Here is a 71,784-nt window from a genome sequence, read left to right as displayed (position 1 = left end):
ACTGGAATTCTGAGGTGATCTGCTGAGAGCTCTGCCACCTCTTTACTTAAAAACAAACAAACAAACAAACAGGGGTCTGGGGTGGCGGGGAGAGATTGGCAAGTGTGAGGGGGTGTTAAGGATTTATGAGCACTGAAGTGAGACTTCTAATATCACATAATCAGAGGTAAAAGAGGCTGAAAAGAGAGTACTTTCTCATTCTGTGGTTCAGTATTACGGCCCGTTCAGTGTTTTGCTTAAATCATCATGAAGTGGGCCGAGGGCAAACCACCTGAGCGCTTACAGCATCTTAAAAAGTAAGAAGCAGGAGGGCATAATGAGATCGATTTCCTTCTTGCATAGCTGAGGGGAGACAAGGGTAGACAGTTCATCACTTCTGTTTTTCTCTACTGCAGACCATGCGTCATTTAACACCCTGTACATCTTCAAACGCATGTAGCACCGTCTGTAGGTCAGGGGCCTACATGTACCCCTGAAAGGACATTCACTTAAAATGTTTTAGGCAGGGGCACTGGGTGGTTCAGTCGTTAAGCTTCTGCTTTCATCTTAGGTTGTGATCTTAGGGTCCGGGGATAGAGCTCCACATCGGGCTCCCTGCTTAGCGGGAAGGCTGCGTTTCCCTCTCCCACTCCCTCCGCTTGTGTTCCCTCTCCATGTGTCTCTTTCTGTTAAATAAATAAATAAAAGACTTTATTCAATAAAGTCTTTTATTATTTATTTATTTATTTATTTGATAGAGAGAGATCACAAGTAGGCAGAGAGGCAGGCAGAGGGAGAGGAGGAAGCAGGCTCCCTGCTGAGCAGACAGCCCGATGTGGGGCTCGATCCCAGGACCCTGAGATCATGACCTGAGCTGAAGGCAGAGGCTTAAACCACTGAGCCACCCAGATGCCCCAATAAATAAAGTCTTTAAAAAAATGTTTTAGGCATTGCCAAGTTGCCCTCCAAAATATCTGTACTACCTCACACCCCCCCCCCCCAACCCCGGCACTGTATACAGTTGTCTCTGTCTCTACATGCTCAGTAGATGATCAATGGAAAAAAAATATTCCCTATTATGCTTTCAGAGGCTTGCCGAACCCAGGCCACTCTGCATGTGTTTTTTGTTTCTTTCTTTTTTCCCTAAGGACACAGTAGCCAACCTGTAAGGTTGTGTTCTGGGAATTTCTCCCTCCAGGAATGCCTTCCCATCTGCTCTGTTTGCTTTTTCAGATCCTTCAAGGTGGGCTGCAGTCCTCCCCCCCCACTCAGATGCTCCTGCAGCAGCCTCTTGGCCTGGAGGCCTCTGTGCGGTCCAGGTTTATCCAACTGCATGTTCCACACTTTGCCCAACATCACTTAATCTGGAGCTTTTTGGATTTTCCCACCAAAATAGCCTTAACCTCAGGATGAATGTATACCTGGGAAGCGCAATTGCAAATGGCTAAAGGGAGAGGAAAATGTCTTCGAAGTTTCTTTTTGATCTTAAAATTCTAGTTTTATATTGAAATGTTTTAAATCTCGCCTCATCCAGTAAAATCGATGCTGCGGGAGATGCCCGCCGTTTGTCCTCCAGCGCTGTGGGGCCTTTAGCACACCTCCACATAGCCCAGGTAGAAAAAAGCAGCCTGGGCTTTAGTCTCGTTTGTAGTCTCCAGGCTCTCTAGGAACCCAACGCAGCCCAACCCAACCTCTCCCTTCTAGGGTGGAAGTTCAGTAAATCACTGTTACTTACACTTCCTGCCTCTTTGACTTGTCTCCTCCTGAAGAGGGGAAGGACCAGTCACACAGAGACCCTCAGCATTGTAAATGGCTGTTGAATGTGGAGTCTCGAATCACTTTTAGGGTATGATGCCTGCTAAGATGTGCTTCTTATTATAATTAGTAATTCCTAATTAGTTTCCTATTACCGCTGTAACAAATCACTACAAACTTTGTGGCATAAAACACTAAAAACGTGTTCTTTTATATTTCTGGAGGCTGGGATCTGAAATTCGTTTCGCTGGGTTAAAGTCAAGGTGTCAGCGGTTCCTCCTGGAAGCTCGTAGGAGAGACTGTCTCCTTGTCCTTTCTTTTACACTCTGTCGCTTAGGCGTGCGGGACAGCAGGTGGCGCCGGGGTCCGCCTCAACGCCAAACTTGTCCCATTCGGAGCACCTGCTCAGGGAAGGGAGCGTGGAGTGGTCTCCGTCACTGCAGTGTCTACAGAACTGTTTCCCAGTCTCCGCACGTACGGAGGAAGGACGCCTGGCTCAGGGCGGCCTGGGGCGGCCCGGGGAGGCTTCGTCCTCTGCTGTGCGTGGCTGGAGACGTCAAGGCATCCGCGCGCTGCCCTCGCAGGAGAGACCAGCGCACCCGGGTGGGCACTGCGCTCCCGTCCTGGGCTGGCGATCCCAGCTCTGTGCAGTGGCAGTAAACGCCAAAACCTAATGCCAAATACTATTGTGAGCCTGTAAAAGGAGCAAATTGAAATCTCTTGGCGTGATTTAAGCTAAAGCATGAAAACAACTGCTGTTTGATTTCTGGAAATGAGCTCCTGGAGCTTCTTAGGACATTGCACTTTCGCCTCCAGTCCTGGCTCTTTCCTCGATGGAGATTCTGGGTCAGATGAGAGGCTCACTTTCTCTGAAGCCATCCTGAGTTTAACAGATGGCAGGCATGTCACCCCTGGAAGCTACCCCATCAGGACTTAGGGAGAGAGGAATCAGCTCGTTCAACTGGATGTTTAGCAAAGTGGGTCTCCGCAGACAGTAGACGTATAGGGGATCCTGAGGGAGTAAAACCTAGTCCTGTTCCTGTCCGGGCAGTACTGAAGTACAGTGCTTCTCAAAATGACCACCTGGAACATTTGCTAAAAATGCAATTATCGGGCTTCACCTTCACCTGTTACATCAGCTGGAGGAGGGCAGAGGTGAGTGTGTATTCTTCATAAACCCTTGAGCGGTTCTTCTACTCTGAGTTTGAGAACCACAGCCTCAGCTCTTGCTACCCAAAGCTGGTAGTTTCTCTACAAGAGAACCTGTCCCCTTCCAAAGTGACTAACTCTAGTCCAGCCCGTGGCAGGGTCCTGTGAATAATCAAAGTTTCCGTCTAGTCATCCCCACCTATTACACTTCAGATCCTCTTTAAAAAGTCTTCCCAAGTATTTCTGCGGGACTCTTGTGAATCCCCTTTCTCCTTCCACCTCCTTAACAATTGCTTCCAGTAAGCTGACTGAGGGAGTCATGGGAAGTGTAACTACCCAGCTCAGTCTCCTCAGCTCTCGCCCTTGGGACTATGGCCCAGCCCTCTCAAAGCTGCAAACCCTCTAGGGCCAGCTGGAAGTGTCTTCCCTTCAGATCTCAAGGGGCCCCAGCCAGGCTTTGTTCCAAGCAGAATGCCCCTGTTTCTAGCTCAGGGTCAGATTTTGTCACCAGGGCCCAGAGGTGGCATTGCTTGGGGTCCCAAGTGACCCAAAGCCCTCTGAGGAAAGTGCTTCTTCAGAGATTAGAAGTGGTGTGCTGGTAAACTGCCTTCCAAAAAAGAAAACCAAAGCCCTGATTTGCAGCGTTTGTGAGTTTCTGTGGCATAAATATTCCCAGGGCTGCAGGCTTTAAGTCACGGGTGTGATGTCACCGAGTGTAAAGCTGGAAAGACATGTGATAATCAGCCTCACGGCTGGTAAAAGGCAACTTCAGCACACCACTACCTGGGGCCTGATCAGGGACCAGACACTAAGATGTCATTCACTCACTGAACAAATTTTTAAAAAATTTAATATAATTTTTAAAAGATTTTATTTATTTATTTGAGAGAGGGAGAGAGAGCAGGGGTAGAGGGAGAAGCAGACTCTCCGCCAAGCAGGGAGCCTGATATGGGGCTCTATCCCAGGATCCTGAGAGTAGGACCCAAGCCAAAGGCAGATGCTTAACAGACTGAGCCACCCAGGTGCCCCACTCAACAAATTTTGAGTGAGTGCCTGCTGTGTGCTGATTACTACTCTCTGATTTGGGGATCCAGAAGGAAAGAGAATGGGTCAAGTTCTTGCCTGGGTGGAGTTCACACTTCTGAGGGAGGAGACAGCCAATAAACAAGTAAGTAAATAAATAAACAGGATCAGTTCATGGCAAGTGCTGTAGAAAAGGGAAAACCAGGTAAGGAGCCGCAGTGAGAGGAGATCTGTTTTAGAACAAGTGATCAGGGAAAGCCTCTCTGAGGGGATGACATCTGATCACCAAATGGAACCAGGGGAGAAGCAGTTGTGGAAGAGAAATAAGAGGTCAGTGGGGGTTTGTTAAGTTTGAGATGCCAGTGGAAGGCTGGGGCTGGTGACACAGTTGGGGAGTGGTCACTGTGTGGATAAATTTTAATGCCACAGGAGTGGAGGCAGTCATCAGGGAGTAGAGAGAAGAACCAAAGAACTGAGCTCTGGGGGGCTTTAGCACTGAGGGGATAGGAGGAGAAAGTTCTCTGCTGTTCAGAAGGAGAGTGATCAGCCAGATTGGAAGCTGTGTGACAGAAGTGTTAAAAAAAGAGGAGGGATGCCTAGGTGGCTCAGTCCTTAAGTATCTGCCTTCAGCTCAGGTCATGATCCCAGGGTCCTGGAGATAGGGGAGCCTATCTTCCCTTTGCCTCCCCTAATTTGGATGGGGGGGGGGGAAACCATGTAGTTGTATATAAAAGAATATTATTTAAACTTAAAAAAGAAAGAAATCCTGCCATTTGAGACAATATGGACGAACCTAGAGAACATCGTGCTAAGTGAAATGAACCAGATGCAGAGAGACAAAGACTGTATGACCTCACTTGTCTGTGGAATCTAACAAGATGAAGTCATAAAAAGTGAAGAGTAGAATGGTGGTTGCTGGAGGAGGCAAGAAAGGGAGATGTTGGTGAAAGGGTACGAAGTTCCAGATAGGCAGGACGAGTAAGTTCTGGAGATCTTGGTTACAGCATGGTCACTATAGTTCAAAAGATTGCATTGTATACTTGAAATTTGCTGAGAGTAGACTCCAAGTGTTGTTGACCCGTATCCCTAGGAGGTAGCTATGTGAGGTGATGGGTATGTTAATGAACTCAAGTGTGGTAATCCCATTTCACAGTGTATTCATGTATCAAAACATCAATGTGTACACCTTAAATACATGTAATTTTTATTTGTTAATTACATCTCAGTAAAGCTGGAGAAAAATAATCAAACCACAAAGCACATCCCTTCCTGGCCCAATTTCCTGTTCTTTCCTATCATCCTCCATCTCCTTGGCAAGTCAAGATCAGAAGGTGCCAGACCTCAAATCTTGCCCAGCATTTCATTAGCTCTGTCAAGAGAGAATGAATTGTATTCGGGACACCAAGTGAGGCACTAAGGGTAATGGTTATAAGCAGGGGTTCCCGGGTCAGACTGCCTACGCAGAAATCTTTTCTCCTTTCTAGGCGTCCGTTGCTGTGTAAGAAACTTGTGGGAAACAGCAGCAGTGATTGATTGTTATCTGTCATAATTCTCGGGGTTGATGGGGCTCAGTTGAGCAGTTCTCACTCAAGAATCACTTATAGGTCTGATGGTGGAGGCTGGCTGGGCCCTCAGTTGGCAGAGACATCTACATCTGGCCTCAGCTTCCTCATAGAACAGCAGATGGCTTCCCCTGCTCCTATTTCTTGTTCATCACTACTTAGCCATGTCTTCAGACCCAGCTCTGATGCTACTGCCTCCGTGAAGCCTTTCTGATTCTGTGTAGATGGACAGGAACCCTTTCTCCCTCAAATTCCTGAAGTCCTTTATATCCATGGCTTCAATGGCACTGAGTATCACAATGGCCTTTTACTGAGCAATCACCAGGTGCTGCAGGCTATACTAAACACACAGCATGACCTGTTGAAACTGATCTTCACAATGACTCTCTGATGAAGGGTAGTGGGAAGAAAGGCAGTCAGGAACAAGGGCCCCCCCCCATCCCTCCCACCCCTGCCCTAAAAGGAAACCACTCTTACAAGGATTTTACACCACCCGGGAAGGAGCCCTCCACCCTTTCCCATGTGATAGATAGGTGACAAAAACCTGATTGGGTTAATCAGATTATACCTGCCCGTAACATGCCCATAAACAAGCCCATGAAAACCAATCCAGTGGCAACCCTTTTGGGTCCCCTCCCTCTTCCGGAACTTTGTGCTATCACTTTACTATGGCTCAGTATGCCTTGCTTTGCTGCCCACCACTCTTCATCTGGTCTACCTCTTCATTCTTCCAAGTGGTGTGACCAAGAACCATGGGCACTAAAGGAGAAGAAATCCTGCAACCCCTCGAAGACAGGTATGATCATTCCTATTTCACAGGTCATGAAAACTGCCCCTCCAAGACAGCAGATGATTTGTTCAAGGAGACAAAACTAATAAATGGGTGAATCAGATTTCACACCCGGTTCTATCTGACTCTCTGGTTCTCACGCTTAACCCCTGTGCTACCAGAACCTCTTTCTACCTGGTATATAATAAGGTTTTTTGAGTCCAACGTCCTCTTCCAGACTGAAATTTTCATGAGAGCAAAGCTGGGTGATCTTCTTTGTATCCTTGGCTCCCAGTTTGTGTGGGTGCTCCAGGATCATTTGTGAAATAAACAAGAGAACACACGGGTGAGTGAAGTAGGGTACGGGAGCCCATGGAGTGCACGGGGTGAGCGCTTGCTGGCTCAGGGGGCACTTGACTGAGACGGAATATGCTTCCCGAGGGGGTGCACTACACGTGAGGACAGTCACCAGATTTTCGCGCTGTCCTCTTCTCTCAAGCAGGCCTTTTATAAGGACACTGCTTCTCTGAATGAGCCCATTAGCAGGAATCAAAGCTGTTTGTTTTACTAATCCCATAAAAGTTTTTGCCCCAAACAGCTTGTCCCTGAGAACTGCGCCCTTGTGGGAGGAGAAGAAAAGCTGGAGTCACAGTTTGGCACAGTTTAGCGGTTGTCTCTGGTTCAGTGTTCCTGATGGTCAGTCAGTAAACAGAGGCCTAGAAAGGGGTGGGGACCTAGGGCCTGGCCTTGAGACTCCGATCTCCCCTGATGGGTGTGTGAGAGCACTAATGACAGAAACACAGGGAGTGTCAGGCAGTGGGGGCCCAGCTGACATTCTTTAGATGTCATTTCCTACAGGAAGCCTTCCCTGATCAGAATTGTCCCTTCCTCTGTCATCAGACTAGAGGCAGGAGCCCCTGCCATGAGCTCCCCAAGCCCCCTGTTCTGCTATTATAGCACATCCATACTCATGCTTGGGACATAGATACTCATCCATTCAAAAATATTTGGAAAAAGGTATTTGAGCAACTACCATGTGTCAGGCACTGCTTTAGAGGCTGAGACTGTAATAGTGAACAAAATAGACAGAAATCTCCACCCCCGTGGAGTGTGGGATTTTAGTGTGTGTGTGGGGGAACAAATAAAACATGTCAACAAGTGGGCTACATAACACGCTAGGTAGTGCCAAGAGCTATGGAGAAAAATAAAGTGCAGGAGAGCCACAGGGCGGGCTGGGTGGCATTGGCGGTGGGGTCAGAGAAATCAGGTGACCACTGAGAAGTGACACTGCAGCACAGGTGTGAAGGAGGTGACGGAGGAAGGGGCTCTAGGCAGAGGGACCAGATGTGCAAAGGCCCCGAGTGGGGAGTTGGGCTCCCCTGGACCTAAGGGACAACAGAGGTAGCCTGGCTGCAGGGGAGGGAGGGTTGGGGAGAGGAGCAGGAGAGAAGGGAGGCAGATTACACCTCTGTCTCTGTCTCACCATCCCACCTCCCAACACCTATACTTTAACAAATTAACTGGCAAACCAAGGCTCTCTGACTCTAGCCAAGTAAGTCACTCATTTCCTAGGGGAAGATTTTCTAGGGAAAGCCAAAGAAACAGTGTCAAGTTCTTGACTTTAGAGTTTCAGAAGGCAGGGCCAGGTATAAGATGGGAAAACCCTAGAAGGACGCAAGCTCTTCCACACTAACCCAAGCTTCCCTCTGTATCCTCCCCCTACCCTCAGCTGGGCTATATAAAGATTCCATGGCGTGGTGAGGTAGGGTCGAGAGGGTCCCGAAGGGACCTGCTGAGAGGAGGTGGGGCAGCAGGAGGCCTCCACATCTGTTTCCAGGACCAGGTGGAAGTTAACCCCCAATCTGCAGTGAGGAGTGGTTGCTGTTCTACTTTTTGCCACCAAGAGGCTGATGGCAGCCTGGACAAGGCCTGTTCTTCAGCTGGAGGAGTGATGCTCAATGCTTTGCCCAAGTGCCATCCAACCCCTTTCCAAGAACCCAAGGCACTTAACCATCACCACCAAGCTCCAGACCGAAGATGGAGCCTGACACTCAGGGGCTCACCAAGGAAGGAAGCTTCTAGTTCCCTGACTCCAGTTGTACACTGCAGTGGGATTGCTGGTGCCTGCCCACCTCTCATCCAGGCTGAGCTCTGGGAGGGCAGGGTCGAAGACATTCTTCTCTGTGTGTACCTCGCTCTGTATTTGACTACTTTTGTATTTTCAGGGAGTCAAATCTCTTGAGAAGTTTATAACCCGGTTTCACGTGTTGAGATTTGGGGGGCATGACTTGTAGGTGAAGTTGGGCTGTTATACTCACTTCGTTCTAGTTTGCATAAGATTCTTAAAGGAGCTGCTGATGCAGGAAAAGTTGAGAACTGCTGGAATGAGGGATATATAACATCACCCACAAGTAATAAAAATAGTGCCTACTCTGGGCCAAGCTCTTTCATGTTTTGTTGTATCCCAAACTTGTGGGGCATGTGCTAATTATATTCTCAATTTACATGCAAGGCAGTTGGCCACAGGGAGGCCAAGGCACTTGGATCAGGTAGAGCTGAGCCTTGAACCCAGGTGTGTGCCCAGAGCAACTCTGTGCCTCACAGCCCCCCTCCCTGCCCCCCTGCCCTTGTCCCCCATCATAGGATGCACAAGTCTTAAGACATCCAGACTTCCCTCATGCACCCATTCTGGTTTTGTCACCCTGGAATGTTCTATAACTTTTATCCAATTTCCTTTTTCCCTCCAAATTTGGGCTGATCCCCTCTTCGAGTAATGTGTTTCTTCATGCTGTAGGATACAAAATTCTTTTACTCTGTCATAAGCTTGTCTTTCTTCTTCAAGGTAGACACTGAGTCCTAAAACCCTGGACTCTAGTGAATGACAGAGAATTTATTTTCTTTGTCCATTTATTCAGATTTTCTAAACTTCACGTATTAAAGTAAAGACTGAATAGTTAATGCCTCTGCTAATAGCTATCGCTCATCAGATACTTCCTTCCAAGTGACGGACAAAGTGTTGATTTATACTCATGAACCCATTTGATCTGCCCAGTGTCCCTCTGAGGTAGGTACTATTATTATCTCTACTTTATAGTTAAAAAAAAAAAAAAAAACTGAGGTTTAGACCGGTAACATGAGCCGCTCAAGGTCACAGAGCTATTAAATGGCAGAAGTGGGCTTTGAACCCAAATCTGCAGGATCAACTATTACCCCACCTTGCCAAGCCACTTGCCTCTTTACTTTGGTTGGCAGATGTATTCCTGTGCCTGTCCCAGGGGAGACAATGACCCAGGAGTGTTTGGGTGGCTGGAGAAGATTCAGTAGGGCTGCCTTGCTGCCGGTGGGGAGGTCAGAGTAGAGAGGCCATTTCCCCCGAGGGCTCTTGAATTCCATGCCCTCTCTCAGCCTGGCCACAGTGAAGTAACCTGAAGTTGTAGCGTGATGCAGACTCTGACATGGGTCTGATCTGGAACCAAGCATCGTATGAGGACGTGAGCCTCTGCTTGGCCAACCCTCCTTCTGGAAAAAGGCAGGAGGGTGCCGCTGCCTTCCTGTGCTGCCTGAGTGGCCTCCAAACACCAGTGATGTCTGAGGTCATCAGAACTGAGCAGCTCAGGAAATGCCTTTGGTGTCTGTGGCTTCAGATATCTCTGGTCCAAATTACAGGTTGATCCTGCCCAGCGAGCTGCAGTTTGGTGTTTATACCACAATTATTTCATTGAATCCTTCGGGTTTCCTGATAGTCTGTGATGATCATGTCCTTTTGACAGATGGGAAAACAGGCCAGGAGAGGCAGGGGTGAGTTGCTCAAGGTGACACAGAGCCAAGAATTGAACCCAGGTCCAACCGACTCCAGGTCCCACTTGCTTGCACTAGACCAGTGCTTTTCAAACCTCATTCTGTGGAATCCTTGGGTGCTTAGGGCAGGCCAGAAGGAGGAGCTGGGGAGGAGAGCAGTCAAGGGGTTGAGGCTCTGTTGTCCTTTCCTTCTTCACTCTGGGCCACAATTATGTCAGGAGTCTATGTAAGGACTGTTTGAAAGATCTGGGTTATTAACAAAATGTTTTCAGAGGACTGCTGCTGCTTCTCTGGAAATTAGATTCAGGCTTTTCTTTTTCTTTTTCTTTTTCTTTTTTTTTTTTTTAAAGATTTTTTATTTATTTATTTGACAGAGAGAGATCATAAGCAGGCAGAGAGGCAGGCAGGCAGAGAAAGAGGGGGAAGCAGGCTCCCTGCTGAGCAGAGAGCCCGATGCGGGCCTCAATCCCAGGACCCTGAGATCATGACCTGAGCAGAAGGCAGCGGCTTAACCCACTGAGCCACCCAGGCGCCTAGATTCAGGCTTTTCTTTTCCTAGGACTCTTATCTGTATTGAGCCAAGAAGACATCTTCTCTCTATTAGAGGATGTACTCAACCCCAACATGGCAGCACAAGGGAGTGTAAAAGGTACTGGACAGGGAGGCAACAGAGTGGAGTCCTAGTCCTAGTTCAGTGTCACTTAGTCAAGTTATTTACCGTGGTTTCCCTATCTGTAAAGATGAAGTGATTGGCCCAGATAATTCTGAAAATCCAGTTTAGCTCGAATAACCTGTGGATCTGGATATCATGCTTGGTTCATGGGATTTTAAACAGGGAGGAGTCATTTGAAATTGTATAAAAATATTATATATATAGTGCGTTTTTTTTTTTTTTTTTCTGGCAGAAGAATGTAAAGCTTTCATCAGTCTCAAAGGGATCTCTGACACAGAACATCTAGCTTTTCAGGACTTTTTACTTCTTTTTTTTTTTTTTTATATTTTGTCAGAAGTGGTGGGAGATATTTCTCCTTTTGGGGGAGTTTCAAGTTGTAAGAATGGTGTGAAAAAGTTATCTGCAAGAAGGAAATGAAGAAAGATAAGCAGAGCTAAGATGAAAGCTAAATGAAAGAGTCAGAACCTTCTGAGCAAGCTGACCATCTTGTTTAAGCTCCTGGATGCATCCATACCTGATACCCCTACACTTTTCAGTTACCTGAACTACTGCTCCTTTTCACTAAGCATTTTCTATTCAGTCACAGAATAAATGTCATGGAATAAATATCTGATGCACTAACATTATTAGAAAAGTCTCCTGCCATTTGAGAAAGTAGGAAGCTCAGGAACAAACAAACAAACAAAAAAAAGCAAAGTGGGAAGAGAAAGGGATTGAGGTGGGTATGTTCCTGTCATGCTTTTTTTGAATTTCTGGGAAGAAAAATGCTCTGTTTTGTTTCCTAGCCTGTATATTTATATTTATTATAAGTATTGTTATTGTTATTATTATTATTATTATTATTATTATTTTATTCTTTTAGCAAACTGGAGGCTTTCAGAGGCAGAGAAGACCCTGGAATCAATTCCATCATTACCACAGATGGGAAACCAAGATGCAGAAAGGGAATGTGACTTTCTCTAGGTAAAGCAGTAAATCAGCAGAAGACCTGAGGCTAGAATGGAGGTTACTTTCTCCCAGGTGTGCTCCACCTCTCTGCGTGACTTTCCTCAGTGCTTCTTCCCCAGACAGTCTCCCTAGTTAGCAGAGCTTATGAGGGTTCTTGTGCTCATATATGTTGCTTGATCACAGGGATCCACATCTTATCCAGAAAATTCTTCGGTCTGCATTTCTTTATCGGGCTCCCTGGCCCCGGGTGAACAATGGAGTGTTTGGCCTAGGGATGCAGGGAGGAGGTGAAAGGAACCAAGCCAGCTCTCTGCCTGAGTCCCATTCCCTCTCAAGTGCCAGGCCCACCTTACCCTCCCGGCTACAGAGCTCCAGCTAGGATTGGGGTCCCTAGGACCAAGCCAGGCATTGCCCACAGTGTTGCCCACAGCAGGAGGATTAGATACCAGTGAGGGTCCAAAGCAGGCAAGGAGGATTTATGGGACAAATCCACCCGTTGACGTCCAGCCACAGGGTCAGATCTGTTTAGCCCTGGAGGGCCGTAATGGCAAGGGTAGAAGTGGGGCCAAGGGGCCCCAGCACAACTATCGCCCATAGGTTCGGTGGGACCGACGCAGACAAACCTGAAGGGGAAGGAAGAGGAGACTCCAGATCCTACCCACCGCCCTGTTCACAAACCGCTCAAAGGCGCACAGGAGAAATGACCTTTAATGTCCGATGTGTTTCCAACCCCGCCCAAGTGCCATCATTCAGTAAAGTACAAGGAGGGGCTTGAGAGGTACTAAGTCACGAGACAAACACCGCCCCCGCTGCCTCCCGGGCGCACACTCGCTCTGCCCCCGCGCGGGCGGCCCCACACACGCACACATGCAGACCACACGGACACCGCACAGACACACGCACGTGTACCCACGATTAAATACTTGTACAGAGGGACTCGTTTGGATATGTACAGAGAGAGAGAGACGGAAATCCCGGCCGGCGTCGGGTCCTCCAGGCTCTCAGCATGCTCGGCCCAGCTCTCCGCGCTGTACCTGGCACCCATGCCCCTGCCAGAAAAGCAGCTGCCCCTCTCCCCGCCCCCCTCCCCCCGTTTCCCCCTCGGCCCCGCGTCTCCGGGCGCCGACGCCCCCTCCCCCCCTCCGCCCGCCCTCCCCCCACGATGTTTCCTCCCCCGGGGCCCTAAAACTGCCCGGGCGCCAGGGGCATGTTGGTTTTGAAGCCCGGCTGCCCGTTGGCCACGTCGGTCGCGGCCTCGCAGCCACCGTTGCTGGCGCCGCCGTCGTCCCCGGGGCTCTCGGGTTCGGACAGGAGCTTGAAGGTGAAGAGGGGGCCAGAGTCGTGGCGGCCGCGGCGGCCGGGGGGCTCGGGCGCGGGCAGGCTCAGGAGCGCGCCGGGCGCCTTCCACTCCGGGAAGGCGCACAGCTCGACCGACGGCGGCGCGCCGCGGCCCAGGTAGCCCGGACTCGGCGAGGCCGAGGGCAGGGTCCGCTGGCTGCCGCTCAGGCAGCTGCCGCTGTCGTCCAGCGAGTCCTTGCGCGACTGCGAGCGTTCCAGCGAGCCGCCGCGCGTCCAAGGCCGGTAGGTGTAGGCGCAGCCGCCCAGGCGACGGCGACGGCGGCGGCGGCGGCGACCGCGGCACTGGCACCCGAGGATGCGCACGAAGGCGCGCTTGAACTCCTTGCTGGAGCACGGGTAGATGATGGGGTTGAGGCAGCTGTTGAAGTAGCCCAGCCAGAACACCACTTTGAACACGGCGTCGGGGGGCTTCAGGGTGGAGAACAGGGAGCCTGCAGCGGGGAGGGGTGGGGTGGGCACAGGGGCAGAAAGACAGACAGAAGTTTGTGAGTAGTCAGGCCCTCCTCTCCCTGCGCTCCGCCTGAACGCCGCGAACGCGCGGCAGTCCCGCCGCCTCGTCTCTGCCCAGGCCACCTTCTCTGCTCCAAGCGCTCGCCTTTCCATCTCTAAGGGAGCGAATGCGACATTCCTTTTCAGAGCCAATCTCCATAACTTTCGCTTCTCCTCTAAAACCTTTCCTGGCTAGCTAACCAGCCCCTAGGTTTCCATTTCTCTGGACTTGCCAGGACAGCGTTTACCACTTTCGACGCCAGCGATAATCACCATCACCGGCATTGGCTTAGTTCTTAGTTGGGAAGCATTGTGCTAGGGGCTTAGCTATATTATTTTATTCTACAGAAAGGCCTGGACGCAGATGCCGATTTATTTCCATAGTAGATATGAGAGGTATTAAAGACCTAAATGTGAAAGGTAAAACTTTAAAGGTAGAAGAAGACAACGTTCTTCTCTGATCTAGGAACGATCTTTTTGATCTAGCAGTGAAAGAAAAATGACTCAACACCGCAAAAAGATATACTACGAGCAAAGACGGGAGAGGATATTTCCAATTTTTAAGACAGTCAAGGGATCAATATTTAGAATATAAAAGATACTCCTGCAAATCAACAAGAAAAAGAGCATTCCCAGTAGAAACGTGGGCAAAGAAAATGAACAGGCAATTTACAAAACAGGAAACCTCAGGGCTAATGAACATAGGTCAAGATGCTCAAAATATTAGGGGTTCAAATAAATTAAAATGAAAACCACAAAGAGATACAACATATCTGTTCAGCCGGCAAAATCAGGAAGCTGGAGAGTGCTAAGTGTAGGCAGGGTTGTGGGGACAGGGGGAGCCTTCTGCATGGCTAGTGCGGGCATAGGCTGTGAGGCCCTACTCAAGACTCTGGCCCTACCTGATGTCATTAATTATATATACAGACTTCTTCTTCTACTACTACTACTACTTTTTTTTAAAGATTTTATCCATTTATTTGATAGAGAGAGATCACAAGTAGGCAGAGAGGCAGGCAGAGAGAGGGGGAAGCAGGCTCCCTGCTGAGCGGAGAGCCCAATGTGGGGCTCCATTCCAGGACCCTGAGATCATGACCTGAGCTACCCAGGCGCCCCTATATACAGACCTCTTGACCCAGCAGTTCTGGTCCAGGGCATAGATCTCAAAGAACTTTCACACAGGTCCATAAGGTGATATTCACAAGTATACTCAGAGCACTGTTGCTTATGGTGACAGAGAGTTGGACAGAACTTAGGTGTCCCTCATTGGGAATTATGGAAAAGTAGAGTAGTATAGATGCCTAGTACAGTGACTGTGTCCCACTTAGAGTCCTGGACAGCATGTCCATATAGCACTAGGGAAAGATCTTAAAAAATATCATTCTTTATGAACAAATAGGAAACAGAATGAAGATTTACAACATAATACTATTTAAGTAACACACCAAACAACCACACACATTTTACAAAAACACTTCAAATAACGTCAAACACAAAATAGTTGCCTAAGGGTGAAGGCAGAGGGAAATGGAAATAAAAGGAAATAAATCAATAAAATAAGAGAGAGGGCTTATAATGAGGTGCTATGATGGAGAAACATGATTAACTCACCCCTTGAATTTCAGAACCAAAAATATTTAATTAAAAGCAATTTCCATTTTAAATGCAAGGCAACTAGGATTGGAGAGGGTAAATGACTTGCCCCAGGACACTCAGTATGTTTGTAGTATAGCTGGGATTTAAACTAAATTCTGTTTGAATACAAAATATGTTTTTAAAATGCTATTTACAATACCCTTTGTGGAAAAATGAGAAAAATATTAAAAAAAGAAAAAAGAAAAAACACACAACCCTGCACTGCAAAGAAATCAAATTGGGGTGCATAGACCTTCAGATCTTTTTTTCTGTTATACATCTATCTTTAAGTGTTTTGATAAATGCAATTATACTTTACAGGACTTGCCTTCTTCCTCCCTCCCTCCCTCCCCCCTTCCTTCCTTCCTTCCTTTTTTTGTTATTACAAACCATGTTCCTGGGCTCCTGGTGCAGGGCTAAGCCAGGCAAGGGTTTAAACTTAGAATGAGGGCTCTCCAGGGTTGTCTGGGTGGCTCAGTGGGTTAAGCGTCTGACTGTTGATTTCAGCTCAGGTTGAGATCTCAGGATCCTGAGATCAAGCCCCATGTTGGGCCCCAGGCTCAGCACAGAGTCCGCTTGAGAGTCTCCTCTTCTCTCTCTACCCTGCCTGCTCTAAATAAACTCTTAAAAAAAAAAAAAAAAAGAAAGAAAGAAAGAAAGAGGGTTATCCATACCTGGATGTACTGATTCTTTTTTTTTTTTTTTTTAAGTTTATTTAAGTAATCTCTACACCCAGTGTGGGGCTCAAACTCACAACCCCAAGAAGCATGTGCAGTACAGACTGAGCCTGCCACACAACCTGTTATGATGATTCTTTTCCCAACTCAGGGGGAAATGTGGGAGTGAGCTAGATTCTTGGTTTGGTTTAAAGGAGGCAGATGAGGGCGACACTTCATGGTCTGATTTGTGACAAGGCCGGCACCATCAGGTTTTCATCCCATGATCCCAGAAACTCCTTTGGATTAAGATGCTGTATGGAAGGCATTGGCTGAAATGCACATTTGGCATGTGAACACCTAGTCCCCATGACCGGATAGGTTGTCTCTGTCCGTGGGGATGTTCTTGTTTCTGTTACTGAGACTTCTTCTGAGTCTGAAGGGCTTAGGTACTGGCCTTGACAAATGCAAACCTGGAGAATAAATTTTGGGACAAGTGGAGAGAAGGCGGAAGAGCTAGGAAACCTTGTGCATTACCTTGGAGGGTAAATGCTGATGAGTGTGTATACAGGCGGGCACACCACCCTAATGAGGACACTTAGGGTCCAGGACTGGGGATGCACAGACAGTCATGCAAAAGTGAGGAGACCAAGAGTAGGAGAACTCCCTGAAAACAAACTCATAGCTGTGCTTGCCAACCCCACTGAAGATGATTGTAGAATCGAAGTGCTTAATGGGGACGCTCCTTAGGGACTGGCTCTTTTAAAGGATACACAAACAACAATAATACTAGCGGCTAATATTCTTCAGAACCACTGTTTATATTGTAGGTGTGCTCTGTACAAGTCTTGTGCTAAACCCTTTATACCATCAGCCCATTTAATTATCACAATAATCGTCTGATGAAAGTACTATCATCAGTCCCATTTTATGGATTGGGACACCAACATATAATAGTAGTAGCTATTTACATTTTTATACACTCATTCTTTTGCTCATTCATTCATTCCACAAATACTGAGTTCCCGTCAAGTGCCAGGGATGAGGCCAAGCTATGGGGATACAGAAATGACTTGGGATGTGGCCTCTGTCCCAGGGCAGCCCACTGACAAGTGGGGAGGCAGGTGTGTTAAAAGTTCATTGCAACGGAACAGACATGGCATCACGATAGCAGCATAAATGATACTCTGTCCCCCTACACCCATGTGGCATTTCTTTCTGGTTCTTCTTCATCACTACCATATTCGAAGCCCCTTATCAAGGACAAAGATGGCTGGATATTTGCCTTTATTTTCTTACAAAGTATTCTTCAAGTACTGTAGCTCTGAGAAATATTCAGCCAAAAGTAAAGGGAGGATGCTGACTTTTTTCATAGCATTTATTTATAGCCACATTGTGAGTTTGGGCTCCCCAAGCTACTCGTTCCTCTGAGAAGAAGGTCATTCTCTGCCTTCCATTCTTTTTTTTTTTTTTTTTTTTTTAAAGATTTTTATTTATTTATTTATTTGATAGACAGAGAGAGATCACAAGTAGGCAGAGAGGCAGGCAGAGAGAGAGGGGGAAGCAGGCTCCCTGCTGAGCAGACAGCCCGATGTGGGGCTCGATCCCAGGACCCTGAGATCATGACCTGAGCTGAAGGCAGAGGCTTAAACCACTGAGCCACCCAGGCACCCCTCTGCCTTCCATTCTTTGCCTGCCTTTGTCACTCTTCTGCCGATGCGGGCAATGCGATCCTGTGGCTTGAAGACAGGATACGGGATCACTCAAACCTAGTTTTGAATTCCTTTTTTTTGTGTGTACTGGCTGTTTGATTTTAGAAAAGTCAATTGGCCCTCTCAGACTCCATTTTCGCATCCATAAATTGGGGATAGTATCTGTTCCATAGGGTTATTTTGAACACATAAAAATACCCACGTAAAGTACTTGACACAAGGATAATAAATCATAAATAGTGGCCATTTTCCAAAAATACTTTATATCCTGGCCCAATCAGGAGCCTTCTCCAGGAACTCTGCTCTGATGAACCCGTCCCAGCTCATACTGACTTCTTTCTTCTGTATTCCTCAGAAGGTATTACAATCACATCTTATTCTGTTATTTTACTGTTTGCCTGTTCAAGTTGTAAAGCCATCCCGCTCACCACTCGGACTTGAAATTCCTTCTTGGCAAGAACTACCTCTTCATTTCTTTTCTTTCCCTCTCCAGATTTGTATATTCTTATTACAAAAATAACAGATGGAGGATTGAGTAGAGGGAGCGTAGAGGATTTTTAGGGCAGTGAAACTATTCTGCATGATGTTATGATGGTGGATACATTCGTCCAAGTCCACAGCACACAGAACACCGATAGCCCTAATCTAAGCTACGGACTTTGGGAGACAATGAGGGGTCAGCAGAGTTCATCCACTGTAACAAATGTATCACACTGGTATGGACTGGTGATGATGGCAGAGGCTGTGCATGTGTGGGGGCACTGGGCATATGGGAAATCTCAGTACCTTCCTGTCAGTTTGGGTGTGACTATAAAACTGCTTTAAAAAATAGTCTATTAAAAAAAAAAAAACAAAACTCACTTGGAACCCCTGGCCGGCTCAGTAGGTAGAGCATTTTGATTGTTGATCTCAGAGTTGTAAGTTTGAGCCCCACCTTGGGTGTAGAGATTACTTAAAATAAAATCTTAAAAAAAATACAGTAACCACCTCACTTACTTAAAATAAAAAGTGACATGTACTGATTTAAAAAAATTACATTACAAAAAAAATTCTATTAAAAAAAATTCTATATAATATAAATTGAAAATTCTTCTCCATTCAGATAGAGGACCAGAATTCACAGTTTTATTTTTAACCTTTAAGATTTTTTTTTTTTTAAATGTGGTGATACATGTATTGCATGCCCACCCTGAGCAAACCCTTGGTGACTTCTGATAGGGAGTCTCTTTCCTTACTAGAATTGGACTCGTTAGGATAGCATCCAAGCTCTTTCACCAGCAGCCAAGTGACCTTGGGCAGGTTTCACAGTGTCCCTAAGCCTTAGTTTTCTCAGCAGTAAAATGGGGCTAATAATGATGGTACCATGCCTCTGGGTTATTTTGAGAATATAGAAGATAAAACATATAAGGTGCTTATTAGCACACAGGGTACCAGGAGCCTGCCATCCAATCAACTTTGGATTAAGGCTAATTAACAAAATAATTCTTTTTTAAAAAAGATTGATTTATTTATTTTAGAGAGAGAGAGAGAAAGAGAAAGGGAGCATGAGCAGGAGGGGCAGAGGGAGAGGGAGAGAGAATCTGGTGGAGTCTGAGAGCAGACCTGGACTTCGGGCTCAATCTCATGACCCTGAGATCACGACCTGAGTCGTGAAACCAAGAGTCAGATGCTTAACTGACTGCTCCACCCAAGCACCCCCACCAAATAATTCTTATTCTTGTCAATCACTGATTGGGCTAGAAGTCTAATTACAGGAAATCTCCAGGTGGGTCCTATGTTTGGTAACTCGATGTATCATTCTGAGTAAGTTGCTTTCCCTTTCTGGGCCCCACTTTCCCTCCTTCAGTTGACCGATCTGATCCGGGTTCTCCCTAGCTTTAAACTTCAGTTTCCAGGAAGCCAGAGATAGAAGCCCTGCCCATCCTGGCTGGGATGCACCCTCTTCTCTAGACCCACCACAGAGGGGCAGTGTGTGTCAAGGCCTGGACCAGCGGCCTCTCGGATTCCAGGCATGTTTCTGCCCCTTCTCTCCATCCCTCCCCCCAGCTGCACAGAATCTCCTGGGCTGAGGGGTCTTGTTTGCTACAGTGGCTGGTCCGGATGTGGTCAAGAAGCCGTAGTTAATTAGGGAAGGTGCTGAGCCTTTTTGGTGTGAAAGAGGATCAGTGACAGGGATCTTTTCTCCTGGGCACCCAAACAGACCTCTGGGGGGCCCAAAAAGCCAAGAGGAGAGGGAAGCAAAAATCAACAGGAAATGCGGGTTCCCGGAAGCCAGCTCTCTCCACTTTAGGTCAGGGCTGCATCAGCCTTTTTGACACGGCCACCAGCTCACGGTGCTCGTCCTTGAGGCTGGCTCCACTTCTCTTGCTCATGAAATGCTGTGAGGCTCCTTGCCCTGTATCTTAGACGGGGCTTGTCTAAGTTTACTACAGTTTAGTATCTCTGGCTTGACGGGGCTGGGACACCTTCCTTAACTGGAGCTCAGTGAGGTAAGGGTCTTGGAGGTCCCTCAGCTGGTGACTAGCAGAACGACTGCCAGAACATGTTCAAGTATCATTTGATTCAACAAACATGGATTGAAGACGGGATACGGGATCACTCAAACCTAGTAGTGTAGGTCAGTGGTTAAGGACCTGCTTAGATGTCATAGGTAGGAAGATCTGGGTTCAAGTGCAAACGCTGGCTTCCCAGCTGTGTGACCTTGGAGAAGCTACTTGTGCTCAGTGAGGCTCAGGTTCCTGAAGAATGGATACAGTGAAAGTTCTTTTCTGTGGGGAGGAGATGAAGTTAGGCTTGCTAAGTGCCAGACATGTCAAAAGCACCCAATAAGCACAGCTATTCTGACGGCTTCAAACGCAGCCACTGTTACTACTGCCCATGCTGCTGTTAAGGCAGCATTACTGCTGCGAAGATGAGGGATGTGGCAATAAGCACAGGATCTGTGTGCGAAGCGGGTGTGGGGACTCCCACCCTCTTGCTCTGGCCCACACAGGCCCAAGGAGGGGGCACCCCGCCGTTCTCAAACATGCTGAAATTGTTCACTTGTTTTACTGGGGAAAGACCCCGTCTCAAGTCTGGGGCTCCCTCAGCACCGGTAACTTCATGCTTTTCTTTAGATCAGCTCACTTTTGGTGTCTAAACTAAAAATTTTTTAGGAAGCTTTCTGGCACTATTTTTAAATCAGCACCACTTGTTATAAATAGAATGTCATAGTAGAGAAAAATAAGATGAAAAAAAAATGATATTAGTATCTCTGGATTGTTCAGACAGTGGTGGGCCCGAGGCCCTCTTTTTTTTTTTTTTTCCAAAAGTTAGATTAGCTGGGATTGCGGGGTATTAAGTACTTGCTAAACGAAGACAACTTCCACTTTGAGGAGCTCAAGGGATTGAAGGAAAAGTGAATAGGGAAAATTTTTCTCACGGGAGAACCCAGCCTAGGGCACGTGGTCGCTGCTGAGTAAATATTTGCTCAATGACGGACTGATGGACCGAGTATGTGATTCAGTTTCTTGTGCCATCTCTGTTATTTCGAGCTATCCTGCACACCGCCTCACATCCAGAGTGAATTTGAGCAGCAGTTTAGAGGCAGCCCCGGGAAACGCTGTGGCTCTACTCGGATGCCTCCTGGTGGCCTCCTACTGAGGCCTTTTAAGCAAATCCAGTGGGACAACTAGTCGTTGGAACACTTCTAGTGGGTGGGAAGTGTAGGAGGGGGACCTGGAGGTGGAGGGGGTATGGAGAGCCCAGCAAAAGGTGCCCCGAGCCTGCCTTCCCAGGCCACTTGGGTTTTGCCTGCCTGAGGGCAAGGGCGATTTAGAGGGATTGGGAAATGTAAGGCTCAAAAGCCAAGGCTGAGCAGGATCAGCTCAGGGAGAAGTATTTTTTGGCTGGATGTGGTCCCAGTGGGTCAGCCCTTAAAATGCCACTCAGCCAATCAGAGCAGTGAACACAAGGTCTCAACCCTCTGTGAGCCTCCAGTCTTCAAAAGCACGGGTTGCGTTTGTGGAATAGTAGCTACCATTTGACAAGCTCTTACTCTGTGCCAGTCACTGGGTAAATGCTTAACCTTTGTTTGCTTTCTTTCAACCTCCAGGGTTCCCTGCCAGCCCAGCCTGGCTGTGCAGGGAGCAGCACTAGGGGCGCCATTCGACTCGGTAGTCTACAGCACTTTTAGGTGACTTTGGCCAACCTGCATGTGTCCCCGGGAGGCCATGACCCTTGCACTCAGGGGAACAGAAGGTAAGTCCCTGCATGTCACAGAGCCAATGGGTGATGGAGTTAGAATTTGAACGCAGGCCGCCTTCAGTCACCACCAATATAGTACACGGAGAGACAAAATATGCATGTGGATGTGGAGATGTCAACAGTGTTTATCCTTGGGTGGTAGACTCATGGGTGAATTTTCCCTCTGTGTGCTTTTCACTGTTTTCCAAAATTTTCTCCACAAACATGAATTACTTTTGTAATTGGGAAAAAATCCAATAAGTAAATAAGTAAACCAAAAGATACTGTGTTTACTGGGTCCTTGTTTTATATCAGCCAACTTTCCTAGACTGTATTTCATTTAATTCTCACAACAACCTATGAGCAAAGTGGGATTATCCCTACTTTACAGAAAAGAACTGGAGGTACAAGTGGAGGTGGTACTTGTCCAAGGTCTCCCACAGGTAACAGGAAGAAAGAGGTGTGAAATGAGATTTTTTGTTGTTAAGCCCAGGAGCCTCCTCTGTAGTTCCTGGGGTGGCCGTGGGCACCCTGTCCTTATCTCCTTCCTGCAGGGTAGAAAAGGGGAGCATTTTTTATTCTTATATATTCCTACATCTATAGGCCTTTATTAAACTTGGGCTGGAGGAATGACCAACAGGTGGCCTTGGAGATGCCCCAACGGATTGGGACCTAATGCAACATGTACTGGTCTTCCAGAGACTGGGTGGCTTGTAACATCCCCCGAGGCACTGACATTCTGAGACTCTAGGATTATAAATTTGACTTATTTGCCAGCATCTGACAAACTGATGACCTCAGGGGAGCCAGTGGGTGATAAAACCATTCTGATCAGCTTGTAAATTGAGTGGAACTCCTTTTCAACATGGCTCTCCTTAGGAGCATTTAGCTACACCTACAGCCAAGCCAAGTCTCCCCAGCTAAAACAGTTTGGCACAATAAAAACTCACAAATTTGAAATAGTTGCTAATTCTTTCAGCACCAGTTTTATAAAGGAGGTTTCCTTGGATTTGAAAATTCCCTTTGAGGTTTTCCATTTTCATTTGCCACTTAACTCTGGAATGAGGTCATAAAGTTGTCCAACAAATACAATATCTTTGGGGCCAACAGACCCATGCTAAGTTTTCAAGCAAATGAGGTGAACAGGAATAGTGACCCAAGCCACTATTTACAATGACCTATGAACCAGTTATTAGATACTATGTTTAGACACATGTGCTCATGCAATCCTTCCCCAGCCTTGCTGTTACTGTTTCTCATTTTACAGATGAAGCAACTGAGGTTTAAGAGATGAACAAAGTCACATGTCTAGTAAGGATTAAAATCCACTCTGAAAATCCAACTCCGAAGTCAGGGTTCTCACTCATTACTTAAGAATGAGAAAAAGAAGCTTCTATTCATTTCCTTAAGCACCAGACAATTCCTCCCTCAACTGGGAACAATCTCTCTCTTAGCCATTGTCAAGGCCCTTTATCTGAACCCAGAAATGCGGCATTTATCACTTTCTACTTTGAATTACAGCTGCTGAGGGCTATGCCTCATCTCTTCTGATTAGACTGTGAGCTTCTAGAAAAGAGAGTTCATGTCTGATTTTTCTCTTTCCCGAGGGCCTAGCACAATGCCTGACACGTGATAGGCACTCGGCCAACATGTGTTATAGGAATGATATTAGTAATATGAATAATGCAATGGAAATATCTTAGCCCCTGGCTACTCAAAGTGAGGTTCATGGATAAATAGCCCCCATGTCATCTAGGTGCATGTTAGAAATGCAGAACCTCAGTGATCCAGTGAATCAGGATCGTTTTTTTTTCTTTTCTTTTCAGGATCAGTTTTTTAACCAAGTCTTGAAGTGAAAAGCACTGCTTTAGCTCATGTTACAATTTTATTTTCAAAACTGTTTTCCTGGGTATCTTGGGATTTATGCCTGAGCAGCGGCTGGGCTGAGAGCCACCTCGCCATGAGGTCGACACTCTTGCCCCAAACCCTCCAGCGGCTCCTATAGTTTATAGGATAAAGTTCAAACTGCTGAGACTGGAATTAAGGACCTTCTCAACTTGGCTGCAGTGTACTGAATCTTCACAACACGAGATGACTTTTCTGGCTCCTTTCCCTTTATTCATGCTGTCCACTGGTCTGAGATGCCTTTCGCTCTCCCCTCCTCTCTCCATCCTTTTCACACCTGGCTCAGATTCCTTCTACACATGACCACAGCCCACACTCCATGGCTTCCTCAGATGTGCAGAAGGAAGAGGAGGGAATAAGCCATCCATGAAGTCCTGCTAAGATCCCGGTGACACACGTATCTTACCTAATTTCACCCTCACAACAGACAGGAGGAGAGGGGGTTCTCTAATTCTCCATTCTCTGTGACAGATGTGGAAATTGAATCTCCAAGGGAACGGAACTCATTCCAAGGTCACACAGCCATTAAATGGCAAAGCTGGGATTCTGACCCAAATCTGTCTGGTCCAAAGCTGGGCATTGCCTCTGAACTCTTAGAACACCTCTGGGATGGGGGACGGCTAGAACTGTTTGCTTGTTATTTGTCATGGTGACTTTAAATCTATTGTATCTGGCCATTAAGATGGCCAGGATCTAGGAACCAAGAGTTTTATGTCACTCTACTCCAGTGGTTCTTAACCTGCTAATGCTGGTTATGCAGATAACTTAGCATGATCTAATTTGAGGGGTTCACAGGACCCACTGAGTCCCATCCATGGGTACCCAGGAGGTGTGCCATCATAAGATTAACAGTCTTTGCTATTCACTGCAGATTCCTATCATAACAATTGCTGGACTTTAGCTGAGAGTCTCTTTCCCTTATTTACAAGATCCTCAAGGCCAGGGTCTGTCTTACTTGTCTTGGTTCCTCTGGCACCTAACACTGTACTTGCCTTATAGTGAATGTGTAAAAACATTTGTTGAGCCTACAACCTCCTCTTCCTGGGCCTAGGACAGCTTTCTATTTGAAGGAGGTGCTGAGTAAATGATTGTTGAGTGATTCCTTTGTTTATGCCATCCTTTCTTTCTTTTCTTTCTTTCTTTAAGTGGTAACCACATGCCAACACCCAGTTCAGTTCCCACCTCCTTCCTGGAAACTTACCCAACTGCTGCAGGCCTCCTCTTTATTTCCCGCCAGAACCGAGTCTGCAGCACATAGATTAATATGGGATGCCAATCTTAAAGGATGAGCCCCTTATCTCCTTAGGCAGCGTCAAAGCTTTTTGAAGAGGGGTCTTTGTCCTACACTTTTAGCACAGCACTGGGTATGCAGTCAGGGCCATCAATCACCCACTGATTAACGGATTGGCACATTTCATCTCCCAGGAAGGAAGCTACTTCCTGGTGTAGGCCCAGAGTGGAGAGCAGAGGGGACGGACTGGTTTCCACAGCACTGAAAGATGGTTCTGATACCATCATGAACACTGAACGTGTTCCATGCTTCCATGACCTCACTGGAAATAGCAGTTTCCCTGAAGAACTCTTTTAGAAACTGCATATCAGTGGGACCTGTGTGAAAGAAGCTGTAAAACTTTATAAAAGGGCATAAAAGGAGACATGTATAAATGGAGAGCCATAGCTTGCTTTAGTACAGGAAGTCTCTATTTAAGAGAACTTTAGTTCTCTCCAAGTTCATCTGTAAATTCTAGACAATCTCATTAAAATGCTAAGATGAGGGGCACCTGGGTGGCTCAGTTGTTAAGCATCTGCCTTCAGCTCAGGTCATGATCCTAGGGTCCTGAGATTGGGCCCTGCATTGGGGGTCCCTGCCCTGTGGGAAGCCTGCTTCTCCCTCTCCCACTCACCCTGCTTGTGTTCCCTCTTTTGCTGTGTCTGTCTCTGTCAAATAAATAAAAACAAAACAACAAAACAAAACAAAACAAAAACACCAAGAGGTGGTTTTTTTGTTTGTTTGTTTGTTTATTTGTTTTGTTTTTTTTGAGGGAGGGGAGAGTACTAAATGATCCAGATATAGAAGAATATGGAATGTGGAAGAATAACCATGAAAAAAATAGCCAGGTCAATTGAAATAAATAAGGAATGGTGATATTGGGAAGATGGGTAAACCTACTCCCACAGATATTAAAACGTATCATAAAATCACAGGAAGTAAAAAATACCAGAGGTGCCTGTGTGGCTCAGTCAGTTCAGTGTCTGGCTTGGGCTGAGGTCATGATCCCAGGGTCCTGGGATCGAATCCGAATCCATCCAGCTCTCTGCTCAGTGGGGCGTCAGCTTCTAGCTTTCCCTCTGCCCCTCCCTCTGCTCATGCTCTCTCTCTCTCAAATAAAATCTTTAAAAAAATTACCAGAGCAGGAAGTGAAAGAAAAGGCAGATAAATCAATGAAATTATATAGGTTAGAAAGAGAGCCAAATATCTATGAGAATTTTATATGCCATTTCAGTGTTTATGGGAAAGAAGGGATGATTCTCTAGACAGTTTTGGGACACCAGGCTGGCTAGTTAGGAACAATTAAAACTGGATCCCGACTTTATTTATTTATTTTTTTAAAAAAAGATTTTATTTATTTATTTGACAGAGAGAGAGAGAGCACAAGTAGGCAGAGAGACAGGCAGAGAGAGAGGGGGAAGCAGGCTCCCTGCCGAGCAGAGAGCCTGACTGTGGGGCTCAATCCCAGGACCCCGAGATCATGACCTGAGCTGAAGGCAGAGGTTCAACCCCCTGAGCCACCCAGGTGCCCCCCGACTTTATTTCTTAATTAAAATAAACCCAGAAGTATCCAAGATTTTAAGTGTAAGAATTATTAAAATATTAAAAGGTGTAAGTGAATATTTTTATAATTTTGAAATAGGAAAGAACTTTTTAAGCATGACAAAAGTTGTAAAGAACTTTACATGACAAAAGCATGTAAAGAAAAACATTGATGAGTTTGCTTAGACATTTCAATAAGGTTACAAACTTTGAGGGCGCCTGGGTGGCTCAGTGAGTTAAGCCTCTGCCTTCGGCTCAGGTCATGATCTCAGGGTCCTGGGATCGAGTCCTGCATTGGGCTCTCTGCTCAGCAGGGAGCCTGCTTCCTCCTCTCTCTCTCTGCCTGCCTCTCTGCCTACTTGTGATCTCTCTCTGTCAAATAAATAAATAAAATCTTAAAAAAAAAAAAAGGTTACAAACTTTGAAAACAAAGTTAAAGGAAGAATTGAGAGAAATATTTGTAATTGAAGCAGTAGTTAAAGGAGTAATATTTCCAAAACACAAAGCTCTCTTTCAAATTAATCTCAGAAAAAATAACTCCATAGAAAACAAAGCAAATCACTATGGGTATGCAAATAACAAAAATTAGTACAACAGACAGCAAGTAAATTTGTGAAAAAATAGTAAAATTCCTTTACAAAATAAATAATGTAAATTAAACAGAAGCAAAATATTTCAAGTCTATTAGTTTAGGATATATTAAAATATTGCTTATGGTCAATTTGGCAAAGGTGTGGGAAAACAGATATTTTTGTATATTCTGGGTGGGAGTGTAGATTTTGGGTGGAAAATTGGCATTATCTAAAAAAAACTAAAATGAGCATAGCTTTTGATCTAAGTACTCCATGTCCAGAAATTTAGCTTAGAGAAGAACTCTTAAAAGACAGGAGAGATAAAAGTACAAGGAACTGCTATAATGGTCTCTCCAAATAGGAAATTACCTTAATTTCTAACAATAGGGGGTTGTGAAATGAGCCGTGTATCATCACACGATGAAAAATCACAGATTATTAAAATGGTGAGCCAAGTGTACAAGGAGTGCTATCCATGACAGAATTAGCCAGAAAGAAGCCAATTTCAGGAAACAATGCCTTCCATGATCTGATTTTTACAGAGAAACTCTGTGTGAGTGTGTGTGTGTGTGTGTGTGTGTGAGGACTGTGCATTAGCACGTCCACAGAAAAGGCAATCTGGGTGAATATACACCAAATTGTTCTCAGTGGTTATTTCTGAAGGATGGGTTTATGGGAAGACTTTCACTTTGTATTTAGAATTATTTGTGCAATGAACCCACATTGCTTTTGTCATGAAAGAGAGACAGCAAGAGAGAAGTGGAAAGGGGAGGGAGGCAGAGAGGGAGGGGAAGGGAGAGAAATTCTGAGCACAGAGAGGAAGAAGAAAAGGGCCAAAGTACAGGGTGAGTAGCTGGCACATCATTTCCTCTCCGGGCTCCCATTGCTTCACATCATGAAGCCACGGGGCTCCCAGGCCCCCTCTTTCTCGGAGTCTAAGCTTTGTATTCGCCTGGTTTCAGAGGTGGAATGAAAATGAGGGGAGAATGTACAGACATGCACCTGCAGCTAGAGCGTCTCTGAGCCCAGAACAAACAGGCCGCACACCCTTGCTCCTTCCTTCCAAGGCACACATGAGCCGGCCACGTGGCGGAGAGGATCGGGGTGTTTGGATGAAAGGCTCCGTGAGAGAACAGGGACAATGACTAGCCTTGGGGAATCAGATGGTGAAATGGCAAGATTGGGCCACTTAGGCCATTAGACTCCGTTCGAGGCCTTTCATCCCTTCCCTCAGCAGCTGTCTGCCGAGTTCCCTGCCTTCCTCTCTCTGACTCATCCTTCTGTTCTGTCCTTTGGCTGGTGGTAATCAAAACCGTTCCCTATTTCCAAACTGGTCTACAGGCTCAGGTTGGGCCTGGGACCCACGGACAGCCCTGTGTCTGTCTCTTTTCCACTTGCATGGTCTGGTCTGGGACCTGCTCTTCCCTGCTCCTCAACCACAGAGAGCGTGACTGTGCTACTCCGCTGTCTCTAGGTGGTCCTGTCTTTTCGCCAGAGCCCTCTCCTGCCTTGGTGCATCTCGAGAGCTAGGCACATTGCTGGCCTCATGAATTATACTGTATAATAACACGATTAGCCTTTGTTGCTGAATGCATTCACTCTCCGGATTTTTGCAAAAGGGGACTTTATCTTGCTTCTCAATCTTGGTTCAGAGGCACGCCACAGAATGACCCTGAAATTTCAGCCCCTTTTCAGAACTCGAAGGCTCCTTGCTGCTAGGAAACTTTCCAGGTAGAAGTGCCTGAAGGACAGAGAGCTGGCTGGGTTTGCTGAGGCCACATGGGAATGTTTTCTGGGAATTTCCATGAAGACGGGACCAATGGGTTCAATATTTACGGGTTGTGCTGTTTATATATGTGTAGCCTAGATGTCACCTGGGAGCATTCCTGCCCCTTGAAAGTGCGTTGGGATTATCGTGAGTGTCCCTTTTCCTTAACCTTGTCAAGTCCTCAGAATCATCCCTCAAAGTCTCTGGGGGGGGGGGGGGGCCTAACTTCATTCCTGTCTCTCCTGCTTCTTGGGCTCCATTTCTCTTGACAGTGTGTTCTGCTAATTTCCCCTCAAAACATGATCCCACCAGAGGAAAATCACCTGGGCCAAGCATTTGAACCACTCTTTAAAGCCGGGCTCCCTGCTCCTGTCCCTGCCTCTCCTGTCTCAGCTCTTCTCCTCCCAGATTGCTCCAAGAGTTACAGAATATTTGCTTTTTCTTTTCTTTCCTTTCACTCTTAAGGTGAACATTTCTCTTCTCTCTTCTAGTTGTTTTGACATTGGCTTTGTGGAGGGCAGTGGGGGAGGGGACAGTTGGGGATGGTGATTGAGGGAGATGGGTTTAATTTTCCACACTTAGCACCAATTAAGATATTTCCCAAAGACAGTTCTTTTCTTCACAGAAAATCTAGATTTTTCAGAAAATACAGTTTTCTCCATCTCTTCCCATGTGAATAAATGCTCCGTTCCGTTCGATGTAAATTTGCAGATCGTTCGTTGCCCCTGCTTTTCTCCACTTCATAGCAAGTCTTTCCTGAGCACTTCCTGAGCCTGGAAGTGGCTGAGAATTTAATCCAGGAGATTAACATTGACTGGGGAAGCAGGGAGTGTTCAACGATGATTTTATTCAGTCCCCCTAAGCCACAAGGTGCCCATTTTAGGGACGAAAATCTATGGCTTTGAGTGATTTAGGAAATTGCTCAAGATTACAGAGTGATGGAGACGGGATTCAGTTCCAGGCCTGACACCAGAGCAAGTGATCTCTCTGTTACCTCGAGGCTGATTCCCACAGACCGGAGACTCGTTATTTCCCTGGAACGTTCGGTGTGAGGGCGCCTGGAAGGAAACCAGGAGGTGCTGGTTATGTGTAGGCATGGAGAGAAGTGTGTGGGCGATGGTTCGGGAAGGAGGTGTTATTTGACTTTGCTACTTTCAGAGAGCTTTTCTGCAAAGAACAATTCCCTCCTCACACGTTTTGAGGAGCCAGAAACTGTAAGGGCAAGGAGTTGCATCCCCTTTGTGAGAGGGGTGCACTGAGGTTGCAAAGGCAATGAAGTAAGTGTGTTTTAGAGAGCCTGTAGCGTAAAGGGTGTTCTTGGTCCTTGAGAGGAGGCCCGACTCCCTGCACAGCGTCCTGATCACAAGGAAGGTGGAGAAGGCATGCTGACGCTCACAAGACAAACGGACTCAATCTTTATGATAGTTCCAAAGAAAAGAAAGAAGAGGGTGCTGCTAACCACAACAGTGACAACAGCAGTTTCCACCTGGTGAGACCTTAGAGGTTGCAAGCTCCGTATCTAATCCCTGATGTGCATTATTTCATTCAGGGTCTGAACAGCTCGAGGGAGCAGGTACAGCTGCTGTTCCCCATTTGACAGGTGTTGAAATTGAGGGTTGGAAGAGAAGTCATTTGCTCCCAGTCCCAGAGCTCTGAGAGAGTAGAGTTTTTTTTTGCAACCCAAGAGTGTTTGTTCTTCTCTCATCTGCTGTTTTGACTTTGTGAGGCAGGCCACCAAGGAGCAGAAGACTAAAAGAACATTTTAAAAAGTGGAGCAGATTTGTAGGGGAGTGGGGCGTGCAGGGGGAGACAGAAGAGCCATGTTTGGGTGTGAATAGACTAGTTTTCAGATGACTCACCTTCCCTGCCAAATCCAGGAGGAACTGTAATTATTTAGAATTGAAAAGTCATCCTTCTGCCATCTCCTGGCTTCTTAAAAAGTAAGTCAGCCCCAGGGGCCCACAAAGGTAGGGGGAGAAGGGATATTTCAACCACAGATTCTTCCATCCTCTGCAGAGGGGCAATGCCAAGAGCAAAAGCAAGAGACTAGGGCAACGTTTTCATAGGTTTGGGGAAACATAAGTAGAGCTCAAAAGATGGAATGAAGCCGTAAAACGCAGAACAGCCCCTTTTCCCATCACATCTCTGCCATCTTTCTGACAAAGATGTGGCAGTCTTGTGCAAAGTGAGACCCCAAAGCTGGCCGTGGCTGGGCGGCAAAGCCAGGGCAGTTCAGGTTCTAGGTTGAGAGGCTGCCTGCATTCTCTGTGTGCATTTCACCATGGTTTGGCACCCAACCTGTCCATCCAGATGGAGCTAAATCTTCCATGGGGCCACCCAAAAGGGCAATTCACTTAAGGGTGCTAATTCCGTACACCTCCTTCCCTCCAGGCTGCGACAGGATGTTCCCTCCCAATTCTGAAGATGTCACTGAACCTCAATGGATCATTATAAAAAAGGGTCCATTACTTCCAGAAGCAGGTGTTCTGGCCAAGGAACGCTCCCGGAAAAGCTGGCCTGGCAAAGCGGTATTTCCAGCAGATGGACGGGCGAGGCCCTGGCCTTCATGTCCCCTCCCCTCTTGTCCTCATCCACTGCTTGTGACGGGAGCCAGTGAGTAGGGTTGGTGGAGGTTTGACTGATCTGGGACGAGGCTCTCCAAACCATAAAGGAGCAGATGTGGGGGGAGATCATGACAAACAGCAGCCTGTGAAGAAGAAGCCCATTTGGCAGCCGGTCCCTCGCTTGTTCTTTGGAGGCCAGCGAAGTGCCTGGTGGAGGCCAGCCGGGGCTGGCCCACCCTTCTGCTCAGAGCTCTCGCTGCTTCGCTAGAGGACAGCATGACCTCAGGAGGGAGTCGACCTGGGGATCTAGTATCAGTCCACTAGTCCACTAGTAAGCACAGCGGTTCATAAAGGTGTCTGTGACTCCCTGTCAAATAAGTGGTTATTTGGTGGGCACGTGGGCGTTTTCTGTGTAACTGCTTCTAAATTCTGTCCGATTCTCAAAGGGCTCCATGAACCAAAAAAAAGGGGGGGGATAAGAACCCTTGATTTAAAGAAAATCGATGTCTCCGTCAGGAACTGGGTTGCACGCATGCTCGGAAGAGTGCAGATCAGCTACAGGGAGTCTGGGCTGCGTGTCTCTAATGAACAGTGAAAGTTAATATTGCCCTGTGTTGGTGACAAGGCGAGTGGATAGGTGTTTCGATTCTGACGGTGGGAGTATTAATTGGGATGTGCCTGCTGGAGGGCAGTTGGGGAGTATGATGCCGAGACTTTACAATTTTATGTATTTAGTTACCCTGAAATTATAATTCTAGAAATTGATCTTAATGATTAAGGGCGCAGCCTCTGGAGTCATTGTCTATGTCACTGTGGGCAAATTCCTTATGCTCTCTGGACCTCAGTTTCCTCATCTGTAAAACGGAGGCAATGTTATTTATCCGTCTAGATAGATATACACACAAGACACTTATACAATGCCTGAGACACAATAAATTCAGTGATTATTGTTTAGATATAAGGATTTTATTGTCACATTATTTATCGTAACTGAAAATTAGAAATAACCCCAAATAGCCAACATAAGTGACTGGTTTCATGAACTATACAACTCAACCAGTAAAGATTAAATTAGTGAGTATCATTGAAAAAATGTTCATAGTATATTGGAAGACAAAGCAGTTTACAAAACAGTATGTATTATGCCCACAGAAAAGTGGCTGAAAAATACATATTAAATATTTCAATGATTATGTTGGAAGGGTGGCTTTTTATTGTCTTCTTTTTGTTTTTTTATGTCTTTTAAATTTTCTACAATGAACATTATAACTTTTTGCAATAAGGACAAAACTAACCTCAATAAAAAGAACTTTAAAAAAAAAAAGATTTTATTTGAGAGAGAGAGAGAGAACAAGTGGTAGACTGGGGCAGAGGGAGAGAGAGAAGCAGATTCCCTGCTGGGAAGGAAGCCCACTGTGGGGCTCAATCCCAGGACCCTGGGATCATGACCTGAGCCAAGGCAAACGTTTAACCAACTGAGCCACCCAGGCACCCCCGAAAGTAACTTTAAAAAAAAAAAAATGATGACTAATCTGAGTTGGGAGACTGTGACCTTGAGTAGTCATTCCTGTGAGGGTTCCTTTCTTCAGGTCTGAAATGAAAAGTTGTACCTTCTTTCTTTCTTGAGAGAGGGGCACCTCAAATGGCAGGGGGAGGGTAAGCATGCTTTGTGAAGGGTGACACCTGGTGCCTGGAACCAGAGCAGCTCTCACAAAACAATCTGCCTTGTCATGCAGGACCCCTAGGTCCAGCTCTCTGGACTTTGAAAGCCTGTGTCTGGCTCTGGGCTCAAGTCCTGTTATGATTAACTCTGGGGGACTTGGCATGGATTGAGGATGAAAGGTAGAGTGACTTTCAGCCACGAAAATTAGTCTGCAGTCAGGATCCCAAGTTTAATCTCTGTGAAACCGATGGGCAAGTGTGGCCATGCTTACTAATTAGGCAACAGCAATGTAAATTGATCAAATCAATTCCCTTCGTGACGCAAAGCCTAAGAACCCAGAGACAGCTGGAGCTTGGAAGAGCTTCCAGAAAGCCAGAGAACATGAATCCCTTTCCCAGAGATGTTAACATGGTTAATCTAGATTGCTTTGCTAATTGTCGGCTCCCTGTTCAATAATGGATGATACGGTGACGCAATGTGGCTCCCTCGTCCCTGTCCCTCCTGTGGCCAGGCTCTGGGTTGGGCCTTGTAAATTGCGCTCATTCATTTCTTTCCTGGATTTACAGCAAGCATTAAACTTGATCAGGCTTAAAGAGCCCTTGCTTTCTGGAAAGAAGCAAAGTAATAGCCAGGGTTCCCATTTCATTTACGAATAGCTCCAATGTTAATTTGGAAGTCAATGTATTAAAAAAGAATGTAAAAAGGAAGCCATTAGAAGAAATGAGGCTTATTTCAGCAACCAAGTGTTGAGACCAGCATTTTCCATTTATTTAGTACAGATCAAAGGAAGAAAAGAAAGAGAGAGGCTGTTGTGGTGAAATGAAATGAGTGTGGAGTACAGGAACAGACAGAAAAGCTCAGCTCTTGTCACTTTCCAGCCCTGAGAACATGGCCAATTATTTTACTTTCCTGAGCCTCGGTTTTCTTATTCATACAACGGAGACAATGACGCCATCTTCAAAGGGTTGGGCATGTTAAATAAGAGAACTGCGCTTGGTGCCTGGGATGTAATGAGTGCTCAGTAAATACTAGTTTTCTGTCCCGTTCTGTCCCCTGAACGAAGCCCTGAGATCACGTCTTCATTTTGTAGGACAGACTCATGTATCCTAGGCCTGCTGTTTGTGCTGCTGGACTTCCAGACTGTTCTTTTTGATGAGGCAACTGGCGGTCTTTCCAGAATTCGAACCATGTGATTCTGAAGAGGGGGCTTAACAGAACGTGGGACTGGAAATTTGGGTCATGTTTGAAAAAACCATATTCAGTATTATACTCTAACATTTTATGTAAAACCCTGTCGTGTTCATAATACACAACACAAAACATCAAGTGTGAATCTTGGCTGGTGGTATGTGGATCTCTAATTGCAGAGGGTGTGCGATTTTTGGTTTCGATAAAGGGAGTCATGGGTAAAGCAAAACTAAGAAAATTGTCATTCTGGCAAAACACACTTGGAATGCAAGCCGGTGACTGGAAGGGAACATGTGGGGAGCCCCTGGGTGAGGGTGTGGATAATCTTGTCTTACCTGTTCTGGTGCTGTTTACACAGCTGTGGTCACTTTGTGAAAGCAGGTAGGGTGCTACCCTTATGACTGGTGAGCTTTTCTGTGGTATGTCACACTTTGCTAAAAAATTTAAGGAAAAGTAAGTGATGTAGCCTTGGCACTCATTCAGTTGAGATGGGACAAGGCCTAAAGATGTCTCAGGTCAACCTACTGAGCAAAGTGGGAAATTCTCTGTAAATCATAGATGCTGCTTGCTCTTAGATCACCTAGGTTTTTTTTTTTCTTTTCTTTCTTTCTTTCTTTCTTTTTAAGATTTGTTTATTCATTTGAAAAAGAAGAGAGAGCACACCCGAGTGCTGGGGAAAGGGAAGAAGGAGAGGAAGAGAGATGATCCTGAAGCAGACTCCCTGCTGATTGTGGAGCCTGTTGTGGGGCTTGATCTCAGGACTCTGATATCATGACCTGAGCCAAAATCAAGAGTCGGCTGCTTAACTGACTGAGCCATTGCCATGCCCCTGGTCTAGATTTCTATGTGTGAGAACAGAGTACAGTCCCAAGCTGCCTTGACCTCTCTCCTGGACCACTGCTCCAGCCTCCCCCGTGACCTCCCTGCCTCCACTCTTGAGCCTCTACAATCCATTCCCTGTTTATCCACAGAAATCTTTAAAAAACATAAACCTGATCATATTACTTCCCTTTCCAAAATCCTCCAGTGACTTTCTATTGCATGTAGTGAAAACTCTGAGCTCTTTTTTTTTTTTTTTTTTAATATTTGATTTGAGAGTGAGCGATCATGAACAGGGGAGAGGGACAGAGGAAGAGGGAGAAGCAGACTCCCCGCTGAGCAAGAAGCCTGACTCAGGACTCTATCCCAGGACCCTGGGATTGTGACCTGAGTCAAATGCGGATGCTTAACTGACTGAGCCACCCTGGTGCCCCTCTGAGCTCTTTTTTTTTTTTTTTTTAAAGATTTTATTTGTTTATTTGACAGAGATCACAAGTAGACAGAGAGGCAGGCAGAGAGAGAGAGAGAGAGAGAGGAAAGCAGGCTCCCTGCTGAGCAGAGAGCCTGATGCGGGACTCTATCCCAGGACCCTGGGATCATGACCTGAGCTGAAGGCAGTGGCTTAACCCACTGAGCCACCCAGGTGCCCCCCTCTGAGCTCTTTATCATGACCTACAAGACCTTATAAAATGTCCATGCTATCCTTCTATCAGGCATCCCTTATGACCTCTCTCCTCCTGTCTCTCTTCACCCCGGCATTCTGGCTGCCATCATTCCTGCGCAACCATGCCAAACACATTTTTACGTCAGGGCCTCTGCATTTCTTATCCCTGCTGCCCACAGGGCTTCCCTCTGGATCCCTGCAGGGCTGGGCTCCTTCTGATCTCACTCAGCTTTCCATCCAGGGCCTTCACCAGCCTGCCGCCAGCCCTCCCAGTGTTCTCGAGCTTTCTCACGGTCTTCACTGCCCTGTCCTTTTCTAGCACACCACCTCATTTTATTTCCTCCAGGGTATTTGCAGTGACTCGATATCATGTGGTTCCTTTTTTTTGTTTGTTTGTTTTGTTAAAGATTTTATTTATTTATTTGACAGAGATCACAAGTATGCAGAGAGGCAGGCAGAGAGAGAGAGGGGGAAGAAGGCTCCCTGCTGAGCAGAGAGCCTGATGCGGGTCTCAATCCCAGGACCTGGAGATCACAACCAGAGCCGAAGGCAGAGGCTTAATCCACTGAGCCACCCGGGTGCCCCCCATATGGTTCCTTTGTATGTGTACTATTTGTCCATGTACACCCTCCAAGGCTGGGACCCTCATGAAGGTGGGGACTTTGCTGTCCTGATCTACCCTACTTACAAGTGCCCGACACAGAGTAGGTATTTGATAGACTCTGGCTGTGATCGTGATAAGCCTCTCAATCTCTGATCTTCAGTTTCCAAACCTGTAAAACTAGGCTACTGATAAGCCTCTCCTTCCATTCCTAGGGTTGTTGTAAAGGTGATAGGAGATAAAGCACGTGGGTTTAGCACAGGGCTTGGCACAACGTACGAATGGTGGGTGCTGCGCCCGGGTGCTAATTGCGAGGCTTTGTTAATCTTATAGCCGCTAGAGGCCTCTGATTGATTTATCATGAGCAAACAATCATCTTTTATTAGGGGCACTTGGACGAAATGGTAAATCAGGCATGTTGATAGACCAGCTTTCCCAGCATTGTTCTGATGCTTCTTTGGCTGTTAGTGATTCTCTGTGTGCTGTGCAAATATTGACTGATGAATAGAGACTTTGTGCTACTTTGATGGTCCTTCAAAAGACAGGGCAGATGGAACTTGTATCTAGAAGAATGAGCAGCACGCGGGACCCCTGTCTACGGTCAGATACGTGAGAAATGAAAACACAGGAGCACAACACTCAGGCCAGGAGACAGTGGCTGGTGAGAAAGCAGATTGCCAGGGGGCTCTCCACAGGACAAATGGGGCATCCCAAGGAAACTGGTCTCTTTCGAAATGTTCTGTAAAAACAAACCACCACCAAAAAACCTGTTCAAAATGTTCAGAGGGAACAGGAAGGACCTCTGTGCGTTAAGAAGTTCACAAAGGTAAAGTGATCTCCGTCAGATGCTGATGTAAATAAATGGGCAGATCTTGGGTGAAGAACCTCAGTGAATGATAAAAGTAACTGAATTTGCAAGGAAGAGAGAACCCAGAAAAATAAAATCGGGTAGCAAAAGTCAGAGAGAGAGGGAGGGAGAATGAATGAAAATGAGAGCCATTTGTGGTAGGAAGTCAGCCACCCAGGTCCCAAGACAGTGATTGGAAGAAAATCATCACAGAATTTTAGCTGCAAAATGAGAGAGTGTCCCATTGTGTTCTTTTTCATTTTATCCTTTTTTCCCCTTATGATCCAGGGAAGAAAAGGTGGGAAAAAATGGGGGAAAAGGCAAATGAAAAGCAAATCTCTTCTTTTCCCCAACCCCTGAAAAAAAATCCCCTAAGTAGGTCGCATGCAGCATCCTCAGGCATCTCTGTGGGGGCCCAGGCTCCAGGAAGCATGAAAGAATTTCAAGGCATTGCCTAGATAGATCTGGTTAGTGAGAGATGATGACAGGTGACACCGAGAGGAAGTCATCCAACTAACAACTTTTAATCAGATTGGAGCAGGGAGTCGGGGACCTTTAGGTCTGGGGCTCTTTCGCCAGGGAAACCAGAGGGAGTAGCCCTGTGTAGGTATTTTGAGGGCGAAGCAAAGTTTAAAAGCATTTTCTTCTCCCCAGGCAGAATAGAAGAGCTCAATTAACAAAGTATTTGATTATACTTAGGTGGTGTTTTTCTTTGAAACTTCCTCTTTATTATATTTCTCTTCCTCCCCACCCCGAGATGATCTAATTTATACGTCTGTTTCAATAAAGAGGGCTTTAAAATGGTTAGCTCCACACGTAATAATGAATGCTTTTTCTCTGTAAAAATTAAGAACATAATTTGACCATTTTGACCATTTTCTGGTCAATTTTGACCATTACCTTTAATTCTGAGCTCTTCCTTTAGAGGAAGTTCTTGTTATCTTTTTGGTGCATAACCTTCCAGTTTTTCTTTCTTTCCTTTTTTTTTTTTTTTTTTTTCTATGTGCTTCATACATATACACTCATAGAAAATAGAATGTTTGGAATTTTTATATTTTTTGGGTAACAGTTGATACTATATGCAATACTATGAAACTTTCTTCCCTCTTCCCTGAGCAATTTCTTAATTAGTCTACACATTTAATTCATTCTTTCTGACTCTTGTGTCAAAGTCCCCTGTACAGATATGTCAGGGTTAATTTCCTCACTTGCCATATTATACCTGGATGTTTAGGTTGTTTTTCAATAAGAATATATATATATATTTTTAAAGATTTTATTTATTTATTTGTAAGAGAGAGAGAGTGAGAGCGAGCACAGGCAGACAGAGTGGAAGGCAGAGTCAGAGGGAGAAGCAGGCTCCCTGCGGAGCAAGGAGCCCGATGTGGGACTCGATCCCAGGATGCTGGGATCATGACCTGAGCCGAAGGCAGCTGCTTAACCAACTGAGCCACCCAGGCGTCCCTTTTTTTTTTTTTTTTTAAAGATTTTTAAGAATATATGAATATATATTTTTTAAATAGCTTTTTTCTTCTCTCTCTCTCTCTCTCTCTCTCTCTCGCATGAGCAGGGGAGGGGCAGAGGGAGAAGGGGAGAGAGAACCTTGAGTGGGTTCCACACACACTGTGGAGACTAACATGGGGCTCGATCTCATGACCCTGAGATGGGGACCTGAGCCAAAATCCAGAGTCAGAGGCTTAACTGACTGCACCACCCAGGCGCCCCATTTTTAAATAACAGTTTTATTGAGACATATCACATATCATAAAATTCACCATCTTAAAGTGTACAATTAGTGGTTTTTAGTGTGTTCAGGGAATTGAACAAGCATCGCCACTATCTAATTCCAGAACATTTTCATCACTCTCGAAAGAAACCCAGTACTCATTAGCAATCACTACTATCCCTCCTCCCCTCGGCCTCTAGCAACAACTAATTTACTTTTTTTTCTCTCTGTGGATTTGCCTGTTCTTGACATTTCATTTGGTGGAGTCATACAATATAGGACCTTTTTGCTTGGCTTTCCTTCTCATATCCTTTTCAAGCACTTTTTTTTTTTTTTTTTGCACCTAATAATATCCCATTGTATGTATATATGGAATTTGTTTATCCATTTTTCAGGTGTCGGACATTTGGTTTATTTCCACTTTGGGGCTATTATGAACAATGCATCTGTAAACAGTTGTGCACAAATTTTGGGGTGAACGTATTTTCAGTTCTCTTGGGTGCATATCAGGAGTGGGACTGCGGGTCATAAGGCAGCTCTGGGTTTAACTTGTTGAGGAACTGCCAACTATTTTCCAAAGTTGCCACATAATTTTACATTGCCATGAATATATATTTTTTTAAACAAAAAAGAACATATTCATGGGGCAAATGGATGAGTTGATTGACTTGAGACATCGTCAACCACGTGTGCAGCAAGCTGAGAAACACACTAACTCAGAGCTGTCTGGTAGAACTTCCTGTAATGGTGACCATATTCCAAATATGCCTGGGCCCATGTGGCAACCACCAGACACATGTGGCTACTGAACTCTTAAAATGTGACTACTCTGACTGGGGAATGTAATTTTTAATTTTATTTAATTTTAACAAATTCAAATTTGATTTGCCCCGTGTGGCCAGGGGCTACTGTATCGGTCATTAGAGTGCTTAATCTCTCCTGTCTGTAAAAACTCACAGTTCCCAAAATAGTTGCCTTAATTTACCCAGAAAACGACGTGCCTCCTGGTCTGCACTGCACAGCTCTGAACTAGATACTGTCACGGACATCACAGGGAATAATTCGGAGACTATGATGCCTTAAATTCTAACTGTACCACATTTAAATTCAGGTAGCTCCCAACTTTTTCAGGGATGTGTTTGGGAAATTGGTACTTTGTGTATCTCCTTTATGCTTTCAACTCACTCAATTTATTTATATATATATATTTTATTGTTCTATTTTATTATTATTATTTTTTAAGCTCACTCAGTTTAAAGAACTGGCTTTGTTGTTTTGTTTCTTACTACAAAAGGAATACATATTCACTGTAGAGAAGCATGAGGGGAAATAAAAATTACCACAGGCAACTCCTGTTAATATCTTGGGGGGCGTGTGTGTGTGTGTGTGTGTGTGTGTGTATGTGTGTGTCCACACAATTTAGTTTTACTTCAGCTTTGGGGACAGGGAACAGAAATGCCACTGGAACCAGTCTTCTTCCTCATAGTTACTGGGAGAAGACTTCATTCACACACTGAGTTCTCACTGCGTGTCAGGCCCGTGCTCCGTGGAGTCAAGAGTCTGTTGGGGGACACTGAACATCAAAAACCCATTCTAGCCCAGGGTGACCAGGTGCTGATGGTAGGGAGAGAGAGAACAAAGAAAGTCCAGGAGAGGAGGAGCCTCTGCCTAGGGAGTTGTGGAAGTCTGCAAAGGGGTAGTGACACTGAGCCAGACATTTGAACTGGAAGAATTTATGACACAGGGAGGGAAGGACAGGGGCACTGCAGGTAGAGGGCACAGTTATCAGGGAAGGGAGACTGCTCCTGTTCGGTTGGAGGGGGTAATAGTATGGGTCACGTGCAGCTTATCTGCTTTGGTGTCATCGAATTCTCCTATTTTGCCTGACGAGATAAGTAAAATATCATTCCCCTTTTATATAGGCAGAGAGTGGAAGTTGAGGGAAACTGAGTAATTCACCCAAGCTTGCACAGCTTGTGAGGGGCAGAGCTGGGATTCTGGCTTGTTGAGCACAAAGCTCAGTCTTGAGACATGAGATAGGCTGGAGCCCCCTCATGAAGAGACTTTTCTGCCACGTGCAGGAGCTGAGAAGTTACCTCACAGGGGGTTCAGCAGGATCCTGGCATGACTGGATCTGTGTTTGAGTGAGATCATTGTGGCTGTAATGCAAAGACAGTTTGGAGAGACCTCCACCCACTCTGTAAACAGGTCCGCAATTGAGCTGGGATTGAGTCCCTCTCGAGACACACACAGCTTCAGTGATAGGAGCCTCTGAGAATCTAGCACTTGTCTCTGTCCTCCTTCCCAGTAAAAATCTGTAGCAGCAGCCTGAGTTCTGTGTCTATTCCAGACCATGGTTGGGGGCACGGGACCCAGCTCCTTGCCAGAGGACCTTGAACAAATCATTTCCCAGTTTCCTCTTCTGCAAAATGAAATTGCTGGAATTTCTGTGTTTAAATGCTCTTTCCATCTTTAAAACTGGCTCCTAAAAACAGTGGTACCTATTAAGGGATTTCACTGTGGCTATACACCATGATTTTTGGAGAGTGGCTGTCCCCAGATTTTAGAGCCTTTTAGTGTTTCCTGCGTGAGGCCAGAGATCTGGCTTTCTAGGCATCAATGAAGAAATAACAGAATCTTTTTTGTTTGCAGACTAGGCCAATGGAAGCAAATAACCTAATTAGGACATCACAAGCTGCTTGCCCAGTTAAAGCTAATTTAATTAAGGTCTTATTAGTTGTTATAACTACTTTTTAATGAAGGCTTATTACATTCAACTACGCAGATCCCGAGCAATTGTATTAAATGTTGGCAAATGACCCATTAGTCTTCAATTTAACTTTTTTTTTTGCATGATGCCTACCTAACCTGATATTCAGATGCCTATGGTTGATTTTTTTCTTCAAAGCCACATGCAATGTTGAAGGCATATTTCCCTTTTTTACCTGATTTCCCATTTCTCTGGGATTCCCTGCACACCGGAGTTGTATTGGAGTGATACGAAAGATGAAGAAAGGCTCGCCAGTGGCCTCCCATATTTCCTAATATTTCCACCATTAATCACTCCCAAATGGCACAATTTTGAGGACTAGGGGCCCCCTCCTTAAAATGCCAATGGTACGGTGGAAACACAGAAAAAATGATTATTATGAATTAATTAACATCTTACCAAAGATTAGCTCATAATATTAGCTAATCGGCCAGTAAATGAGACTCAAGAAAATCAATCCGGGGAGTGAGTAGTTTTGATAATTGTAGGTGTGTAGAGCAAGGCGGGGAAAAAAATCAAGAGTTACTTTCTATTGTGCACCAGGCACTGGGCTAGATACTTCCACATTTATTATCCCCATTTAATCCTCTTAAGACCTCGATATGAATGCATTATCATAACTGAGCTACAGACAAGAAGCAGGAGCACAGAGAGGTTAAGCCAGCATCAAAGTTGCACAGATAGTAAGGGAGAGAGTGGGGATTTGAAGTCCCAGGACAGCAGGCAAAGGCTTGGAGAGGGTATCAGTGTGGGGAGCAGTACCAGGACACTGGGGATTAAATTCAGCCCTTGGGGGTGTAGTGGTATTATCTGTGGGCAGGTAAACCCGAGGACAAGTGACTGACACTAAAAACAAACCTGGCAGGGCTCACCCTCTGACCCTGGTGGGTCTGATGTGCTTGTTTTGTCTCCGTCCATCATCAGTGGGCAATGTGCTGGCATTAAGAGCATGGGATTGGCCTCAGTGATGCCAACACAGAGGCCAGTTCCAGCTTTCTTCTGTAGGTATGAACCTGGGCAAGCTGTTTAAGCTGTCTCAGCCACAATTTTCTCATCTGGACCAAAGGATACTGGTGTCTTCCTCATATTCCTGTTGTGAAAGTTACAGGCCGTGTGTCAAGCATCCAGCCCAAGGAAAGTGCCAGTAAGGAGCCGCTTATCCACTTCTAAACTGATGAGCTGTGTGGCTACAGCGGGAGGGCCATAGGCAATAGGAAACGGATCCCTGGAGAAAGGGGGGGGGGGATCCAGACTTATTAGGTTCATGGTTCTTAAACTTGAGTGCACACCAGAATCACCTGTGGGGCTCAGGAGACCCCCCCACCCCCATCCCATCACCTGGGCTGCAACTCCAGTCTTTGAATCAGTAGGTATGGGGTGGGGACCAAGAACTGTCACCTCTAACATGTTCCTGGGCAACGCTGGTGCTGCTGGACTGAGGACCACCTTGGAGACTCACTGGATAAGGTCACTCATAGAGGTTGCTCTCTGACTACCATAGATGGTCGCTCCAATCCCTGGGATGGCCGTGGGCATCATATTCTGAGTCCTCCAGAGTCTGGGATGAAGCAGAGAAGCAGAGATCTTCCCCCGTTTTTACCTTGGTTTTGTGGTTTTTTGAGCCATTGGGAGCCAGTCCTTGCAAACAGGGGCCAAAAATGTTCACTTAATTATGATGCCTTATTTATTTTTTGCCATGCTGTTCTCTGAGCCTACTTAGGTTGAAGGGATATTGTGGTTTAAATGAACCAATTTGGTGGTGGAATGCGCTGATACAATTTGTTCTTCACAGAGAACAAGGAGGGGTTAGGTTCTAAGTAACAACTTCTAATTCATCTATTAGCCTCAAAATTTACATTTTTCAAAAGCTTTTCACTGGCTTAAAGGACAGATATTCTCAGACATGCAGAAGCAACAGTACTTGCCTTCCACCATTCTTTTTACCAAGAAGGGTTATCTCACTGGATACCAGTGAGATAATGTATGTAAAAGTGTCCAGCATAATGTCTTGTAAATTAAAAAAATATGATTTGCTATGTTCATTAAACAAATGTTTTCTGAGCCCTTTTAAAATGGTGACAGCATGCTTTTATATGAATGTTTCTTTGCTTTGGCACTACTGACATCTTGGACCACATAGTTGTCTGTCCTGTGCAGCATAGGGCGTTAAGCAGTATCCCTGGCCTCTTCCACTAGATGCCAGTAACACACTCCAGTTGTGACAATCAAAAATGTCTCCTGACATTGCCAAATGTCTCATGGGAGGCAGAGAGGGGAATCATCTTTTGTAAAGAACTATTGCTTTACATGAGCAATCTTATTTTATCCTCACAAGGGCCCAGTGGAGAACCTGTTATTTGTCTCATTTTAGAGTAGAAAGGAGGAACAGAGAGGTCAAGCAATTTGCCAAAGTCCACACAGCTGGTAAAGGAGCAGGATCAGAATTTGAATTCAGGACTGACATAATCCAGAGTCTCTGTCTTGAACACTCTTCTTGCTTCTTAGAGTTCACTTTAAGGAAGTGTGGGGAGGAGAGTCTATTTAATCACATACATTTATCCTGGTGGTTGCTTCTGAGGAGAGAGTTGAACCCAGGAGAGGGGTGGGGGCATTTAGATGTATTTGTAACATTTCATTTCTTCAAAGAAGAAAAAAGATGCATAGCCAATTCAGCAACATGTTAGCATTTGTGAAGTCTGGGTGGGAAGAGTCATGGGTCTCTTAAATTATTTTTTGTACTTTTTGGAAAAAATGAGATAGCTCATAATTAAATACCAAAATAATTTTAAAAAGAGCAAAATGAGGAGAAATGCAAATATCTTCTGATATTTTCTGAGCATGCGACCATCCCAGTTGGCACTCTGTTTACTCAGGTTTTATTCATTTCCTCTTTCTTAACAGAGGGATCCCCCAGCCTTCTAATGTGAAGGAATCAATCATATTTTTGTTTCCCCAAAAGGCATAGCTCCTTTGCAGAATTGTTCATAATCATGAAAGTACTGGCAGGACCTTATTAAATATCTCCTCCAAAGTGGATCCTGTGTTAGAGCCTTCACGTATGTTAGTGACTCATGTTTATGCAATGTTTACTAGTGTTTGGTGCCCCCCTGAGTCCTTTTCGTCCTTCCTTTCTTGTTGCTTGCTTACAATCCTAAGATGATTTTGGTCACATTTTACAGATGAATTAATGGAGGCTTAGAGAGATGAACTGCACAGCCAGGACTCCAGACCTGGATTTGTCTGATTTCAATGTCCTTGTTCTTTCTAGTATCTTAAGCTGCTACTCAAACAGGAGTTAGCAAGGACCACAAGGCTGTCCCAGAGAAGGAAAGGTGCCAGCCCTCCCCACTGGATGGGTGGGGGGGCGGTGAGATGGCAGCAACAGGAGACAGGTGGCAGGAAAGGTTTTCCTGGTCAGTTCTGAGAACCTTTGGCTGGTCCCAGGAACCTGGCTTAGCTTCTCCTTGATCTTTGGCCCAGTGGCAGTGGGTCAAAGTTCATCCCATCCCTGCCCTGTCCCAGATGCTGGTTCCAACACTTCTAGATTTAGTACAGTCTGAAAATAACCCTGCCTCTCCTTCCAGATCAACAGTTCAAGGTCAGTATTAAATTTCACCCCTGGCTGACCAGGGCCCATTGACTACTTCTCAAAAAGCCTCCTCTCCCAGCCGAGTCTGCTCAACAGGCCATCTCCTTGCTTCTTGAGCAGTGCTCAACTCAATTTTCAGTTCATGAGGCTGGCATCTTCCACAATCAATTTGAATTTTGCAACTAAAATGTGGTGCACTTGCCACGCTCTCGTCTAAATATAGACTGTCCACTGCATTCCCTGGATCTGCACAGGCCCTCATGGTCGGGGGAGCGGCGGGGAGGCCGGGGCAAGTTCAGATGCCCAGAGAAATCCTTCCTCATTAACTCATCCTCCAAGGGCCCCAAGCTCAAGTGTTTTCCTCAAGGGTGGGGGACACCGTGTTTTCTTTTATATTGTTACAGATTTAAACCAGGAGGCCTGGAACCTCGAGCCACTGCTGTGGACAGTGGTGGGCCTGACAGCCTTGCGAAAAATCAAACCCGTTTATGCATCGTGTGTGACTGCTTTTTCTTCTCACATCCTAGGTAAAATAACACACATTCCAAGGCTGCTGCCTGCTCTAGCTCCCCTGATGGATGGGGTGTTGCATCCCAAGAGGGCAGATTGCTAGCCCTGAACTTGGGAAGCTGACACCAAATTAGTTGGAAGGATGTGAAGATTTCAAGCCATCTTACCATCTCTGAGGGGAAGCTGACTTGTCATGGGAGAATGCCTGAAACTTCTCCACTGGCAGTGAGAAGCTATCAGCGTGAAAAGCAGTTCCTTCGCTATGCTGAAACAACTTAGTGGGAGTGCAAATTGCGACACCCTTTCCAGAGGTTATTTGATGATATATGTTTGATGCCTTTTACCTGAATCTACCTTTTTGATCTAACCATTCAAAGTGGCCTTTATCCTAAGGAAATCCTAAAGAGCAGGTGCAAAAAGATCCTAAAGGAAAAATGGATATAGAAGAATATTTGTCACAGCTAAAAACTCAAAATAAAGGTACATCAAGAGAGGGTGGATTATTCCAAACATATAAAAAGATGCTTAGCCTCATTTTCACTAAATTTCCCCTATCAAGGCAGCAGAGGTCAGGAAGCTTGCTAACACACTGTTGGCAAATGCGTGGGCACTCTAAAATACCGGTTATGGAAATGCAAATGGGCATAACCTCTATGGAGGATGATTTGGCAATATTTATAAGAATGTAAAAAATTTACTCAGAATAGTCCACTTCCAGGATTTTGTCTTATAGATGGCGTAGGAAATAATGAAGTGTGTACAAGAATATTTACTACAGTGGTGTTTGTGATAACGAAAATTATGAAACAACTTAAATATCCTTCCATAGAGGCAGGGAAGCACAATGGAATAATATGCAGCTATTGAAAAGGATGAAGTTGCTGTACTTACATTGAAGTACTTATATAGGAATATCTCCAAAATACATTATTTGGTGGAAAAAAACCCAAAGTGCAAAGTAGTGTTTTTAGTATGTGATTGCCATTAAAAAGAACATATAAATATATCTCATAGAATATCTCTGAATGGCTATGCGGGAAATTGACAACAGCTGCCTCCAGGGACGGGAAGCAGATGGCTGGGGGCCACTGAAGTGAGAGGGACATATATACTTCTCACTCTACACTTTGTGAATGTGATACCCTGTGTATGTCTCACCTCCTTACATAAATGAGTTGTCATAAGTGGGTTGGTTAAACACATTATGGTACCTTCCATTATGGAATGCAATGCAGCATTAAAAATGTGAAAAATAAAAAAATGAAAAGATTCAGATTTATTGAAGTGGAAGAAGTCAACACTGATGCTTAGTGATAAAAGCACTAGGTGATTCAGTTTGTATGTACACACACGCACACACACTCATATAGAAAATTCTGGGAAGTTGATTATATAGAGAAGTATTATGGATGACCTTTGCTTTCTTTTTTATATCTTGATGTTGTGTCTAAATTATTTTTCATTATCAAGAGTGGCAAAATTCTTCTCGTTTTGAAAAAGAACATACAAAACCAAAAAACAACAAACACTTGACAACATAGTTTTGAACTGGGGCAGAGTTCCACTTAAAAATTATTTCCCATTCAAAAATTATGTGGTGATCACATAATAGTATATACATACACACCTATACACACATACACATATATGTTTATCAATAATATTAAATGTATGTAAAGTAAAATTAGATTAAAAATGATGCAATTTTTTTCTTTTTGGCCATTGATTTTTTTTTCTCTTAAGATCATAAAAAAAGAATAGCTCATCCCAACTCTATTGAAACTCAATTTATATTCTATTACATTTTCTTAATCACAAACAGAATATGTGCTTGTTGTAACACATGCAATAATAAAAAGGTATATAAAAAAGTTAATAATGCACTCTTCTTTCCTTCATTCTACCCCTGCAGGTGATGGAATTAATGGCTTTGAAAAATGAGATTACATGTTCCTCTACAAGTTACTTTTATAACTTAAATATCATGAACAATCTTCCTAAATAATAGATTAGTAGACATAGACCTAACCTATTTGTGTGTTTTTTTAAACTTTATTTATTTATTTTAGAAAGAGTGAGAGAGCGTGAGTGTGAGTTGGGGGAAGGGCACAGGGAGATGGAAAAGGAGAGAAGCAGACTCCCAGCTGAGCCAGACAAGGAGCTTGCTTGATCTCACCACCCTGAGATCACGACCTCAGCTGAAATGAAAAGTAAACGCTTAACCAGGTGCCCCTAACCTATTTGTTTTAATGACACTTTACATTTTACTATATTTTAAATTTCTTATTTATGTAAAATTAAACATAATCATACCAAACCTAAAATATCAAACATTCCTTGCTGCAGTGGTTCCATTTCTAGGAATTTATCCTGAATATGTGGGCACAGACAAATATACGAAAATATTCATTGCAACAGTCTTTGTAGTAGTAAAAGGCCAAACATAACCTAAGTGTCAATCAATGAGGAAATTGGTAAGTACTACAGAATACTCCGTAAAATTGATTATGATACAGCCATGGAAAGGAAGGCAGTAACTCTATACATTGACATAGAACTATGTGCAAGACACCATGTTGCATGTAAAACATAATCTGCACTGTCTGATAGTTTTTACAAAATGATACATTTGTAAAGGTAAACAGCAGACGCCTGGGTGGCTCAGTTGGTTAAGCATCTGCCGTTGGCTCAGGTCATGATCCTGAAGTCCTGCAATCCAGTCCTGAATCAGGCTCCCTGCTCACCAGGGAGTCTGCTTCTCCCTCTGACCCACCCCCCTTTCATGTTCTCACTCTCCCAAATAAATAAAATCTTAAGAAAAAAAAGTTAGCTGATAAAAGTTGCTACAAGTAGTTCTGCAAAATAGTTACAAAGCACAATGGCATTGTCCAAGTTCCCTGTGGTCCTAAGACTTCATTGTTTGAAAGAAAAATGTCCAGAGAACTTTATATCCTGAAGTACATCTTTATAATGTCTTGTGGCAGGGTTCTTACTCTGGGGCTATGAGGTGGGGTCTGTGAACTTGGATGGGAAAAATCACTCTTTAAAAAATTTTTAAACTAACCTTTGGCTGAAAGTTAGCATTTTCTTCAGGAGGAATGTGGGCAGCAAACCACAGTAGAATTAGCAGGATTTGTCACCAGTAGAAATCAGATTTATGATATCATGTTACATTTGTTGCAGATATCTTAAAATATTTGCACTTGTCACTACTTCAAAATTATAGTGGTTATTTATTTAACTTGCTGCTAGATCTTGTTTATTTAATATGTTAATAAAGAAGAACATTTTTTATTCTATCATAAATTTGTTTTTTTCAACATTGGAATAACCATTTCAACATACTTTTTTTTTTTTTTTTTTGCAATCCTGTCTCTTACGTTTTTTTTGTTTAAGGTGAGAAGGGGCTTCACCAGGTTGCCAAAGGAGCCCAGGGAGCAAGAAAGCCCAAGAACCCTTGTGTTAAGGTAACTTCTGAAAGGCTGGGGACAAGAAGTCACAAATGGCTGCTGTGAGGGTGTACTTGGCAAGCAGGGAGAGGGGCCCTACCACGTTCTCTCGATGCCAGGGGGCGATTTATGGCCTGAATATATAAACTGGAGATATAATTTTGTTGTTGTTGTTCTAGTTGGTGGAACGAACTTCCCCCCACCAGCTGCCTCCCTGGATTCCTGCCCGGCTGTGCCGGTGGTGTGAGCCCTGGGGCCCATGCCTGCAAATGACAGTAAGCCCGGCTTGCCCTTGGTCCCATTTTAATCTCCTTCTGGGGCAAAGCCAGGGTGCTGAGCTCAGCCTCTGAGCAATGCAAGTCAGCCTAGTAAGAAGCTCTAGCTTAAAGAAGAATTTAAAAAATCATGCGAAGCCAAGCCCCAATGCATCCCACCTTCAGGGGAGCAAGACACTGGAAGCAGATACCCTTGGAAAAACTTAAGTGGGGATCCATGAGGAATGGTTGCCTTGTGTTAGAACATGCTGTTTCTGAACATTTTGGCCTGAACGGTTCCTTGATGCAAACTTACAGCACAATTTGCGTGCTCACAGCAGCGGGGTGCTTGATGGTTCAAAGGGGGCTCAGACGTGCCGCTGATGGGCGTGGTCAGATGTACTCTTGATGGAGTCCGAGGAAAACTGGCCTGCCAGTGAGCGCTCTGCCCTGGCTTGACTCACACTCAGTCCTGCCAGGAGTGGGAATGATGGATGGAGTGAAGCTGCCCCTCCCCCTACAGGGAGTCCAGCCTTAGGAGTCCTTCAGACACAGCTCACTCTCCCCTCTGCTCCCCAGATCTTATTATCTCAGCCTACCGCTTCTCTTGTCTCTGCATTCTGGAGACATGCGACCTTCAGGTCACACCACTTCTCTTGGGTGAGATGGATCCATTCCTTCATTTACTAAGCGTTTAAGGTCTATCCAGCCATGGTTCCAGATCCTGCCTCCAACACTGGTGTAACCAGGGTAAGTTAGCTGAATGAAGATCTAAAAATCCCGAATCAACATTTACAGTAACGCCTCTTGCCCACCAAGGAGAGACACATGAAGTTTCATCTTTCCTCCTGAAATTGTTGCTCACTTCATTCTCATTCTTTCTCTTTCACCAGATGGTTGAGGCTGTGGGGGCCCGATTCTCTCTTCTCCCCCACCTCCGGCTCCTCAGTGATCCTGAGGCAGTGTGGCACGCTCCTCTGCAGACACTCTTACTCTGGGGTTTCAAATAGGGAGGTACTTGTATCATTCAAATTTTGAGTGATAAATTTATTTTGAAAATAGGAGGGGGTTATGATAATCATCATCATCATGTTTTGGTAGCAGACATAATGGAGGCTGGGTTGTCTGGACACATCATTGTAAGCAATGCTGTATTACCCGACAAGCAGACCCAGTAAATCTTTAGAGCTTTAGCAAACCTGGGACATCTCCACTTTTTTGGGATATAATTTGATTTCAAAGAAATCAAAGTAGTCTTCATGTAATAAGCCAGAATGTAGTGGGGCTAACATTTATTTTAAGGCCCATATGTGTGTGTACATGTATGTGTTTTAATTCAGAATTACAATGGAGGTGGGAGAAGCATTCACTTCTCATTACCTTGGACCTCCCTAAAGGTCTTAACCTGGCCCTGCTATAAAGTCCCCAGAATTGTTTCCTCCTCCCCTCCTTCTACAGGGACCAGGTCTGGCCATATCCCTCCAAGAGGTGAGAGGAACTTGACAAGGGCCAGTAATGTGAGGGGAAATGGGGTTGATTGGACAAGGTATCCCCCCGGAGTGGGTGGAATGGTAACCTTTTAATAAAGAATGAAGACGTTGTCCAATTTTCCAGCTCCTGCCTGTGTCCACTCTGGTCTTCACATAGCCCATCTTTCTTCCCTGGCCCCATGACAAGGTTCATACTGGCATTTGGTTTTACAAGAAGCAGTCATGATAGTCTCCTTTCAATGTGCCTCTGCTCATTTCTAGGAATGAGAGAAGTCATTTAACGCCTCTAAGCCTACTTCCTTATTTATAAAATGGGCATGACCCCAATACCTGTCTGATGGGAGAACGGTAGATAAGGCCTGGAATGCACTGTATGCATCATATAGCTGAAGTTGGTATTTTCACTGAGAGTCTACTGGGTACACATCTTCAGGTAAAGAGGACGAGATGAGTAAAACTTGGATCTATCCTCCAGAGGTTCGCAGCCCGAGAGCACTGCCAACGATTTACACATCACCCTGATCTCTATGGACAGGTGTAGCGGGCATCATAAACACAGGTAGAGGGAGGGATTGCTGCCAGGAAAGGCATGGGGACCAAGGAAGCTTCCATGAGAGAGGAGTCCGCAGAACTGGGGTTTTATAGATAGGCAGCGGTGGGATATTCAGAGGGTACAGAAAGAGCATTTCTAGTAGAGAGAAACAGTCTGAGCAAATGCACAGGGGAAGATACAAGATGTATTTGGGAGATGACGACTAATTCTATTCGAGTTACAGTATACTCCTAATTCTCCCTCTAAACTCATAGTGCTGTTGATTTTTTCATTCACTTAGCTTTTGTGAACACCTGTGTTAGGCAGGGAGGAAAGATGTGGTTACTGCTTATAAGACCGTCATAGTCTGTAGAGGAGACAGGTAAATTGACCAGTCATCTCTGCTGTTTGGGTGTGGGTGAAGGGCTCCTGCCTAGCCTCAGCATTCCTCTCTCTCTCTTTTTAAGACTTACTTATTTTATGGGGGGATAGAGAGAGAGAGGGGAAGAGAGAAAAGCAGACTCCCTGTTGAACACAGAGCCCCACGTGGGGCTCCATCCCAGGACCACAAGATCATGACCTGAGCAAAAATCAAGAGTTGTTCACTTAACCAGTTAAGCCACCCAGGTACCCTAGGCACCCGTCTGTTTATGGGAACTCCAAGGAGCTGGGAGGGACCCAGGAATTTTCTTTATAGCTGTATGGTTTTGTAAAGTTTTCAAAAGTAAGATCTATTAAGTGCAATTGATTAGGGCCTCTGTTTTGTTCCAGGCTGACGTCCCTCTATTGTATTTCCCGTTACATGGGTGTTGGTGAAGGGGCCATGAGCATTTTTGGGAGCTATTAAGAGTTGAGATATATTTCATTTGGGTTTTATCATATATGTGTATGTGTGTGTGTGTGTGTGTAACACACACACACATATATATGTGTATATATACATATATATATGTAGTTTGCAGATTTTTCTTTCTGTATAGCTTGGTCCTCACTAGCCAGTTACTGCAAGGTGGAAAAATGGCTTCTAGAAATACTCTCTTGCTCATGATGCTGACTCTGCTAACTCACCTGGACTTGAGACATTAAGAGATAGGGCCAGAGGCTAAGTCGTGATATAAGTCCTGTAGTGCTGGGACCACATGTATGTGGGTGACAGAGGTGAATCATGGCCTGAAATATATTCAGCCAGAAACTAAAATTAACTGTGAAAAAGTCTTCCGAGTTTTATGTTTTCCTAAATTTGATAAAAGTCTTTTTTTTTTTTAAATTGTTAATTTATTTGAGATAGAAAGAACAGTAGGAGGAGCATAGTGAGAGGGAAAAGCAGAATCCGTGTTGAGTGTGGAGTCAGACACAGGCCTCGATCTCACGACCCCAAGGCCATGACATGAGCCTAAATCAAGAATCAGATGCTCAACTGACTGAGCCACCCAGGTGCTCCCAAATTTTATAAAAGTCTTAAAAAAGTATGCGAAATTACCAATCATAAGTCAGGACTCTGCAAAATGTCTGAAGTATCCATAATAAAAGAGGAATTTTGAGTTCTCGTGGTAGGGGAAAGACCCCATTACTTTTATATGTATGTTCTCGCCAGGACATGATGCCTCTTGGTTGCTGAATGATAGGCTGCCACGTTCCCTCCCTTTCCTCCTTCTCTGAGTAGGCTCTGGTTTCCCCCAACTCCTTTTCAGGGTTCCACAAATCAGAGCTCAGAGCTCCACACTTAGGGTACACCCAGTGATAACCCTTTGGCCCTATCTGGTTCCCTCGATGCGAATCCAGATTCTATCCCTCATCACCTGGGTGGCCTGAGGTAAATCACTCAACCTCTCTGAGCTTCAGTTTCCTTATCTGTAAAATGGGGACAATAACCGAGGGAGAGGAGTCAGTGAGGGAACGTCCAGAAGCAACCCCCAGCCCTGTATCGCACAGTGAGCCTGGCACATGGCAAGACCTCATAAATGGGATCTATTAGTATTATTATTATCTGACATGGTCTGGGAGCACAGTGACTGCGGAAACATGCTGCAGATACCCGAGAAAGCAATTTCCCAGTGTGGCCCAGCAGACATCAGTTATTTTTATGAGCCACATACACGCTCAGGTAAAGGCATTTCCTGCATTACAGATCGGAACGAGCCCATCTGTGACGGGGCTGCGGCTACACCCACACCCGCTGGCATTTCTGTGGCCTGAATCCAGCAGGATTCAGTGCCTCCACAAATGGCCCCCTCTCCTGTTGTGGCCTTTGCATGTCATCCCTCCCCCTCCTGCCCTTCTGCCCCAGTCCTTTGAATGTCACTGCAAAGCGGAAGCTCGTTGTCCATCCCCTCCCTGCCTTGTGCCCCCCTTCCCTCCTTTGCTTCCTGCTTTCTCCCCCGAATATTTATTGTGTCTCGCCACCGTGGTATCTTCCATGATGCTAGGAGTTGAAAAGACTCACAATAAAATTGCAAAAACATCTTTGGTGGGGATAGACATAGGGCTACATCTTGTTTTTGTTTTTTTTTGTTTTTTGTTTTCCAAATAGGACATTAAACACACGTACACACAGGACTATCATCACGACTGATTACCATCATTCCATCAAAGAAATGCTATTTCAGTGTCTCAAAATAGAAAGGACATAGTCTTTAGCACAAGAGGACAGTCGTTTATATCGAATACATTTGGAAAAACACAGGCTTTTCCTTATAGCTTTCCTCATTTTGTCGCAAGCCAATAAAAATGTTACGTCCACGGGCACCCCAGACAAATGTTCAGAAAGCTCTGTAGTAACAATAAGAACGATATAACAAATGCTTACAGAGTGCCGGATGTGGAGCCTGATACACTGTATCATTTACTAGCTGTGTGACCTGGGGCCAGTTACCAAACCTCTCTGATCTCTTGTTCTCTCAGCTATAAATGCAGGGATGATGACGCTGGCTCTGCAGAAGGCCTTTTGAGGACGGCGAGCAAGACATAGCGTTCAGCAGTGAGCAGTGGACCCAGGTCACTGAAGAGATGCTCCTGCTGCGCTCATTCTCTTCTTCTTGTCTGGGGAAGCTCTAGTTGAAAGAATTCACCTTCCTTCCTCCCAGCCTTCTGCCTTCCACCATGTGGACTAGCCCAGGGGACTGGGCAGGATTGGAGGTGCTTCCAGCCACACTGGGGGGAGCATAAGCAAGTTTTCTTGGCTCTCCGTGGGGTGCTCTTTCCAGGATTTCCCAGCCATAGAGTCGACTGGTGCTAGGCCCTTGCATAGGAATGACCTGGGAAATTGCTAGAAATCAGGATTCTCCACTCCCTCATGAGAAATTCTGATACAATAGGTCTGTGGTGGAGCCCAGGAATCTATGCTTCTGGGAAGAGCCCTCTGCCAGATGTTTCTGATGAACAGCTGGTTAGTTGTCTGTCACAGTGCCCAGCTTTTGGGTTGGGACATTCTATCTACTTGCAAGAGTGTCTGGCAGATCACTCCTAGCATGCTGTCCTATGAACCCTGATGAATAGGATCTGAGGAAGGTTCTGGAAGGAATCCTCTTGGCTGTGTTTTGTTGGCCTCCCAACAAATGATACCTGCCTAGCCCAGAAACTTCAGACACGTTTCTTGTTCTCACTAACCTTCCTAAATCATGTAACCAAACCATCCCCAAGTCCTTGAATGTCTCCGTTCCTCTCCGCCTTCACTGCCCTCAGCCAAGTCTGAATTACCTGAAGCTCCCCCGGGGCGCGTGGTCTCTAAATGGCCATGCCCCAGACTCATGCTCCATAGAGAAGCCCGGTTCATCATCTCAAGACATAACTCGGATGGTATCTCCTGTTTGCTTCAAATGTTGCAGTCGTGACCAGTGTAGCTTAAGATAAAATCTTAAGTCCTTGTTGTGGCCTAAAATCCCTGCGCGGGCTGGCCTCTGCCCACACCTGCAGCCCTGACCTGCCCTTGTCTTTCCCTACCCTCCCGCCTCGTTACTTCCTCACCCGTTCCAGCCTCGGGACTCTCGGGCAGGCCCGTCCTTCCATCCAGACCCTCTCTTTCTACCTGCTGCCTTCACTGAGTTCGCTCCTCCATGGCTTGCCACTCAGGGACTCCTGTGATGTGCTGACTCTGGTAATTTACATCTCATAGCATCTCAGCCCTTTACTTTCAAGTTGTTTGTTGCCATTTGTGTGCGTGCGTTTTTCAAATGATTTGTGTTTTCCACTAGAACTAAATCTTATGAGGACATAGCACATAGCTGTTTTGCTCACCACTCTATCTTTAGTACAATACCTGGACACAGCAGGCATCCCATAAATACATGCTTATTCAATGAATGAATGAAGGATTGAATGAATGATTCAAGATGCAGGGTTAGATTCTCAGATGGAGGGCAAGGCTCCACTTTTTCCCCTAGCAGGGGTGATAAAAGGCCCAGCATCAGGAGACCCACATCCTACACAGTGTTGGAAGTGGGGAGCAAATCTAGCCCTGAGCAAGACTGGGATGACCTTCCCTGACATTTTCTGGGTGAGTCTTTTTGCAGGAGTGAGCGGGGAGTGGAAGAAAGACAGGGCTTTGTAACAGAAGTACAATACCCAGCTTTTGACAAGGTGGCTTTGGAGTTTTGGAGCACATTTGGAGGAGAGCAGATTGGGACTGGGGAGGAAGAAGGCCGGACATCTCCTAGCTGCAGTCAGTGGAACAGGTATGTGCCTGTCCTAACAGACCGGGTTTCAACCCTTGGCTCTGTCATCTACTTACTGTGTGACCTGAGGCAAGAAGACTAACCTCTCTGAGCTCCTGCATATTCATCTTTAGAGAGGGAGTAATTACTCTCCCCTGTCAGGGAAGCTGTGAGGATTACTGAGATCATGTCTGTGAAGAGCCTAGAAGAACGTCTGGCACATAGTACCTGATCCATAAAAATATGACCTCATGAAGCTGTAAACATCGTGCAGGCAGAGCCATGTAGCACATAGTAGTTGCGTTAGGAAGTCTTTATTAATGATTTCATAAATGGCCGAATGTATTTTCCTTCAGAAGGACTTTCCTTTTCCTCTGTATAAAAATTTCTTCCTCATTCAGACTAATTGCTTTCCTTGTGGACACCTCAAATCCCCGTGTTTCAAAATCTCAGAGCTGAAGGGTTAGTGTGTGTGTGTTTGTGGGGGTGGCTCTGCCCTGAGTCATCTCTGAGACCCTCGCCCTCCCCTCTGCAGAAATTCATCAGTTCCAATCTGAATGAGAGGACTAGAGAAACAAATCAATGCAGAGAGGGATTCCTATTTGGTCCCAGTACTAGGAGAACACAACCGTTTCTTTGAAATTGACCTTCATCTATTTGGAGGGGAAAGCAGTTAGTTCAATAATGGCTTCCTGGTGCCTTTCAGCATTTTAAAAGACGGAAGAAAGATCTGGAGCGAGGCAAGGTTCCAGTGTTTTCTAAATAACCCACTAAACCCAGCTACCAGTTGGCTGCCCAGCACTTCCTGCCACCCGCAGCGCCCCCTCCCCCCCACTCCAATCCATCCCTTCAATGCAGTGCACATCCCTGAGTAGCCTAGCCACTTCTTGAGTGGCTCCTGACCAGGAAGACTCCTGACCAGGTCTTCCCCAGGTGGGTGGCAGCTAGACTTCACTCTAATGCCCAGCGGCTGAAGAGTCCTTGGACATCTTGCATATGGCCCCTTGAGTAGAAATGCTGCTGTATTATATTCCAATTATTTCCTGTCCCTCCATGGCCCAATTCCAGGGACTGAATAAAGAGGTCCTTGTTTGATGGACTCCATCCCTGCTCCCAACTAAGTGAGAGCTGGTCCCTGGCCTGACTTGGTCTGAGGCCATAGGGGAAGGGTGGGGAGGAGGTAGGCAGGGTATTACAGGTGGGGAGAGCTCCACAGGAGATGAGGGGCCCAGCCCCACAGGCATCCCAGCCCTGCTCCCAAAATAAAAACAAGGGAGGAAGGAAAACAAATGGGGCCCCTGCCCAGGACTCTGCAGAGGGCATGGCTATTTTCCCTCCTTCCCAGGAGGGATCCCAACCCTTCTCTCCCACAGAGAAGACAAACACAGCTATGGAAATCTCATGCTATCCAAGCACCTGGAAGTCTCTTGCTAATTGGAAGTTCCTTCTACCTTCACTTCCCTGTTTGCCAATGACTATCTCCCTCTAGATCTGCTTTCTCTCCTTGTTGAGTGAAAAGCATTTCATGGAAAATTTCAAATCTGGAACCTTGTTCAGATTCCAAAAGAGTTACTGTTCTACATCATGCTCCCATTGTTTGGGTGTTATTTGAATTCAGGGGAAGTAGAAACCCATACCACCATTTTACTGGGATGGTCTTCCTAAATTATTAAGAACATGCTAATTAAGCACCTCCTCTGTTTGAAGCTCTTGAGTACCTTTCAAAGTCCATCCCAAACCCAAGGCCAAGTCCGTATTTCTTACCTGCCCAGGCTTGGGCAGCCAAGGGAGAGGATGCAGACAGAGTAGCTTAGGGATAGCACCTTGGGAGATCTTTGGGAGTCAGTGGCAGTGGTGTTCAGGAAGGTTTCATGGCAAGGAGAGGAGAAACAAGCTCTGAGAGCAGACCATGGAAACCAAGGACCTGAGATGTTAGGGGGTTATGGTCTCAGAAAGTCACGAACAGAAAAGGGAGAAAAGGCAGAGATAGGGTGCTTGAGAAGAAACTGAGGGTGAGTTTGTAGAGCAGGACCCACAGAGAAGCCACATCCTCCTGCACCAGCGGATGCCTGCAGAAGGGCTAAGCTCTGAAGCATTTAACTTGTGTCCAGGAGGCTGGAACCCGAAGGGAGCTGAGAGATCCTCTGCCAGTGATTCTCAAAGCCTGGTCTGTGGACCACCTCTTCAGAATCCCCTGGTAGGTGGTTAAACATGAGGGTTCCTGGGACCCATCCGATTTACTAAATCAGATTGTCTGTGGATTATGTCTAAGAAGCTGAATGTTTATCAAGTTCCACAGATGATTGTGATCTTTGTTAAAGTTTGAGAGCCCTTGATTTAGTCCAACCCTTCTGTTCCTTGGAAGTGAGATCTGAAGTCTAGAGAGGTAAAGCAACAAGCTTAGGGTAACAGAGCTGACTGATAGCAAATCTCATGTGAGAACTCTATTGCACTTAACTCCTGGGGCAGTGCTCTTTCCATTTCAACATGCTGGCAGCTTATTCACCTATTCGGATCTGTTTCCATCACCCCCTAAAGTGAAAGCCTGCACCTTTGATCCATTCCCTGCATCCTGCCGGGGTCTTCTCCTTCCTGAGGATGCTCTGGTCATAGCCTCTGCAGGCTGGGGGGCAGAGGCAGAAGGAAGAAAGGAGAAAGACTCAGTTCTGAGACTCTAATAACAGTTGTAGGGTTGACAAGTGAGTTGAGCAGGAGAAACACACTTACGGCTGAGGGGTGATTGGGATTTAGTTTGTAGTACAAAGCTAACTTTCACTGAGCTTTTGCTATGCACCAGACACTGCATTAAGTCCTTTCCATGCATTAGTGCAAACCCCATGGAGCAAACAGTAATTAGCCCTATTTTGCAGATGGAGAAACTGAGGCTCACAGACCAGCGGTCATTTGCCCAAGGCCCATGCTACCGCATGACCAAATCACTTCCACATACCACCATGATCTTTATATAGTCCAAAGCAGTGTGAACTGTTACCCACTTTAACCCAACAGGCCTACAAAAGGACCCCAAGACCTTGGGAAAAAAAGAAAGCTTCTCTGCAGTGAGATGTGACCACTCTTGGGGGGCACATACAGCTTCAAATGCTTCCCATGTAACACACTAAAAATATTTCCAAAAGGCATTAATTTGCAAGCCTGCCTCAGAAATGACAACATGGAGTGTAGGTTAAATACCTTTTTTCTTTAACTGTTTCAAATGGAAACTCCAGATGTCAATTTGCTTTCCTTCCATTTGCCCTTTTCTGGTGAAGGAAGTGTGTCTACAGAATTTTAGTTATTTGAGGGATTTGGTTAGGTTGCATTCTAACGGAGCCCTGGGTGTGATTGCAGGCATATATGGTCCATGGCAAGTAGCAGCCGTTACCTCTTCTGCTGTCATGGCACATGACTTTGCAATGATCACCTCCCTCCATTAATTTTCTGGAGTGTCCCCCAGGGATGGAAGAGAAAACCACAGCAGATCAGTGCCTTAGAGAAAGGACAAGTGTTTCCCAAGCCATGTGGACAGCATGTCACGGTACCCTCCTCTAGGTTTACCTCCTAGCCAGACCGTATCTTCATAGGAAAAATCAGGAAGCTTTTTGAACAACTTTGACCACTAAACAAAAGAAGATGGACATATTTGTATAGGAGAGGATGAACTCAATTTCATCCCAGCAGGATTTGGTGCCTGGCAGCCTAAGGTGAGGGACCCCTGTAAATTTAAATCTGGCTATTCCAGGAATCACCAGAGTTAGGAACATTTTTGGGTAAAAATTGAAAACATGTGACCCTCTGTCTTCCTTCTCTTTTAAATCTCAAGCTTTAGCTCACTCAAGGGCTGATTGGGGCAGTGCAGCTGTTAAAATGTTCTTATTAACTCATAACGAAGGGAATGCATTGAGGTGAGAGCAAGCGGTAAACGGAGCCGGGGGAGGACGCAGCCTCTGCAAAGCTCACTGCGAGCATGGGTCTCTGCAAGAGCCCTGGAAATGCTGAATGAAACCTGCCTTTCTGCGTACGAGCTGCCTGCCTGCTTCCCAAATGCTGCGTCTGCGGTAACTACAAACTATTTTGTATGCTGCATTAGTGACGCTGCCTTAACCGGCACATCATTACTACTGAGATAACGCTGGTGCGATGTTCAAGTCCAGTGTCCTTTTTAATTATTAAACTGACGCCGTTGAATGAGTCATTCCACATACCAGATTTTCCTCCTGTGGTTCTATTTCAAGTGACTAGCCCCTTTCTTAGCGTGTTCCACTAACACCTGAGTTGGTTCTTAGCCAGCTTCCCAGTCTGCAAAGCCTTTGCAGAACAAACAGTATTCTCCAATTGCCAAACACACACAGACCGCATAAAAAACAAAACCCACAAAAAAACTTTACAGTAAGCTCACCAGTAAACCCGAGATCTGAAAACACCCAGTTCCCCTCCGCCAGTCCCCAACTTACCAAGTGGTAGAGCGATGAAGAAGGGTAGCCAGCACAAGATGAACATACCGACCACAATGCCCAAGGTCTTGGCTGCTTTCTTTTCCCTGGAGAACTTAAAAAGTTTGACAGCTATGGAACTCCTGGGGTTGTGGCCCTTGGCCTTGGTACTGCTGAGGGTGTCCTCATGAAAGTTCTTGGAGTGGATTCTCAGAGTCAGCTCCTTGGAGTTGGACATCTCTTTCATGACTCCAGCCTCCAGGTTCTTGGTGGTCCTCTTGGCAACGATGTAGACGCGACAGTACATGACCAGAATGACCGCCAGAGGGATGTAAAAGGAGCCCAGGGAAGAGAAGAGGGCATAGAAGGGTTCTTCGGTGACCCCGCATTCCTTGTCATCGTTGGGCGCCGGCTCCTTCCACCCAAGGAGAGGCCCAATGGAGATGACCGTGGACAAGACCCAGACGCTGAGAAGCGCCAAGATGGCCTTCCTGCGGGTGACGAGCGTGGGGTACTGCAGGGAGTAGCGCACCCCAATGTAGCGATCGATGGAGATGGCGCATAGGCTCAGAATGGAGGCGGTGCAGCACAGGACATCCACAGCGGCCCAGATGTCACAGAAGATCCGTCCCAGCACCCAGTAGCCGAGCACCTCCAGGGCCGCAGAGAAAGGCAGCACGGTGAAGCTCAGCAGTAGGTCGGCAACAGCCAGGTTGACGATGAAGTAGTTGGTGGGTGTCCGCAGGTGACGGTTGCAGGCCACCGACAAGATGACGACGATGTTGCCCACGATGGCAAAGAGGATGAAGGCGCCCAGCACCAGGCCCACGGAGATGGCCCTGGTGATGTCCAGCTGGGGCAGTGTGGAGTTGCTCGAGGTCTGGTTGGGGCCAGTGAAGTTGGCATTTTTCAACTCTCCCCAGTGGGCAGGTGCTGATGTGTTGTGGCCGGTGTCCAGGTCGGGATTCATTTTAGAGTCGGCCCTCCATAGCCTGGGATGAGCGGGCTGGAAGGGCTGCGGCCAAGCTCCTCAGCTGCCCTGCAACTTTGCTTCGCCCGCGGTCTTCTTCCCAGAGGCGCCCTCCCGGCGAGGAGTCATCTCCCCCGGGCAGCCCAGCCCCGCGGCGCGTCTCCTGCCTGCCTGCCTGCACCGAGCCGCCCGCTCGCCGGCTGTCAGAGGGAGGCGGCGAGAGAGGGGCCGAGGCGGCGGCTCCAAGTTTAAAGGTCCACGTCAGGCGCGCGGGGCCGGGCGGGCGGGGAGCGGCGGGGGAGGGGCGGCGGCCAGGGGGCGCCCGGCTCGGCCCGGCCCGCGGCGGGTGTGCGGGCAGCGGCGGCCGGCCCGGTCAGCGCCGAGGAGGGTCTGCTCGCGACGAGCCGCCTCTGGGCTCACTGCACGGCGGTGACATCAGGCGGGGGAGCCCGGCGCCCTGACTCCGCGCGGCACTAGGGGGCAATGCGGGTCCAGCGAAGGCGCCCGCAGCCCCGACGTCGCCACCTGGGCAGCCCCGGGGCCGGACGCCGGCCCCCACCCCCACCCCCACCCCACCCCTACCTCACTCGTTGCCCACCCACCAAGCCCCCAACGCGGCCCTCGGGCTGGGGAGGGGGAGGTGCGACGTGAGCGTGAGGACCCCCGTCCCCGACCCTGAGGTGGCCCGCTGGGATTGTTGCCCCTCCCTTCAGTCTCAAAAGTGGCATGGGGTGCTTGCCGCTAATGGGGGGCGTCTGGAGTCAGCGCCCAGATTTAGGGGGGTGTGCAACTTGTGTGGCACCTAGAAGAAGGATTGCAAGGTTAGGCAGGTGAGAGGGGTTTGAGTAAGATCTGAGACACCCCCCCCCCGCCCCCCTGCCCCCCAGCTCCCTGTGAAACCTCTCTGGTCTTGTGATAAAGTCCAAGGGCTTCTCTTCATTCATTCGTTTATTCACTCCCTCCCTCACTCACTCCTTCAACAAATTGTTAATGAGTCCCCACTGTCTGCGCTGGGGACATAGCAATTGAACCAAGGAGACAAAGACCCCTGCCCTCCAGGAGCTTACACTCTACTGGGAGGAGACAGACAAGAAACAAATAAATAAACAAATCATGAGGTGTGTCTGATGAGGACAGGTGTAATAGAAAATAAAGCAAGGAGGGGAACTTGGGATGGTGTGTGTTGTGGGGAGGAGTATTGGAAATTTTAAAGGGGTTCTCACGATGTCACTGGAGTGATGTTTGAGTCAAGACCTGAAGAAATGAAAGACGAGCTAGTGGGCTATCTGGAGGTGAGGGTGGTGGTGGTGGCAGAGGGAGAGACTGCCAGGCATCTGGGGAAGGGACTTGTGACATCTGGATTATTGATTTTCTTCCCCCGTTTCTGTCTGATGTTCCCGTTGGACATTCAGTTATAGGGATGCACTCCCAAAGGTGAGCATATGGTACTTAGGAGTGAAGATACTGGTACTGGCTGAGGGAGAGCCTTATGCTTGTTGACATTTATTCAACACTTGTCATGTCATAAACAGCGTACTAAGTACATTCTGCATTTTCTCATAATCCTAAGAAGGAAGGGCTATTCTCATCATCATTTCCATTTTGTGGATGGGACAAGGTACAGTGAAGGTTAACTCTTTGCCCAAGTTCACACAGCCATAATGGAGAGAAGCTAGGACTTGATCCAAATAAAGGTCTATCTAGAATTGAGCACCCAGCAGCTGTGTCACACTTTTCGCTTGGAAGCACTGCAGGGGTGGATTTTTTTCCACCAGATTCATTGAGATATAACTGACATATAAACTTGGTGAGTTTAAGGTATACCATGTGCTGATTTGATGTGTATTGTAAAATGATTACCATTGTAGTGTTAGCAAACATCTTCATCATGTCACATAAATATAATTTCTTTCCTGTGGTGAGAACATTTAAGATCTACTCTCTTAGCAACTTTCAAGGATATAATACAATATTATTAATTATAGTCACCATGCTGTACATTAGATCCCCAGAACTTACTCATCTTACAACTGAAAGTTTGTACCATTTGATCAACATCTTCCATTCCACTGTCCCCAACCCCTGGCAATTACCCCTCAACCCTGTTTCTGTGAGTTTGGCTTTTTGATTACACATATAAGTGATATCATATAGTATTTCTTTCTCTCTATCTTACTTCACTTAGCATAATGCCCTCAAGTTTCATCCATGTTGTAGCTGTGGCAGGATTTCCTTCTTTCTCTTGGCTGAATAATATTCCATTGTGTATGTATACTGTAACTTTTTTTTTTTAATCTACCCACCATTTGATGGACACTTAGGTTCTATCCATATCTTGGCTCTTGTGAATAATGTTGTAATGAACACGAAAGTACAGATATCTTTTTGAGATTATATTTTCATTGGCTCTGGCTATATAACCAGAAGTGGAATTATTGGATCATATGGTAGTTGTATTTTTAATTTTGGGGGGAAACTCCATACTGTGTTCCAAAGTGACTCTAGCAATTTATATTTGAGGAAGGGAGTGGATTGATTATTATAGAGGGAGCTGTCTTCCAGGTAGTAAAATTTTGGGACCTGAGTTGCTACTGTTAAGAGAGAACTCACATTGATTGAGCTACTACTGAGAACCAAGCATTTACTTATTGTCTTTTATTCTTCACAACAATGCTTTGAGAGGGTCATAACCATAGTCCGTTGACAGAATAGAAACCCTGTGGTTCCAAGAGGGCTAGTACATTGCTGAGGTCATGTGGCTAGCGGACTTGTGATAAAGCAATGTAGGGACAGCTGTAGATTGAAAGGTAAAGCTTGATGCCTTCTTTTCCTCTCGTCCAGAAGCCCACATCTAAGGCTTCCCACTGTCTGCCCTTGATAATCACTTTAACTTGATATTCAGAGGTGGGGAAACAGGAAGTCACTCAGGGTGATTTCCATTTGAACTCCTCAACCTAGAGGTAGGTTCTTAACCTCTTTTTTTTATTAGAAAAACTTATAATACAAAATATGAATACATTTAATATATAATACAAAATATAAATGCATGATTATCACACACCTCTCTATGTTTTAATCTAAGACTTTAAACTTCTCCCACCAAATTGCAGAGATCCCCAAATGCACAAAATACACAATTTCAAGGGTTCCTTGATATTAAGAAATGTCTGGTCGAGGCAGCCCTGAAAACGGATTTTTTTCCCCCTATTTCAATTAAATTTGCTCAAGTTGTATCTGAAGAATCTAAAATAACAGAGTCACAGGTTTATAGTGATTTAGCTCTTCAAGAGCTATCAAAACTTTCACTTGCCCATTTTTGCATTTTGGAGGTGGTCTAGGAGGGAAGTGGTAAACTCCTATAGATAGTCATGTGTAGAATTTGGTTATCAAACTTTTTCTCCAGACCACAGAGCAGTGCTCCTTCCTCTACCCAGAGGGAAGCCACACATGATAGCCACTCATGACTTGGTTCAGGTATCTGAATGTGGAAGAGATTATTGAGCCAGATCAAAAGGTCCAAAATCCATGTAGATTTCAGACATATTGTCATTTACTGGTGTCTTTCACAAAGGCAGAACAAACATCCCACTGTAAGGGAAATAGGTATTAGCCTTAATAGCAGCCATGTACCAGGACCCCACTAAGCAACCTTTGCTAATGGTCCTTTCCTTGCTGCTCCTCTCCTCCCTTCACTGGAGCTGCCTCTTAACCCCTCTGGCTGATATTTGACCCATGGAATTGACCATTTGTTTAGGTGTCATGAGGATACAGAAGATATTTCATTTTCTCGGTACTCCCTGGGGCAAAGCCAAGCATAGAGCTCTGACTCACTCGAGGCTTGGGGAAGAAGAACCTTTTCATTATCCATCTGATTACATTAGAAACCTCTGATGTTGCAAGCTCCCATTTCTTTGAGCCCTCTAGGAGAAGCTGTCACTGAATTTGACCTGTGGGGAGACCAAGGCAATGGGAGGTTCTGAGATCAGCTTAGAGGCTCGATGGGAGGAGGTCTCTCACCTGTGACATGCAGTTTTGCAAGGTATTCCCTCTTTAGTTAGCTCTCTCGACCAGCCACAGATATCTAGATGTAAGATGTAAGATCTAGATGTAAGGCATCGTGCTAGGTGCTGTGGGTAAATCGGAGATGAATTAAATCAAGCAAGTGATGACCTAACACCGAGTCAGGTGCTATGGGAGAGGATGACGATGGTAAAGCACCCTTCAGAGATTACCTACTATGTGCCAGGCACTGTGCTATGTACCCCACATGAGTTTACTCAAATGTTTACAACACCGCGAGGTAAGAATTGTCCCCATGTTACAAACGAGGAAACTGAAGTCCAGAGAGTTCACGGAGTAGCTGAGTAAGCAGCATTGGTATTCGAAGCATTGTTGTCTGGCTCCAAAGTTCGTATCCTTCTCTCTGCACCAGACTGAGATTTAAAAAAAAAAAAAAAAAGGTGGCAGAAGGTTCAGTGTTAGCCCTGAAGGAAACTACAGCAGAAAACAGAATGTGATCAGGGTCCTGGGCAAAGCAGAGGTCAGGAAGGGGACGGCAAGGCAGAGCTGTCCAGGAGAGAGGGCCCTGCAGAGGGACTCCTTGGGTGAGGCTCCCTTGCCTTCCTGGCCAGCACTTGGTCTGCCAAGGATTTGAGAGCTGACTTGGGTTCTAATCCTGCTTCCTTCATTTTTTTTTTTTTTTTTTAAGATTTTATTTATTTGACAGAGAGAGTGTAAGAGAGCACAAGCAAGGGGAGCAACAGAGAGAAAAGGAGAAACACGGTCCCTGCTGAGCAGGGAGCCCAAAGACATGGGGCTTGATCCCAGGACGCCAGGATCATGACCTGAGCCAAAGGCAGATGCTTAACCGACAGAGCCACTCAGGTGCCCCTGCTTCCCTCATTTACTAGCTGTTAATGTGACCTTGGGTAAGATGATAAAGTGAACTCCAGCATTAAACAGACCTGGGTTTAGTCCCAGTTCCACTAATTTATTAGCTGGGCAAGTTAGTTAATCAATCTCAGCCCCAGTTTCTTTGTCTGTGAAATGAAGATTATGATAGTCTCTAACTCAGATTGGGCTGAGGTAAGGATTCAATGTGATAATGTATAAAGTGCCTAGGACAGGGTAATAGTAATAGTATCGGCCAAGGGTTATTAAGTGCATACTAGGTGCTAGGCATTTTGTCCCAAATGACTTATATGCATGATCTGATTTAATCCTCATAATACTATTGTGAGGTGGATGCTATTATGACTGACATTTTATAGATGAGGAAACTGAGTCTCAGAATGGTTGCTCAAGGCTGCCGGGCTAGCAGGTGACAGAGCAATGCACCCAGAGAATGAGGCTAAACATGAAAAAGGAGTGAGGCATCTGCTTCATGAGGTAGACTGTGGTCTCCAGGATGTGAAGGAGACTTTTTGCCCTTGGTGAAGCGCAGATGGGATTGATGAGAAGCCCCCTTTCTCCTGGGCAGGAGACGCCCGCTACAAGAGAGGCATTTCCTCTGCCTCTGAAGGCAGCAGGACTGAGAGATTTCAGCTCCCTCTGGGCCAAGCTGTCCTCTCTGGTAATTATAATTTGTCAATCTTTGGTGCGGCTTCCCCGGCCCAGAACTTCCGGTAGCACAGCATTTCCCGGGAAGGTAGAGAGAGATCCTTAGCAGTCCTTTTTGCAGCCAACTGGTGAAGATTAATTGCCAAGTCATCCAGGGACTGAATTATATCATGTGCTCACGGAGAGCCCGGGAACCCTGAATTGGGGGCTGGGGGGCCAGGGCCCAGGGTGCCAGAACATGGAGTGTGAAAACCTGCTAACTCTGGAACAGAAGAACTGGTCCCTTCTTCTTATGCCCCAGCAGCAACTCTGGTGGGACAAGGTAAACAGGTTGCCAGCACCAGCCCACAGTGTTCCAGATGTGAGGGTCCGGGGGATTATGTGCTGTTTTCTCAAATGATTCTGGCTCTCCCTTTATGGCTATGGGCTTTGCCCATCACTTTGCCCAGGAATCCATGGTGGTCCCAAGATTTCTCTAGAATGAGCCTATACATGGTGATCTGGTTTGAAGGTGGGTGGAAGCTGTGTTGGCACTGTGCTCTCCATGAGACCAACACCATTGTCCATAACAAAGACCAAGGGGAGGGAACTGTTGGAGGTTTGACTGGGGCTAAAGCTCTCCCAAGATGCCCGTGTATTGCCACTGCCAGGATTTGCTTCCCAGCGACATTTGTTAAAACCATCAAAGGTTAATGCACAAGATCACAAAAAAAAATTATGGCAATGGACTCCTTACAGCTGACTTTCAAGTCACTGGCTCCTCTGGGCTCTTCTGCTATGGTCAGGATCACTCACTTCTGAGATGTCAGAGTCAGAAGGACCCTAGAGATCATCTAGTTCAGGGGTCAGCAGACTATAGCTGGTGAGATAAACCCAGTTTGTGTCTGATTTTTGTAAATAAAGTTTTATTGGAACACAGCCAGGCTCATTCACTTATGTTTTTATTGTGGGTACTTTTCATGCTACAGTGACAGAGCTGGGTAGCTGCAATAGGACGGTCTGTCCTGCAAAACCTAAAATATTTACTCTCTGACCCTTGATAGAAAATGTTTATTGACCCCTGATGTAGTTCAATACTGTTATTTTACATGCGAGAACACAAAGGCCCAGAAAGGAAAAGGGATTTTCTTAAGGCAGACCCAGGTTAGTAGCCCAGAGATTTAAGCCCAGCCACATTACTGTTTTTTGCCACTGTTTTTTTTTTTTTTTTTTTTGTTGTTGTTTTGTGTTGTTTTTTGCCTCTGTATGTGCAGCCTGGCACAGGCTCTGAGTTTGAATCCCAGAGACAGTTGATGAGATGTGCGACCTTGGGCGAGCTATGTAACCTCTTTTAGTCTCCATTTTTTTCCTACCTGACACCTGCAGATAATCCGTCCTATTTCTGGAGATAAAGCCCATATGAGGTGGTTGTGAGAATTTGTGAGAATTAAAGGAGCTGTAGTCTGTAACACTTAGGATGGGACCTGGCTCATAAAAACCACAATAAAAATGTGCTATTATTACTGATGTCCCCTGTGATCTTATGTGTATTAATCTTACCCTCCCACCTCCATGTTTCATAAAGAAAAGGACTATTCCTTATCAAGGGTTCTTTAACTTTTTGGGTCCTAGACCTTGTTGAGGTTCTACTGAGAGCTGTGGACACATTGCTTTACTCCACACTTTTCCTGAATTCCTTGTTGAGCTTCCTCAGTACCAAGTTCCTGGGAGGGCCCCTGGAGCAATTGATCTCCAGCCTGTTACTTCTTATTTTTGTTTGTTGAGCCTGTCTCTTGCTAACTCTATCTCTGTGTAAACTCTTTCACTCTTGGGCAAAAGAAGGAATCCAGTGTTTTCCCTTTCATCATGGAGCAATGCTTGAATTGAGTAAAGTGAGTGGATCCTGGCCTTATCTTCCCGGAGCTCACGATCTAAGATGAGTAATGAGAACGTGCATCTGAGGATGCATAGAGAATTGTGTCTGACATTGAACATGAATGTGAGTTAAATAAGGAAACATAAATACATGACATAGGTCTCAAATTTCTCCATCCCTCCTCTTCTTCCTCTTTTGTGCTCTCTGAACCAAACCAACCAACCTTTTTTGGGGGCTTTTCACTTGCAATGGCCACCAAGTTCAGAAAGGTCTAAAGGAAGTGGTGGGAACCTTTTTCCTTGGGGGCATCTAAAAATTGTATCTGGTATTAGAGCCCAGCTTTGGAGAGGACAGACCTTGCCTCTGGGGAACAAGGCAAGGAAGTGATGTCAGAGGACGATTTCTGCCTTCTCATTTCCATTCCTTGACAGAGATGACAGCGTAGGGCCTTGGGGTGAGGGTGGGCATGCTTGGGAAAGGAGTGTGGCATCCCCATGGGTCCTGCGGGCATGGCAGAGGAGGGAGGAGTGTGAGAAAGAGGCAGTTTTCTTTGCCTATCTCTGCCATGCACTGAAGAATGCTGGGACAGGAAATGCCCAGCGTTTCTCAGCTATTTATTGGACGCCAACCCGACAAATTTGGAAGGTTGCCTCAGGAGTCCTGAAAAGATGAAGGGAGAAGGAGGAGGAGCCTTGTTTTTTGTTTTTCTTTTTTCTTTGCCTTTTGTGGGACTTTCCTGGTAAGTGGTTGTGGGTAGGGAATACGGGGAAGATTTTGTGGAATGTTCTAGACAGGAGCACCTGATATAATAGTTATTAGCCACATGGTATGAATTGCACGTTTCTTGGCAGGGCTTCCAAATATCTCCAGCCCTTTGCAGTGCTCTCCATTTAAAGGTAAGAATTGCCTTCTTCCCATGGCCCTATTTTAATTAACTATGAGTACAGTTCTGCACCAAGAATGTGCCAAGCTAATTCACAGGCATCGTTTTATTTAATTCTCCAAACAGAACTTTTGGGAAAGATGTTGTTGGCTCCAATTTACCTATGAGAAAACTGAGGACAAGAGATGTCAATAAACTTGCTTAAGTTTGCCCGGAGATGGGATTAGAGCAGAAGCAGTTTGACTCAAAGTTGATGCTTTTCATCTCCCAGATAACCCAAATTTGGCTGCAGGCTGACCTCACTGCTAAACAAAATTACAGGAATTTCTGGGCAAACCTCAGTGGGCTGGTGACAGAGATCTACAGAGGCAGAAGTCAGTTTGGACTGTGTGCTACCACAGGATACAAAGTTCCTATGAGTCCTTCTGTGGAATTGGATCCAAGGACTACAACTCTCCTGCTAACCTCTCCTTGGGAGCTCAAGTAAGCTCAGGCTCGAGTTTCAATTCTTCCAAGCGCAAGGGTGGGAGACCTGATCCAATAATTTTCTGTAAGGACTTCAAAGGTTGTGTTGTTGATTCCATGATGGCAACCAACTGTTAGATTGAGAGAGAGAGAGAGAGAGAGAGCGCACACACAAGTCCATATCTAGACTCCAAAGAGCACGAGAGATGTGCAGCAGGACCTCAGGAAGTGGCTTATTAAACATCGGATCAAATTCTGGTTCCTGCCACTTCCTAGTTTTGTGAACTTGGGCAAAGTTATTTCATTTATTTAAGCTCCCAACTGTTTATCTGTTAAATGGGGATTTTAATAGTATTTACCCCATCAAGTTTTATAAGGATTAAATGAGGCTTTGGCACCTAGAAAGCTCTTAGTAAATATTAGTTATTGTTGATATTTTGTATCATCTTGAAAACACACACCAGGTTTCTCAGTATATGGAATATTTGGGTATAGATTTTCCTAGCTGATCTCTCAGTGATACTTTCAACCCTTCACTTGCCAATGGATGCAACTGTTTCCTTTTTTTTTTTTTTTTCTTCTGATACAAATAGCCCTGAACAAATAGTGGCTGGAAAAATAACAATAGTATGAACAACAATAACTATCACTTGCTGAGAAATTACTGTGTGCTGGGCTTGCCTTATTGGCTTTACATACCCCATCTTATTTTAACACAAGACTCCTATCAGGCATGGGGAAATATCTACCTGGCCTTTGAGAGGCAACTTCTGAAAGTGACTCCATCACACCCAGAGCCAAAGGCTTACTGGAAGTATTTCTTTATGCAGAGAACTAGGGATAATGGAGACCAAGCCAGAGTGGGTACTGATAGGCGTTAGGAGGGGGGTGTGGTAGGCTGTTGGTCCCATGAGCTTGCTGTGCAGAGGAAGGCAACCAGCTCATTCCAGCAGGCAGGGCCACAAGCTCTCGGCTTGTAATTCTTGGCCACTGGTACAATTAGTGTCAATAGGAATTTTCCCTGTGTATCAGACTGAAGAGGCTCATAGGCTATAAACCATCACAGCAAAGGCAGGGAAGGAAGGGGGACCTGTACGAATCTCCACCTGCCCCTGATACTGTGGAAAGGACCAGATCCATGAGAAGGGGCAGAAGAGAAGGTGGGAAAAGGGCAGGGAACAAACTGCAAGGAATACAGATCTTCAATTAAATTCCAGAGTTTGAATGAAGCTGTGAAAGGAAAAAAATGGTATTCAGTCTAGAGCTGTTTTCTCTCAAGTTAAGCTGGAGAACTTATCCCTAAAAGAGCTGGACCGGCTCCATGTATAAAAGTTCAGTTGTTTATTGTCACCTGAAAACTTTAGAATGTTTTTTTCCTCAGTCTAGGGGACTGCTCACTTTACCCCTTCCTGGTGCTGCTCTGTTGGAAGCCTAGGAATTTAGAAAGGAAGAAGTATGGAGCTACTGAGCAGGCAAAGGTTTGCTTAGACAGCCAGTGATGCTTTACTGGGCCTGAGTC

General features: G+C 45.7%; 1 protein-coding gene across 1 annotated transcript; it reads right to left on the bottom strand.

The window, feature by feature from the left end:
• Window positions 1-12,346: 12,346 nt before the first annotated feature.
• Window positions 12,347-61,774, bottom strand: ADRA1B (adrenoceptor alpha 1B). Its single transcript, XM_059174189.1, has 2 exons — window positions 60,555-61,774; window positions 12,347-13,446 (listed from the first exon to the last, which is right to left on the bottom strand). Exons 1-2 carry the CDS (start codon window positions 61,501-61,503, stop codon window positions 12,839-12,841), a joined length of 1,557 nt encoding a protein of 518 aa, XP_059030172.1. The 5' UTR covers window positions 61,504-61,774; the 3' UTR covers window positions 12,347-12,838.
• Window positions 61,775-71,784: the final 10,010 nt, after the last annotated feature.

This window comes from Mustela lutreola, chromosome 5 (assembly GCF_030435805.1).
Source record: "Mustela lutreola isolate mMusLut2 chromosome 5, mMusLut2.pri, whole genome shotgun sequence".
Classification (NCBI taxonomy): Eukaryota; Metazoa; Chordata; class Mammalia; order Carnivora; family Mustelidae; genus Mustela; species Mustela lutreola.
The sequence above is the reverse complement of the archived record's forward strand: the minus strand, read 5'-3'. Positions and strand labels throughout refer to the sequence as shown.

Coding starts and splice junctions, on each gene's coding strand:
- ADRA1B (XM_059174189.1), bottom strand. CDS start 61,503: ATGAATCCCGACCTGGACACCGGCCACAACACATCAGCACCTGCCCAC. Junction 13,447..60,554: donor CTTCATCGCTCTACCACTTG/GTAAGTTGGGGA, acceptor TCCCCGCTGCAG/GCTCCCTGTTCTCCACCCTG.